Source organism: Pipistrellus hanaki, assembly GCF_964339955.1.
Source record: "Pipistrellus hanaki genome assembly, chromosome: 7".
NCBI lineage: Eukaryota > Metazoa > Chordata > Mammalia > Chiroptera > Vespertilionidae > Pipistrellus > Pipistrellus hanaki.
The window spans coordinates 7,927,589-7,981,863 of record NC_140509.1 but is presented as its reverse complement, the minus strand read 5'-3'; the positions used below and the strand labels follow the sequence as shown (position 1 = coordinate 7,981,863).

General features: G+C 45.7%; 1 protein-coding gene across 3 annotated transcripts; it reads right to left on the bottom strand.

Annotated features, from left to right (window-relative positions):
* Nucleotides 1-12,426: 12,426 nt before the first annotated feature.
* On the bottom strand, nucleotides 12,427-53,642 carry RNF8 (ring finger protein 8). 3 transcript variants are annotated; one of them, XM_084889532.1, is made up of 9 exons: nucleotides 53,427-53,642; nucleotides 46,897-47,025; nucleotides 31,151-31,891; nucleotides 28,952-29,014; nucleotides 25,897-25,986; nucleotides 23,799-23,906; nucleotides 21,635-21,839; nucleotides 16,095-16,246; nucleotides 12,427-12,878 (listed from the first exon to the last, which is right to left on the bottom strand). In XM_084889532.1, the coding sequence occupies exons 1-8, from the start codon at nucleotides 53,535-53,537 to the stop codon at nucleotides 16,119-16,121; spliced, it is 1,575 nt and encodes a 524-aa protein (XP_084745658.1). In that variant the 5' UTR covers nucleotides 53,538-53,642; the 3' UTR covers nucleotides 12,427-12,878; nucleotides 16,095-16,118. The 3 variants fall into 3 exon arrangements, with proteins under 3 accessions (XP_084745658.1, XP_084745657.1, XP_084745659.1); XM_084889531.1 differs by having other exon boundaries at nucleotides 12,427-12,883; nucleotides 53,427-53,641; XM_084889533.1 differs by lacking the exon at nucleotides 25,897-25,986 and having other exon boundaries at nucleotides 12,427-12,883.
* Nucleotides 53,643-54,275: the final 633 nt, after the last annotated feature.

Here is a 54,275-nt window from a genome sequence, read left to right as displayed (position 1 = left end):
ACAGTGTAGGCATGATACCTCTTTATTCCTAAATACTAAAGTGTTTTATAAAAACAAAGGATAGTCTCTTACTTAACCAGAGGGTAATTATCAAAATCAAGAAGTTAACCTTGAGCCCTAACTGGTTTGGCTCAGTGAATAGAGCTCTGGCCTGCGGACAGAAAGGTCAAAGGTTCCATTCTAGTCAATGGCATGTACCTTGGTTGTGGACACATCCCTAGTAGGAGGTGGGCAGGAGGCAGCTGATTGATGTTTTTCTCTCATCAATGTTTCTAACTCTCTATCCTTCTCCTTTCTTCTCTGTAAAAAACCAATAATATATATATATATATATATATATATATATATATATATATATATATATATATATATATATATAAAAGTATCCTATGTAAAGAAAGGCTAATATGCAAATTGTCCCCATTTGTGGAAGTTCGACCCACCAGGAGTTAGATATACATTGACCACCAGGGGGCGGTGGCAGGCAGCCAGTCAGGGGAAGAAAGGCCCCAGTTGGCGGCTGGTAAACGCTAGGGACCCTACCTGTGCACGAATTTCGTGCACTGGGCACCTAGTGTATACTATATAACAAGACAAGTCTTATATTTTATCTGGCTTTATCACATTTACTGACTTTTAGTCCTCAGATAGACATATGGATTATAGCAGCAGTAGCTGAAGAATTGTAACCTTTCAAGTATCTGGCTATTGTTGCACGTGATACTGAATGGCTTTCTATATTTTTTAAAGAGCATATGGAAGGGAGAGGGAGAGACAGAGCGAGAAACATCACAGTGAGAGAGACACATTGACTGGTTGCCTCCCACAGGCACCCTGACTGGGGCTAGAGACTGAGGTTGCAATCTAGGTATATGCCCTTGACTGGAATCAAACCCATGACCCTTCAGTCCACAGGCCAATGCTCTAACTACTGAACCAAACCAGCGAGGGCTCTTTTGCCCATTTTTGACTTGGGTTGATTGGTTTTTTTGTTGTTGGATTGTAGGGGTTCTTTATATATTCTGGGTGTTAATCCTTTGTCAGATATATGACTTAAAAATGGTTTTTCCCATTCCATAGATTGCCTTTTCACTCTGTTGATAGTGTGCTTTGATGCATTAAACATTTTAATTTTAATAAAGTTGAATAAGTATGTATATATTTATCTTTTTTTGCTTGTGTTTCTGGTGTTATATCCAAAAAAATCATTGCTAAATTCAATGTCAAGAAGATTCTCCCCTACATTTTCTTCTAAGAGTTTTATAGTTTTAGCTTTTACATTTAGGTATTGAATCCATTTTGAGTCAATTTCTGCAGCTGGTGTAAGGTAAGGATCCAACTTTATTCTTTTGAATATGGATATCCAGTTTTCCCAACACCATTTCTTGAAAAGACTGTTCTTTCCCCATTGAATAGTATTTTGCATTTTTGTCAAAATTCATTTGGCCATTGGTTTGCAACTTGGCCTCTCCCAGGCCCCTCCAGGCCCAGCACATGTAGCAGGTTGCTACTTGTAGCCCATGCTGGGTGGCCCTGAGCAGGGCACAGGCAGTGGCTGATCTTGGTCTGCACCTTCCTAGAGGCCACGGAGCCAGCACGCCTGGTGAACAGTTTCAGATCACGCCAAAGCACCATCCAACCACATTCAAGAGCAAGACATTTAAGGACCGAACTCATCAAGCACCAGAGCCCCACTGAAGTGAGTCCTGTTCCTGGGGTTGGCCCCTGCACAATAGCTCTTCTGCTGTGGTCACAGCCATTTTGTGCGGCTGGTTCCTGCAGCCAATCAGCCTGTGAATAAATCCTTCCTATTGACAGGCCAACAACACAGAGGCTCAACTACAACAGAAGAGTACACACAGCCCACACTGGGAGGAGGGGGCAGTTTGCGATTGAAAATATAGTTCAAGGGTCAACTGTACTGCCTTGTTTTATATATTTATATATTTATTATTAATTATTTTACTTAAATTTAATGGGGATATTCTTGAACTTAGAATATCTTTCGGTTCTTCTTATTTTTTACTATTTCTTTCTCTTTATTGAGAATCTCTATTGTTGATCCACTGTAAACCTAATTTCTTTCAGTCCTTTGAACATAATTAAAATAGACCTTTTAAAGTCTTTCTCTGCTAAATTCAATATCTGTGGTCACTCAGAGTCTATTTATATTGACTGATTTTTTTTCCCCTCTTGAGTATTTGTGTATCTTGTAATTTTGTTGTTGAGAAATTAAACACTTTGGATGATCTCTTGCTTCAACTCTGGATTCTAATTGCCTCTCTCCAAAGTTACTTACTGTTACTGCAGTTTTTTGTTTATTTATTATTTCTCTGCTTAATAACTCATCTGGGCTAAGTCCATGAAATCTGCCTCTCCTGTACTATGCAACTGCTGATGTTTCTGTTCTGTTTTGTTATTTTTATTTCTTGTCCCTTGTCTGTGTAGCTTAGTGGTCACTCACTAGTCAGAGGTTGTGATCAGCCACCCGAAGCCGAAAGTCTTCTGTCCTCTACAGGTAGATCTATGTCTGGGTAGGAGAGTATGTTCGAAATTTAGGCCATTTTCAAGTTCTATCTAGCTCCCACTTTCTGTTGGGCCCCTTTGGATCTCCTCTGCACGTACACGTAACGCAGAGTTGTGGGGGGTGTGCCACTGACCTGAGCCCTCTCTGGTCTCCTCTGGGCATGTGTGCAGCCTCCACCCGGAACGTGCATGCCCCAACCCAGACTACACCCTCACGCCAGGAGAGCCATTGGTCCTCCTCATTTGTCTGCCTCTGAGGTTGTCACTGTCCACTGCTCCAAGCTGGGTGAGCTCCCATCGATCCCGGCACAGGAGTTGCTGATTCTGACTGCCCCCAAATCTAGAACCTCTGTGACAAACAAGCAGAGGAGTGCGATGGAGCAGTCACGGGCCACGCGCCACAGATTCCCATCATTCTCACCTGGAGCTCAGCAGTTTTTCAAGCAAAAACGCTTCTCAAATTGTTGTATGAATTTGTTTGGTTCCTGGGGAACTGAAATTGTTATTTTTTTAAAATATATTTTATTGATTTTTCACAGAGAGAAAGAGAGAGGGATAGAGAGTTAGAAACATCAATGAAAGAGAATCATAAATCAGCTGACTCTTGCACACCCCCCTACTGGGGATGTGCCTGCAACCAAGGCACATGCCCTTGACCGGAATCGAACCCAGGACCTTGCAGTCTGCAGGCCGACGCTCTATCCACTGAGCCAAACCGGTTTCTGTTGAAATTGTTATTTTTTTTTGCCAATTTTTTGTTTGTCAACTATTACTTTTGTCACTAGTTTCTTTTTTGGGGGAAGGCTATGCTGTTCTCTTTACTGGTCATACCTCGGAGTCCTGCCTTCAGGTTTCTTATTTTAAATCTCATTATTTTACAAGGAAAAATAACATACAAATACTACCTGCACAACATATTGCTTGTTCATACTTTTATTTCAAAACATGGACAATGTACAAAAAGGGAGTTCAAGGGGAAAAGTCAGAGACAGAACCTGTAACTCACAGAACTCTGCTACTCACAGAACTTGTAACTCTATAATGTCCTTATTATGAATCATAAGTTATCCTATATAATAAAAGGCTAATATGCAAGTCAGCAGCTGTGCGTTGCTGCAGGTTGCCCAGGACCAAACCAGAGAGGGTTGGACCTGCATTACCACCATTTGTCCACCATCCAGAACTGAAATATCATTGCTGACATGTACACATAAGGAACTGTTTGACATTGAAATTGGATCTCAAAAGAACTGTTAGCCCAGAAAGAAACTCATTACAGACTGATTCATTTGTTTCCCAGCATAACCATCATTGCTTGTCTCATTTTCAGTTCTTATAAATGTATTTCTTGTATCACATGATCTCACTCATCTAGGGGAAATAATGAACAACATAAACTGATTAACAAAAACAGACCCAAAGACAGAAAAACATCAATAAGACTGTCAAACCTCAGAGGGAAGGTAGGGGAAGGTGTGGGGAAGTGGAGAGATCAACCAAAGGACTTGTATAGATGCATATAAGCCTAGCCAGTGGTCATGAACAACAGAGGGGTGGGGGCATACATGGGGAGGGGTTTGGGATGGGAATGGGGGGATGAGGAAAAATATGTGATACCTTAATAAAGAAATTTGAAAATAAGGCTAATATGCAAATTATCCCCCCACTGGGAGTTTGACCAGGGGGTAGGGCTAGCCAACCACCTGAGGCCCCTCCCCCTGGCTGACCCCACCCCCAGTCAGTGCCCACCCCCCCCAACCAGGGGTAGAGTCGGCTGGCCACTCACCCAAGGCTCCTCCCCCTGGCCAGCTCGGTCCAGATCAGGGTGGGCTGGCCAGATTCCACCAGTGCACGAATTCGTGCACCAGGCCTCTAGTCTTAAATAATATCCTGTAATAGTTAACACAACCATTAGACATGTTTGAAGCTGCCTAGTCCACCCTTCTGGACTGCACACTTGTTCATGTTACAAAAGATCAAGCTGCCTAATAGAGAGAAGAATTCTCTTTTGAACTGTTGGTTTGCAAAACCTGAACCAACAATGGAAACAACTCACCCTCTTTTGTTTGATCAATACAATTTTTTTTTAATAGAAATTCCTGGAAAGCCACAAAGATAACTGAGGTATCAAGGCGAGAAACATATCAATTACTACTTGCAGAGTTGCCCAGTGGTTAGCCAGCTGCATCACACAAATGTAAGTAGATGGCAGACTGTGGTTATGTATTTTTATTAGTAGTAGATCTAGTAATACTGTAATTTTGAAGTAATTATGAGTAGGAATAATATTTTGAAATATCTACAGCAACTTTAATGTGATATGAAAATAGTGATGGTTTCTATTGGTTGCCCACACTATTAGCTATTGCTGCATAACAAATTGCCCCAAAATTTAGTAGCTTAAAACAATGCTTATTATCTCACAGTTTCTGAGTGTCAGGAATCTGGAAGCAGAATCTGGAATCTGACTCAGGGTCTCTCATGAGGTTGAAATCAAGCTGATGGTCAGAACTACAGCCATCTAAAGGCTTCACTGGGCGGAAGATCCACTTCCAATCTCGCTCATGTGGCTTTGGCAGAAGCCTCACTTACTTAACGAACCCTGTTTCATTCTGGATGGCAATCTGCCAAGTGGAAACCTATCATCCCAGCCTCCCTTGCTAGGTGTTACCACATACTATGTGCTGGCTCCTGAGGTGTAAGTAGAAGTTGTTGGAGCTTCTGGGAAGTTTTAGAATTTCCCAGGTAGTTGCTGTCTTATTAGGCACTTATTACCACTACGATGGTAAAGGAGAAAGAAAAAGCCTGAGTCTTTAATAACAACAGAGCCTCCATTCAGCTTCTTGAAAGGGGGAGGGGCTTTTTTCAGGGCCCTGGATTAGCCTAATTCTGATGTGCATACATACGTTATTTCATTTCATCCTAACAAAAACCCAGGGAGGAAAGATTTTATTATCTTTTTTTTTTTTTTTTTTTTTTTTTTTTTTTCTGGAAAGGAAATTAGAAGATAGATTAGTTGACTTGCCCAAGCTCATGTGGAGGGTAACATAGAGCAGGAATTCAAACTCAGGTATGTCTGACACCCCCCCCCCCCTCCCATGCTCATGACCTCTAGACTACAGAGTTATTTTGCAGAGTGGGCAATCTAAGTTCTCTGCACTATCAATAATGTTAATAACAGCAAACATTTGGCAAGCTCCTTCCATGTGCCAGGCACTATGCTACAGTTTCATTTAACCTTCTCAACTTCTGTGAGGTAGGTATTATCCCCATTTTACAGATGAGAAAACTGAGGTTTAGAATTTTTAAAAATATATTTTTATTGATTTCAGAGAGGAAAGGAAAGGGAGAGAAAGTTAGAAACATCAATAATGAGAATCATTGACTGGCTGCCTCTTGCACGCCCCCACTGTGGATGGACCCCACAACCCAGGCATATGCCCTGACCAGGAATTGAACAGTGACCTCCTGGTTCACAGGTTGACACTTAACCACTGAGCCACGCTGGCGGGGCAAGGTTTAGAAATTTTAAAATATATATTTTATTGATTTTTTACAGAGGAAGAGAGAGGGATAGAGAATGAGAAACATCGATGAGAATCATCAATCAGCCGCCTCTTGCACACCTCCCACTGGGTATGTGCCCGCAACCATGGCACATGCCCTTGACCGGAATCGAACCCGGAATCCCTCAGTCCACAGGCCGACGCTCCATCCACTGGGCCAAACCGGCTTCAGCAAGGTTTAGAAATTTTAAATCATTTGGCTTAAGCAGAGACAGAGGTGGCTGGGACATAATCTAACATATATTTCAGAAAATCACGTTATCAGGTGTGGAAGATGGAGCAGAGAGGGAAAGAGCAGTGAGCAAGGGTTATTGAGAGAGCTACCGACAGATTTTGGGAAGAGGGAAGGCCTGAACACCTGTGCACTCTGTCCAAGACCTGGATTTCACGACGTGCGGTGTGTGTGTTCTGAGGGAGCTCCTGTGAGCCAGGTCGCCTGCAAGAGGGTGAGGTTCAGAAAGTACTTCTCTCTCCTCCCTAATATTTCAGGGAGATCCCTCCATTCCCTCTTGTCTCTCACCTCCTTTAGCTTCTGGAACATTCACTGTCCCAGGCTTACCCTGAGTTTGCGAAAGGAAGAGAATGAGCTGAAGAGGTGACAAACCTATTTGCTTTAGAATGTCCTGAAAACCTGACCAGTCCCATCCGTCACCAGGTTCAGTGTGGTGTCAGTAGTCACTGAGGAAGCACGTGACTGTCTCCCCGGCTGGCGTGTCACCTGAGGCTCCCCGTGGTCTGGGGCTCTGGTGCCGGCATACCAGGACTCACGGTGTTCCTGTGTGGTGAGGAGGGGAGTTTGGGGCCTGTCCTCCATGCTGAGGGCCCAAACGGCCTCAGGGAAGCCTTGAAGGCCCTGGTGCGGGCTGAGTAGAGGCCCAGGAGAGCTGATCTCCAGAGAGCTGATCTCCGGGAGGTAAGAGGGGCGGCAGACTGAGAAGGCTCTGGCACCCCAGGCCCGGAGGGGTGAGATGCCGGCTTTACATCTTGGTGTGGCCTGGAGCCTGTGAATGTGAGGACACACTGATGAACCGCTCCCACAGTCTAATAAACCTTTGTGGGAAGCTTCTGACTTTTTTACCTCTACTATTATAGAAAGGAGGTTCACAGTACCTTTTTTGTTTTGTTAGGTGCCATATCCTAAACACCTAGAACAGTGCCTAGGAAAGAATGGACATCCAAAAACCATTGCTGAAGTGAGTTTGTTTGAAACGCCCAGAATTCAGAATTCAGCGGCTATATGACAAAAAATTCACACCAGATGAAAGTACTGGCAGAACTGCAGGGAAGTGCTCAGCAGGGATAGTGGGTCTGGAATTGGATCTGAATTGGGAATCTGGGTTCTACTGCTTGGAGAGTAATGAACTCCGATAACCCACCGTGGGTATTGTTTGGGGATTCTAGCATCCGAGTATTTGCTGAGTGCCTACTACAGGCCCAGCCCTCAGGGTCCATGTGTGCTTCTAAACTGCAGAACTGCCCAGCTGGTGACGCTCAATGGTTGGGCGCTGACCTATGAACCAGATCACGGTTTGATTCCCAGTCAGGGCACATGCCTGGTTTGTGGACTTGATCCCCAGTGTGGAGAAGGGGAGGTGTGCAGGAGGCCCAATGATTCTCTCTCATCCTTGATGTTTCTATTTCTCTCTCTCCCTTCCTCTCTGAAATCAATAAAACTAGTAAATAAATAGAAAATACACTGCAGAATCAGCAGCACAAAGCAGCTCATTATTTTCCATCCACACCAGATCCCACCTTCTCCCCAGGAGCCTCTCCGTCTATTGCTTCAGTCCCCATTTATGGAAAAATCAGGAGGGGTTGACCACATGGGAAGTTTCCTTTCTTTGCAAGAAGCTAATTGGTGTTCAGAAGAGCAAGCCCTTGGGCTACTGCAACCAATAGCAGCAAGCTGCTCAAGACAGGGTAACGAGCCTGCATTTCTGGGCAAGGCACAGTCATTCCCGGATTCCCCTCATCTCCTTCGGTTAGGACCACAATGCAAGTTCCTTCTCTTAAAGCCAGAGTTCCTAGGTTATCCTTAGAGAGGCGGTGGGAAGGTGCTCTCCTGTCAGGCTGTCAAAAGCAAACAGGCAGTTGGAGAGAGCTGCCATCCCAGGCACTTGCAGCTATGGTGACTGCCTGAATCATTGTTCAGAGGAGGAAAAGGTAGTGAAGAGAAGGGCTGGAGATAATGAGCAGATTTGAGTCTTTCTATTAAAAAAAAAAAAAAAAAAAAAAACCCACCCCCAAACCAGCAGCTTCCAATCAGAAGAACAGAGGATGGGTATCCAGCTACCCAACCCACAAAGGGCAAAGCCCCTGCCCTAGCAGACAGACTGCTGGGATGAAGCTCGCCTCGAGGCAGAGCGGGCCCTTTCTAGGTTAAGGTAATCAGATGGATGTGGGACACCTGCCACTCACTGCAAAGTGCCTCACAGAGCGTGCCGGCTGCATTCGTCTGCTTAATAAAGCCAGAATCTGAAACAAACCCTCTTTACCCCGTGTCTCAGAGCCCTGTGGTAGAGAACAGGCCTCTAATTAGAGCCCTCTGCACAGTGGTGGGGCTTAGCTAGCCTGTGGTTTGGTGCTGCAAGGCAGGAGTTACCGTGTATTTTTCTAGGCAAGCAAAATGTAGATGATGCTTAATATCAGAAATCTCTCCAGGGAAAGAACATACTGTAGCTCAGAGAAATAATGAAAAAGTGGGAGTTAATTTTTGGTTTGAAGTCTTTTAAAAATAGAACACTCGGGTTTGGCTTTGAGCAGTGCAGTAACTGGAAAAATTATCTGGGCCTTCCCAACAGCACATCAGAGTATTTCAGGGGTAAAGAAACAGATGCAGGGAGGCTGAGCAACTCGCCCGACGTCACACAGTTACAAATGGCAGGGCTGGAACTCAAGATTGGGCCCCAAACCCAGGCATGTGCCCTGACTGGGAATCGAACTGCAAGCCTTTGGCGCACAGGACAATGCCCAACCAACCGAGCCACACCGGCCAGGGCAGGAGCCCCCTCCTCACCATGGGGCTCGCTGGAGAGGAATGAGGTGTTCTGAAGGTGTCCAGGCGCCGGGGAGAGGATGGTCCGTCCTGCAGAAGGCTTCCAGGCCGGGTCCTGGTGTTTCTTCTGAGATCTTGCCTCTGGTGACGTGTGTAAGGGTGCCGACCGCAGCCTTGTCCTGTGAGGAGAGGACACACTGGTCCTCGGGATGGGCTTCCTGTGGCTCGTGTCAGTCACCACAGGACCTTGGAGGGTGGTCGCCATCACCACGGAGGGCAAGGAGACAAGGGTGAGGACCTCAAAGTGGGGTATGTAAATACGTAAAGACCAAACAACGCTATGCAAGAGCCAGCCAGCCTTATTAATACAGAGCTCGTGTGCTCACAGCCGTTTTCCAGCACCCAAAAAAATTTCAGGGCAATGAAACCTATTTTGAAGTTAATTTTCTCAAGCACATCTCTTGTCACAAAGCAAATGGCTGTTCATACAAAGTGGCGGCTGCACTCTTTTTCTTGGGTGGTGGGGAGCAGATCAATTTTACCCGGACAAGATGGGTTTTGCGGAATTGTGGAAGCCTAACCGATTTCTTTCTTTCTTTTTTTTTTTTTTTTTAATATATTTTATTGATTTTCCACTGAGAGAAAGAGAGAGGGATAGAGTTAGAAATGTCGATGAGAGAGAAACATCGACCAGCTGCTTCCTACACAGCCCCCACCGGGGATGTGCCCGCAACCAAGGTACATGCCCTTGACCGGAATCGAACCTGGGACCGTTCAGTCCGCAGACCAACGCTCTATCCACTGAGCCAAACCGGTTTCGGCCCGATTTCATTCTTAGTTCAGTGCAGATTGTTGGGCCTTCAGGTGGAAGTAGTTACATTACAGACTCTCATGGAACCAGACTTACAACACTATTACTAACAAACATTTAGAAAAAGTTGTATCTGTAAACCTTTTTCCAAAGAAACAGATCAGAGGCGCATTGGTTTTAAGAGAGAGCTCCCAGCATGTGGGTTTCCAGATTTTCCTTCTTTACTTTATGGGTTCTGCACATACTTTTTGTCGTTACTTTTGTTGTTTTACTTAAGAGGATGTATTCCGAGATTTACTTAATAGAACTTCCTTGGGAGCTACATGAAAAGGAGAGTCAAGGGTTTGAAGCAACCCAGATCACAGACGACTGGAAAAACAATTATGGCGCAAACACGCAAGGGGATGACTGGCAGCTGTAACAAAGACAGGAAGTTCCTCAGGAACGGACATGAATCATCGCCAAAAGCAAGGTAAGGATCATGTGCAGTCCATGCTCAGTTGTGCAGAAGAAAGGGAGAGACCACACATGCGTCTGCCTGGGGAGAGGCGAGTTCTGGAAGGACACACGGGGAAGTGGTCACAGGGGCAGACGGACAGGCTTCACTCTGGTTCTCTTGTACTTCCCATTTCAAACCACGTGACCATATCACCCACTCAAAAGTGCGTAACTGGGGAGCATTTGCGATCTTGCTCTCTAGCATTTGTCAGTTTAGCTTAAATATACTTATAATTTTTTTTAAGTGTATCTCTACCCTTTAAAAGTGATTATGAAATGTGAACTTAAAAAATGAATTAAGTAGCCTGGCTGATGTGGTTCAGTTGGTTGGAGCATTGACCCACACACTGAAAGGTGGCAGGTTCGATTCCTGGTCAGGGCACATACCCAGGTTTCGGGTTCAATCCCCAACAGAAGGCAACTGATTAATGTTTCTCTCTCATATTGATGTTTATCTTTCTCTCTCTCTCTCCCTGCCTCTTCTCTCTAAAATCAATTAAAAAAAAGAGTAAGTCAACATTTATACTCGTATATGTCTATGTAATCACATAAACAAAATGCAGTAGGTCCTCTGGTTCCGTTAGAGATCCGTTCCTAAGCTATGTAATGAGATTTTCGCCATAAGTAGAACCCCCCTACATAAGCACCTACGTCACTCACATGAAGCACACACAGCAGTAAAGAAGTGAAACAGTAAAAAAAATTAAGAGAGATAACAATTTCTGACCTTTACTTGTGGTAAATAAATAATAAAAAAACATAAAGCACATATGTACATACATTGAAATGACGGAATTTTTTTAAAAAATATTTTTTATTGATTTTTCACAGAGAGGAAGAGGGATAGAAACATCAATGAGAGAGAATCATCAATCAACTGCCTCTTGCACACCCCCCACTGGGGATGTGCCCGCAATCAAGGTACATGCCCTTGACCGGAATCGAACCTGGGATCTTTCAGTCTGCAGGCCGACGCTCTATCCACTGAGCCAAACCAGTCCTGGCGGAATTTTTTTTTTTATAAATAAATGGGAGATGGCAAAGTAACCATGAAACGTTGTACTTATAGTGTGATGTAACCCAAGGACTGTCTGTACATTTATAGGATAAATAGATTATCGCAACAAGATGGTAATAATCTTTCTTTCTTTCTTTTTTTTTTTTTTTTTCCTGTTTCTCCTGAATTTTTACTATGTGGTTATGACGGATATTTTTATAGTATCGTTTTCTATGTTTATTTACTTCTTCCTTGACTATACCAGTAATCAATCAGGACACTTGGTGAGACAGGCGGTATTGACGACGAAGGACTCTGGCATCCCAATTCACAGTACACACAACAAAGGAGAAAACCTACCAGCCTAGGAAGTTGTCCAGTCAATAGCTTCCAATCCTTTATGAAAACTACAAAGAACGATTCTCCAGGTAGGCATAAAAAGATAAAGGAGAAATCCCTTTCCACCCAGAAGCAAATCACTGCCTGGCACAATGCAGTTCACAACACCACCGATAGCTCCTTGCTTCCAACGACTACCCTGCACCTTCCAGTACGGTCCCTCACTCTCATCGCTGGTAACCAAGGGCAGGTGCCACAGGTTTCTCCAAGCTTCTATCTCCCAAATGTCAAACTAGTTTCCCTTCTGCTTAGGGGGTAGCAAGAGAGAGGACTTCTACTTTTTCTTTTTAAACACACACACAGAAAAGCATTACCCGTTTCCTGACACTGGGTAAAACAGACTTGGAAACTACTTGCAAAGCCCAGCTGATGAAGGGAGGCCACCCCCTCCCGAAGCCAGGGAAGCAGTGCCCAGCTCCGGAATGAAGACGAAGCGCAACATCGGGGGCTTCGCGGAGCCCAGTGTGACGGCCGTGACCTGGGCCTGGCGTCTGGGCTGACGTTCGCCGAGTCCATCACCTGGGACAGGCGCTTCCTTGGCTGCCATTGGTGAGCTGCCAGTGTTTACCTGCGAGACTGTCTGGGAGCTGGGAGGGAAAGAAGACAAATACACCGAAGCCCGGCCGAGCAGGTGTCCAGTTTCACATTTTATTTCCAGGAAACGACATCTTGTTCTCACAAGGAGTGTGCCCTCCTCTCAGACAGGGGCTGCCTTGGCGCCAGGGGCAGCCACCGGGGTACATTCAAGCTGTCCGGAACGAGGGTCAGCGGAGGCACCAAAACAGTAACAAAACAACAACAGATTTAGAAGAGCAAACGGAACTACATAACCATTCGACGCGCACTGAGGCAGAGTCTGCCCGGCGCCGGGAGCCGTGGGCGGTGGGCACAGGGCGCTCCAGTGACGGCGCGGCGGGCTGGCCAGCGTGGGAGGCTCGTGACGGACAACTTCCTACTGGACTCTGTCCCACGTGGCTCTCCCACGCTCTGGCCCGGCGCAGCCTGGAGTCCACAGAGGAGCCTCGAGACCACCCCGTGCTCCACAGTCTTTCACAGGCTCCTGCAGCACGGTCTTCACAGCAATCTCTCTGCTTTGGAGAGAAAGAGAAGAGAAATAAAAGATGAGCCGCATGTGCCTCCTCTGGCCTCCTTACTGCCACCCTCCATCCCTTCCCCACAGGCCAGCCCTGCAGAGAGAAAACAGGTCAGATCATGTCACTCTGCTCAAAGCCCGCTCCTCACTTCCCCCAGAGTACGAGCAAAATCAAGGGCCTTCCGGTGGCCCATCAGGCCCACAGGACCTGCCTCCTAACCCCGCCTCCTGCCCTCACCTCCTCTCCCGGTCACTCACTCTATTGTAGCCGCCTGCCTCCTTATTATTTGTCCAACACTCCAAGCAGCCCCAAGCACTGCCCTTCTGGTCCCCTCCCTGTGGGACACGCCCCCAGTGCAGCGGCCACTTCCCGTAGAGCTTTACTGCAATGCTACCTCCTGGTGCCGCCCTCATGGACTGCGCCAGCCAAAACTGCCCACGCTCTGCCCACCGCTCCCCAGCCTTGCTGTTTTTCTCCATGGCACTAGCTTAGTAGATGTTCACTCCTCTTTCTGTTCCTTACACCTGCAGCAGTGCCTGGCACAAAGCTGGCCCTCAGTAAGTTTCTGTTGAAGGAAAGAGGGACCTGAATCCATGGTGCCTGGAGGGAGAGGCGGGAGTTCTTCCGACCCCAGGAGGGTGGGGGAGGGGCTGCTTGCTGACCTCCAGAAGCGGGAATCCTGGCCCATCCTGAGGGCACAAGGCAGCCACCAAGGAAACGCCCTTCCCTGAGCCTGAGGTGCGAGACACTTTGGCAGGAGGATTGCAAGGGTTGTAAAAGTTACTCCTCTCCCACTTCAGGGCAGCCTCGGCGAGCTGGGAGAGCCGTGCAGGTCCCTTCCTCTCAGCTAAGCGCCTCCCCTGGCAGCTCAGAGAAGTGCAGGGGCCACAGGAAGGAAATGCTCTGGACTCCCTCACGCACATTTCCTTGCCCGCCCTCCCACATTGTCCCCTGCTCTCTAGGGAACAGGACTACCTCCTGCTTTTAGAGACTAACCCCTCCCTCTGTGCTCTGCACTTCCTCCCTGCCCGCCTCCCTAGGCACTGTCCCCGTCCCTACCCCGGCTCCCCAGCACTTCCTCTCCCGCTCCTTCCAACCAGCGAGTGAACTGCTAAAATCTCTCATGTCTCCAAAAACTCCTGCACCCTGACGTCCTTCCCAGCCACGGCCTTCTCTGAGTAGCTCCTCACACTTGTAGCCCATTTTTTGAAGAATTGGTTAATCTTGCTCTTGTCTACTTTAGCTCATACTCTTTCTACAAGTCAATGCAAACTGGCTGCGGACCGGCCAGTCCCCACGATGCCTGCTCTGTCCAAAGGACACTTTTCTGTCCTCATCTCCTCAGCCGCAGCCACACTGCCCACCCCGCAGCCCTGACCACTCATAAATGTGCACTCACTGGAGATCGGCCAAACACTCCCAGGCCCGAGACCACCCACAGACAGACACAGCCCCTGTCCTGTTTACAAATCGAGGGCAAGAACACACTAATAGATACAATTTCAGCATTGTAAGTATTTGAAATAAACACAGAGGGAGATGTCTAGAAGGCAATAAGGGCTAAGGGTGGGGTCAGGAAGGCTCCATGCATGCCACTCCGATGTCTTCTGTTGCTTGTCCCACACGCCCCCCTCCCCACCTCTGGCCACTGCTCACCGTCTGCCCTGCCTGCTCCACTTTCACCACCGCACCTTCCATGCTGGCGCTGCTCCGGGCTCTGACCACCCAGGCAGGATCCCCAAATCTAGACTCTCCTGGGCTCCAGGTCCACATAAGTGCCCTCAGGCACTCTCAACTCACTTTGGTCTAAACAACTAGTCTACAACTAAACTCACCTCCCTGACAACTTGCGCCTGATTTCAGCAAATGCACCATCGTCGCCCCATGCCCCACAGAAACCGGAGTGATCCACATCTCTGAGCTCCTTCGTCCTCACAGCAAACCAGCTCCACACACCTGCAGATTCCACCCTCTGTCCCACTGCGCAAGTCCAGCCACTTGCTGCATCCCCACTGCTACCTCTCTGGCCCCGCCAGCATCCTTGGCCAGAGCCGCTGCCTCTGTTCTGGTCCCCATCACCATGAATCATCTTCGCGGCGGCCCACTGACCTATCCAGAAAAGTGTAGCGTGGACAGCCACAGCTCCACCCCAAATCTTCTATAGCTTTCCCACGGCCCCAGTCTAAATCCTGTGGACAGGCCAGGGGACCCTTCACAGTCCACCGGCCTCATGCTCAACCCGCCTTCCGCACTCTGCAGACCCGCCACTCAGCACTGCTTGCCCTCAGCACTCCTTGCTTTCTTGTTCTTAGCCCCTTTCCCGGTGATAGCACCCACCCCCCTTTCCCTTCCCTTCCCTTCTCTGTCCCTGGGCCTCTGCCTAGCACCGTTCATCTCTCTTCTCTCATCTCTCTTCTCGTGGCGTTACTGCAACGGCCAGGCCCTGCACCTGGACCGAAAGCTCTGCTCACTTCCACTCCAGCGCCTGCCAGTAGGCACTAAGGAAGAGGCAGGTCCAGAGGAAGGAAGCGAAGAGCAGTTCCTGTAGGGTTGGTTCTGGTTCAGGTTTCATGGGTCAAAAGTAAAAAAAAAAAAAAAAAAAAAAAAAAAAGGTCCAAACTCTCCAGGGCAGAAAAGCAGGAGGCTGTTCAAGCAGGAGCCCTGCCAGAAACAGGAGCACGCCTGGTCTTACCAGACGTCTCAGGAACCTCAGCCACAGGCACCTGGACAGGGTACAGTGCAGCTGATGCACGGATGCCTCCGTGGAGACGGACCCAATCCTACGGGGCTCCATGGGGGAAGGACAGGAGGAAACGGTTTCCAGGACGGCCATGGACATCGGGAATACCCACTTATCTGCGCTTGCTCTAAAACACTCGGCACAGCGCGCCATAAGTGCCGGGACCACGGAACCCTCCTGGAGCAGCAGCTCTGGGTAGTGAGGCTGCGCCACATGCACACAAGGGGTCTCCCTCAATAAGAGGCTCCTGCAAGTCTTTCTGAAGAGCCAATTTAAAGGTGCACGGTGCACGTTAGCGGGAAGAGGGGGGTCCATTTTTTAGGGAGCCAAAGTAACTGTTTTATCGTTACAGAAAACAAAACCAAAAAAGCCAGGAAGAACTTCCGCTGTGGAAAACAGCAACAAGCGAGGGGAAGTCCCTCCTGCTGGACCCTCCCCCGCTTCCCCCGAGCAGAGCTGCTCACTTACCTCTCCTGAAGCTCCAGCGTGTGCTCAGGTTCCTCCCCTGGGCCCTTCTCTGCGGCTGGTGGGAAAGCCTTGGCCAACAAGCACGGGTCTCGCCCTCAGTACAACGTGGCGGTGGTAGTGCTGGTGGGCGGTGCTCACCAGAGCTTCTGACTCTGCAGGCAGGTAAGCAAAGGTCAGCTGGTCTCTTCTCTAGCCGGAGGCATGGTTCCCTCAAACCCAGCCATGTACGCATTTGGGGTTCACCGAAAGATCATCATTGTAGGATGGGCCATCCCCTAAGCTGTGAAAGCTTGTGGGGGGCCTGCGGTGAGGTGGCAGCTTCCGGTGAAGGAGAGAGACACTCCACCACAGAACACTAGTCAGAACAGGCTTCACCTCCAGATGGAAGGAGACCATCCAGAAACCTCAAGGACTACAGAGTCAACGAGAAATGCGAGGCTACTAATAATGATGGCTACTCCATTATTCCAAGTCACGTCTTAGAAGCTGACTTCTAAGATCACAGTACCTTCGCCACTGGGTGAACAGTTTCCATGCTGCCCTTGTCCCTTCCACCTGTGCAATTTTTTAAAAAATAATATTTTTATTGATTTCAGAGAGGAAGGAAGGGAGAGAGAGAGAGAGAGACAGAAACATCAAGGATGAGAATCATTATCAGCTGCCTCCTGCACAACCCACACTGAGGATCAAGCCTGCAACCCGGGCTTGTGCTCCGACTGGGAATAGAACCGTGATCTCCTGGTTCACAGGACTATGCTCAACCACTGAACCAAGCCAGCAGGGCCCCAACTGTGCAATCTGAGATGCCAATAAGGGTGACGAGGCAGACACCACTTAAGGGACAAGGAAAGGAAGAACATTAGGAGACAAAAGAGGAGAAGGGAAGGAAAAAAGGAGGGCAGCAAAAGAAACCATCAACAAAATGAAAAAGGAACCCATTGTAGTCACCAATGATACATTTGATAAGAGGTTAATCTACAAAATATATAAAGAACATATACAACTCAACACCAGAAAGACAAATAATCTAATTAAAAAATGGGCAAATGGAATGAATAGACACTTTTCCAGAAGAGGATGTACAAATGGCCAAGAGACATGAAAAGAAAAATGCTCAAAGTCACTGATCATCAGAGAAATGCAAATTAAAACAACAATGAGGTATCACCTCACACCTGTCAGAATGGCTACCATCAATGTACCAACAAACAACAAGTGCTGGCGAGGATGTGGAGAAAAGGGAATGCAGACTGCTGCAGCCACTGTGGAAAACACTATTGGCATTTCCTTAAAAAAATTAAAAATGGAATTGCTTTTTGACCTAGTGATCCACTTTGGGAATATATCCTAAGAATCCAAAACACCAATCAGAAAGAGTATATGCTTCATAGCAGCATTATTTACAATGGCCACGATCTAGAAACAGTCCCAGTACCCATCAGCAGATGAGCACATCAAAAAGCTATAGTACTTTTACGCAATGGAATACTTACTACACAGCCGTAAAAAAAGGATGGTCTGTTATCCTTTGAGACAGCATAGAGGGACCTGGAGAGTATTATGCTAAGTGAAATAAGCCAGTCAGAGAAAGGCAAATACCATAAGATCTCACTTATATGTGGAACCTTATGAACAAAATAAACTGACACACAAGCATGGATACATGGAACAGTCTGACAGCTGTCAGAGGGGAGTGGGGAGCTGGATGAAAGAAGATGAAAGGATTAGCCAAACACATATATGTATAACCCATAGACCCAGACAACAGTGTGGTTATGGCCCGAGGGAAGGGGATACGGGGGCTGGGTGGGGGTGGGGGCAAATGGGGACATTCATAATAGTGTCAACAATAAAAAGAAGAAAAAAAGCCCTGGCTGGATGGCTCCGTGTGATAGAGCATTGTCCCAAATACCAAAAGGTTTCTGGTTTGATTCTGGTCAGGGCACATACCTAGCTGTGGGTTCAATCTCCATCAAGGCACATACAGAAGCAACCGACCAATGTCCCCCCACCCCTCCCTCTCTCTTTCTCTGTCTCTCTCCCCTTTCTCTCTCTCCACCCCCCTCACTGTTCCTTTCTCTCTAAAAATCAATAAAAATGTATCCTCAGGAGAGGAATAAAAAAATCTCAATTTAGAAAAATATATATAAAAGGAGGGGCAAAAACTGGAGGGTGGTTCTGGACTAAATCAAATATTTTAGAGTCCAGTGTTATACGTATTCAGATGCATGCAGGTGGACACCCCACCGCATATTACCCTTGCTGAGAGCTATGTCCCTTAGACAAACACAATCCTATGTCAGACCGGCATGCTGACTTCATGCATAGGCCCTCCTGACTCTCTAGCAGCAGGACTGGGAGGATTAAAGTACTTGCCAACAAGTATTCTCTCTGGATGAAGTCAACTCTGCCATTCCCACACACGCCTTTACTGGGCTCTCTTTCAGCAAGGGACAATGGCAATATCAGGGACGGCCTGCCAGGTGGCAGGCAGGCACTCTCTTCAGAGACTGCCAGTTTCCTGCATCCCATGCCTGGACCACCCTCCAGCTAGCTACCGGAAGCAGCCCAGGTCTGACCTGGTCGAGACGTGACCTGGGCAGATCTTCCTGGAGACCCTCAACCTCTGGACTCCGCAAAGCTGTGGCTCATGAACCTCTCTCCGCCTCAACTCACCTGAAGGCCATGGCACTCTCACTAGCCTCTGCTCAATAGGACAGTATCAATGGAGCTGGGGAATGTGGTGTGAAAAAGCCCCTGGACTGGAAATCAGTCCTAAAGGACCAACAGGATTTTATTTCTAGAAAATCTGCTTTCTTCTTTTCTGAGCCCAACCCAGAGAAACTGCTGGGGAAACATAAAAGCGGGAATGTTAACACTCTTGTCAACCAACAAACACTGAAGGAGAACAGAGTAACAGGGGAGGGAGCCTCTGCAGGGGGTAGACGTCTTCCCGGCAGGCAAACCTCCTTCAGCTTCCTTCCAGCCGGGCCAGTTACAATTACTGGGCCAGTTACAATTACTGGCGCTAGCACTTACTGATGCTCTAGACCTGCCCCAGCTCCAGAGCACCCTTTCTTCAACACTTTCCTTCTCTCCTCTGTCATCTGGCCACCCGGAGTTTACAAGGGACCAATGGCTCATCAGCCAGGAGGCTCTGTGCCTCCCATGGGGCATGGAACACGAAGCTAAGCTAACGACCAGATGCTTTCTATAGGATGAGCCCCACGTGGCCAGAGAGGCGGGTCTCCCTCTTGGAACTCGTGCTGAGAGCAACCCCTGCAGGAGAAAAGAGTCCTCTGACAATGACAGGCTTGCAAACCAGAGCCCCCAGAGCCTAAGTTTGGTCCTTTTTAAAATTCCCATGCACTGGGGATTAAACCAGCTTTCTGTTGGCAAGGAAGGCTGGTATCTGAAATGAGACTTCCGCTAAATCCCACACCGCAGGCTGGCGGAGCTGCGGATGCTCGGGCACGAGAACCTTTGCCGTCTCCAGAGGAAACCTCACAGCTGCACTCGCGGTGATAACTGCAGGAGCCCAGGCGGCTGCCAGAACGGCCTGGGCAGGTGCCGCCAGGGGAGGCTGATCGGCTTATGGTGCAGCTCTGCGGTTACCAGAAGGCAGAGATACCCTCTTTAGCCTTTGGAGAGAAAAGGGAGTTGGCTATTCTATCCCTTTCAAAGCTGCATGAAGCCATCTATTGAGCTCGAACTTTCGAGAAGAAACCTACTCAATGGGCTGGACGAAGAAAGTACCTGGGAGTCTCCCCCCTGCCGACAGTCCCAGAACACTTCAGCTCAAAGGCTGAGCCTGGTCAGCTCCGGGTGCCCGGGTCCCCGCTCCCTCGGAAAGGAAAGAGGAAAGCGAACAGAAGGCACTCGCAATGCCCCAGTAGACCCGCTGCTCGGCCATGGAGACATTCCACCTGGTGTGGACATGAGGGGGCACTGCTAGGAACAAGACACTGCTTCTCACACCTCTGTGCTTTGCTTGGAAAGCTGCCCCTTGGGGAGCCCTGAACTCATTCAACAGGCACGTCTTCCGTGAAGCTTCTCCCACACTCCGCCTGCCCAGGCCGACGGGAGTGCCTCTTCTTGGCAGTTTCCTAGCGCCCTGCTTGTGGAACCTGTCATGCTACCTGCGTCCCTCTCTTCCTCCCCCACAGACGGGGCCTCAGTGACAATTGTTTCCTGGCCCGTCGTACAGTGTTCCTGTACATGCTAACGGAGGAGGGAGGGGGAGAGAAGGAACGATGGGATTCTGCCAGAACCAATGGCTCCTGGGAGGTAAGAAAAACAATTTCTGGGGGCTTAAAATGGGCACAGGTCAGAATATCTTCCTTGAGTGTAACAGGCTCAAGAACACTTTTGTTTACCATGGCAACAACCCCCCACCACCACCACCACCACAGGCTTTCTGCCTCTGCTGTAGAGGACCACCTGAGGGCGTCTCATGCCACAGCTGCTCCCAAATCAGCATCAGACTGCTGGCCCTACTCAAAGTGGCTGCTATCCGCTGGAGGGCGAGGAGAAAGGAAGCAGTGAACGGAAGATCCTATTGCTTCAGCCCCTCTGAACTTAGGGAAAGGTACATCCAAAGGCACACGTCAACATGGATTCCCTTGGCCAGGTGGTGGGAAGCACCTGGAATGGCAGCAGGCTCCTGGCTCTTCTCTGGTAGGCCTTATGTGCAGCCAACTGGTATCACAGCACGCTGGCTCTGCAGCTTTCTCAGGAGGCAGTGCTACACCAGGTTGTTAAAGGGACTTAGTGATGATCAAATCCACCCTGCTTCTATGCACTCGTCACTGCACGTCATCCAACCTTTTTATCCATTAAGCTCCTGGTGCTTTGCCCCAGGACATGTCCTTTTGCCAAAGGCTATTCACGTCTTCAGCAGAGCAGCTCTGCAACCCTCAGCAGAGCAGGCAGCAGGGGTGATGTCACTCGTTAAATAAGCAGGAGTTCACGATGGAAGTCTGATTCTTTAGGGAAATTCACCCACCCCTTCCCCAATCTCTTTACCAAATTCCCTCCAACTCGGAGACTTGCTGGTAAACATATTAGCACCCACAATGATAACATGGCAGGCTTAAACTTATCTGCCTCTGGTTTAACATTATGCCCAATTTGTGTAATGAAGCTGTGACTATCACAGAGAGAACCTGTATATGTGCTTCCTTCAGGCATTCAAGTGGTGAATCTCTGACTTGTATACGTCTGATTTATAATTGACTGTATATATCCAACCCAAGGGTTTTTAAACCTGGGCAGAACTAAACTGTCTTGAACAACAGCACCATCTAGTGATCAATACAGCAAACTGACTGACCATCCGTTTCTAATCACATCTTTTACCCCCATAACCAAGGCACATACACTACGCCCCCTTTCCCGGTGCTCAAGTAAGGGAGTGATTGCTACTTCAACTCCTTCTCACACATTATCCTTAACTCCTTTACTTGTCCCCTTCTGCCACTCTTCCCCAACCAGTTGTAAGTCCTTCATGGAGGGCATTCACCTTATACAAAACCACTCACCTTTTCGTCTCTTAATTAAGTCAGTTCGTCGTTCTTTTACTTCCGAACTCAGATTATCTACCATTTTACTAATGCAATTGTCCAGAACCAGGGAGGGGGTTTTGGACTTGATGTCCTTCCGACAAATGGGACATTCTACCTTCCTCTTCATCCATTCATTGATACAATAGGAGCAGAAACTGTGGGCACAGTTCAATGTGACAGCCTGTAATGGGAATGTGAACACACACATCAGAACTGTCAGGTTAACTTTCCCAGGGTGGGGGTGATCTCAAAGCTAAGCAAGACCAAGTGGGTTTTCAACCATAATCTTCTCTAGAGAGCTTACAAAAGGTACCAGAACCATTTTGGGGGCTGGAAAAAAATTTAAAATGTTTTTATTGATTTTATAGAGAAAGGAAGGGAGAGAGAAAAACATCAACATTGATATGCTGCCTCCTATTGGGAATTAAATCAGTGACCTCTTGGTGCATGGGTCGACCTCAACCACTGAGCAACCCTGGCTGGGCAAGGGACGGGAAATTTTAAGCTACAAGTTAGATGGTTTATTTTCTTCCTCAAAAGTTAAATTCATAGCCGAAACCGGTTTGGCTCAATGGATAGAGTGTCGGTAGGCTTGGGGACTGAAAGGTCCCGGGTTCGATTCCGGTCAAAGGCATGTACCTTGGTTGCGGGCACATCCCCAGTGGGGGATGTGCAAGAGGCAGCTGATCGATGTTTCTCTTGCATCGATGTTTCTAACTCTCTATCCCTCTCTCTTCCTCTCTGTAAAAAAATCAATAAAATATATTAAAAAATCTAAACAAACAAGTAAAAGGCAACTAAAAAGGCTGAAGAAAAAGGGGGAAATGGAAAAACTGTAATGGGCTTCCTGCCAGGGCCTGACCGTGAGTGAATGAGCCTGTGGAAAGGGGGGAAGCTGAGGAGCTTGGTCATTTGAGGGGTTTCGCTGAGCAGACCAGTGGTCCCATTTCCGCCGTGCTTTTCATTTCCAATAATATAAACCATTATCTTCATGGCTCCGATTTATGTATGCCTCCTAAGACACAACTTTTCGGAGGCTCAAAAGTCTTCATCCTGCTTTTAGGATGTGACAAATGACACAGAAATAATGTGTGTTTCAAATGCTAAGTTGGCCGAAAGGCCAACCAGTAAACCATCTGTTTACTATAGGAGGTAAATTCTTTTTAAAAAAAGCACTAAAAACGGTCTGGTTAAAAGGAAACCTCTTTCCAACACGACTTTAAGTAGAAAAGGTCAGGCGATGTGCAGTACACAAAACCCAGGCCACATTGTCAGTCTGCTTTGTCTGGGCAGAAGCCCAGGTGGGCTAACCCACCCCCTGTCCCAAGCCCCCTTTCCTGTCTTCCCCTGGTAGAGTCTGTAAACCCGAATCAAATGCCTACAAATTATGGGGAAATTTATGACCTGAAATCAAAGTGGATCCAGAGCAAAAGAAACAGGTGTGCTCAGAAGAGTTTTTAGGAGGCTAGTGGACTCAACCTCATAAATACCACCATAAAAAAGGAAGCAGTGCCATATGTGACTTCCTTTGTAAAGGAAGTGAAAAGCACTGTCACTTAAAAACCTGATTTAAACTTGTGTATATGATAAACTGGTCATAAATGGTACAATATGCAAAAATAAGAATCTGTGCAAAAATATGATGGGTGACTATTGATAACGTAGGAGAGAACTGTTTCACTTTCACAAGGCCTCGGAGTCCCTGAAACTGAATTCCCAGTGTCCACACATCAATGATATGACCGCCCGGTTAAAAGGCTGTGCCGCACGCCCATTCTTGGTGAGGAGTAGCTTTATTGAGCAGCTTTTTTCTGATTCTTCAAAAACTAAAGCCATGTGGCTCTGTTTTCTCCCCAACAACAGAAAGAAAGGCTGTATTGCAGCTAAAAATATTGATTACCGGTATATCAAGTAAATACCCGAGAACAAAGGTAATAGGAAAGGAAATAGGAAAGTTAAAGAAGACTACAAAAACAAATGAGAAGTGGCCACCTGTAGACATCACTTTGAAGTCAGCTACAAGAAGTTCCCACAAGCAAAAGCCCTTCCGAATGCTTCCCTGTGGCAGCGGCCGCCTGTGCAGCGGAGCTCCCAGGGTCGGGAGAGTGACAGGCACGAGGGAGCCACTGTGCATAATTACCTCAATAAAGTATTCTGAACAGATGATACACTGGAGCTCGTTCTCCAGCACGTCGTTCATGTGGCTAAGAACTTCCTCCTTCTGTGCTTGCACCTTCTCCTTCTCTTCCTGCAAAGACACAACCCAACCTATCCGTCATTCGGGAGGACCAACGAGAATACAAAACAAACAGGGAGCAGGGCTAATCACCCGGAATGGGATCCAGGATTCTAAATTAAAAATCCATCCTGGCAGAGCAACACAGAGAACAAAGCATTTCCCAGGGAGTACTATTTCTCAGAACTGGTTTCTAAGAGGGGGCACTGTCTTCCTTTCTTTCCTCTCTCTGATTTTTCAGTATTTGTATTATAGTTTCTGTCTCCTTTCCTAACTTAACCCAATGAGAAAAACTGAAGGCAGTATACTAACCCCACCAACACCCAAGGCCAGAATGAGACATTCAGCATCCCATAGTGAATTGGAGTTCAGAGGGGATATAATATAAAATAACTCCCCAAACTGAGAACTCACTGGACAAAACAGAAGACATAAAGAACAGTCCATAGAGGCAGAAGTTTGAATTAGTGTATAAGGTGCCTTGTGCTCTTTATAGCTGCCTCTTCTGTAAAATAGGGATAATCTCTATGTTTCCTGGAGGCTGGAAGGGTGTCAGGCCCCAAGCTCTCTGCTTGCCACTTCCCACTCCTGCAAGGCCTGCAGTGCAATGTCCTCTGCTTTCCGCAAAAGGTCAAACCGCTGTGGACAATCTTTTTAGGGAGCATCCTGGGTGTGTGCCCTTGAAGCATCATTTAAGTTAGCACCTCAACCTCAAAAATAAAGTATTAGGAGTCCCCGAGGGACAGAGGAAATGACTTTCAGGGAATATAATTGGTTCATTTATCATCTTTTGGTTTTTAATATACAAATTAATTTTTACTGATTTCAGAGAGAGGAAGGGAGAGGTAGATAGAAATATCCAGAGAGAAACATTATCAATTGACTGCCTCCTGCACACCCCCTACTGGGAATGGAGCCCCTAACCTGGTCATGTGCCCTAATAGGAAATCGAACCGTGACCTTCTAGTTCACAGGTTGACACTCAACCACTGAGTTACCCTGGCCAGGCTTATTTTTAATCTTTTGTTTTCTCTTCTAATCAAAGCGAAGACTGTCAGACTGCTTACGACAGGGAAGAAGGTCTGGGCCCATTTCTAACGAGTCAAGTTCCCTGAACAATAATGAATTGCCGTGTTTAAAAAGATAGTTGGGGAAGAAGGTACCCTGTGATTTTAACAGAGGATAAGGCAATCAGTCCCAGTGAAGAGAGTCTCCTCCTTTCTGTGCTCTGCTCCGGGCTGTCTGTGAGGAGGGGCAGGCTGCGAGATGCAGGCCGGCTCAGGCAGTGATTTGGGGTCAGAGGTTGCAAATTGATGGCCTATGGACTGGATACAGCCTACAGATTGGTTTAGTTTGGCCATTAAAAAACAAAACAAAAAACTGAACTTGTTGCGAATATTTGAAAATTAGGATATTTTACGTGAACATTTGGATTTCCCTCTTCTGTGGCAAACTCAGATCTGACAACACCGGGCTCGCATGTTTCTGGATTGCAACAACTGGCTGCAGCAGAGTTGCTCTCTGGGGCGGCGGTGGGGGCAAAGGCTCCTTTCCCGTGCACCTCGTCCTCACAGGACACTGCTCACTTCCATTCCCCGTCTACCTCGGTGGGCACTGAGTTAATAACCCCTAACTTAAGAGTCCTGCTGATTTGATGTGGGAAATAATTACATAAATGCATGAGGATGTGATTACAGCACCCCTTAGCCTGTGTCAGTGAGACGCACCGAGGGAGCAGCTACCCTAGACAATGGATTAGACCGCAGCAAGTGTGTCTGATCTGTGGCATTTCGCTTCCGAATGAGGGAGGGAAGGAAGCAGATGTTGTCTTACAGGCAGAACCTTCTATAGGCCTGAGTAATTTTACAGATTATTTCCCCTGAGGCTGGGAAAAGCCACATACTCTCTTCTCTCACCATTCACCATAGCAACCCTTGCACTGTTGAAAATGCTGAGTTGCACATACTAACCAAATTCTAAACCTTCATCTTCTTTCTAGTACCTTGGTCTGCTCCAATTCTTTGTTCTTGGCTTGAATGATGGCTTCAAAGTCCTTCTTGCTGCGGTTTAGCTCCTCCATTAGAGCCTGATGCTGCAGAAACAGCAGACACACACTCAAGACGAGCTCCACCGCACCCCTCCTTTTAGCCACACACAGCTACCCCTTCCCCCCCGTCAGCGGCGTTAGTTCAAGGGATCAATGGGCTGGCAATTTAAAATTAATGCCTTTGTTCCTTCAGGACACTTATCTGCTGCCTTTTTTTTGGGGGGGAGGGGGGGAGTAAACAGGCAGGGAGGCCATGAAACCTACTACCGTAATCCCTCTGGAAATAGCCCAGCCCCCCTGGCTGTCCAGATCAACTGAGGAACTGCCTTCCAGGGAATCCGATTCTGCAGATGTTGGTGGGGGCCCAGAATGTGCGTTTTTATAAAAGCTGTCCAAGCGATTCTAAAAACCAATGTGCAAGAACTAATAAGGAACTCTGAGGCTACCCAGCACTGGGAGTGGGCTTTTAAGAAGTAATCAGGGAGAAATGGGATTCAGGGATTTCATTTTCATTGAAATTAAAAAGGCCTTTAACCTATTTATTCTACATATCACACGCTACTCCCGTGCAAGACAGTCCTGCCTAAACCCTGCCTGCATTTTCTGGAACCTGGCGTGCCCAAGAGTTAACAGCTTCTCATGGGGACTAACTGCCTAGATGAGTGCCAAGTGGTTCCACTTCTATGAAACCTAATTTCTGAACTCCCTGTGCATAAGTGTAGCTTATACTTTAAACCACATCCTTTTTGTATTTCTAAAAAGATATTATTCAAGAAAGAAACTTTAAAATGTGTGGTTGCCTGAGAAAAGCAGTTATAACAGAAGGCCTGGGTATTCGTTCATTTTGACCACTAATTAGATGTGTTGTAACTCTCTCACCTATAAAATAGGAAAACAGGTACCTCATCCATATCGGTGTTAATAATAAAATCTATACTAATAAAAGGGTAATATGCCAATTAGACCAGAAGATGTTCCGAACATCCCTCTGAACAAAGCCGGTGGCTTGGCCAGCCTGCAAACCACCCCCAAATGGCTCTCGGCCCCTAGCCCAGGCTGGCCATATCCCCCAAGGGGACCCTCATCCCAACGGGGTCATGGCCATCCTGCAAATGGCCCTCAGTCCCTCGCCCAGGCTGGTCATGCCCCCCCCAGTGGGGACCCCCACCCCGATGAGGGCATGGCTGGCTTGCAAACTGCCCCAGCCCCTCAGTCAAGCTGGCACTGCCCCCAGTGGGTTCTCCCACCCCAATGGGGGTGTGGCTGGCCTACACAAACCACCCCAGGCCCCTCACCCAGGCCGGCCCCACCTCCTAAGGGGACCCCTAACCTGCTCTGGGATACCATTCAGGGCAGACCAGCCAGCTCCCACCCATGCACCAGGCCTCTATACTAATAAAAGAGTAATATGCTAATTAGACCGGGAGACCTTCTGGGAGACCTTTTGGACGTCCTTCTGGACAAAGCCATGGTGGCAGGGGCGGAGGCAGAGGCGGTTAGGGGCAATGAGGCCAGAAGGGGAGGACAGTTGGGGGTGATCAGGTCAGCAGGCAGAGTGTGTAGGGGAGATCAGGCAGACAGGCAGGTGAGCTAGGAACCAGCAGTCCCAGATTACGAGAGGGATGTCTAACTGCTGCTTTAGGCCTGATGCCAGCAGTGGGGCATCCCCTGAAGGGTCCCAGATTGGAGAGGGTACAGGCTGGGCTGAGGAACACCCCCCCAACCCCCATGCATGAATTTCATGCACCAGGCCACTAGTAACAGCTAAGAAAGCATTCAGAAAAGTTGTAAACCTTTATGTAAACCCAGTTGATATAATGATCTGGTAAATGAAAAAGCAGTTCCAGAAGAACCAACACGTTTCAGCTGAGAGAGAGCTATGTCCCCCAGGCATGCTGGCACAGAACTATGACCTAGAAGTACCCCATTTGAGGCTAATGAGCGGAGACTGGCCCGGCACCTCATGCTGAGTGACAGTGTTTTCCTGTCTGTTTCAGGAGAGGGTGAGGAGCTGTGGATGGGGAGTACGCAGTGATCCCTCAGGGATTTCCAAGCAACAGAACCTTTCTCTTTTCCAGTCAAGTTCAAAACAGTATTTGAATATTAACTTAATAACCCTCTACATGGGAAGCATGCCTACCCTCTTACTCTAGAAAGTAAACAAACTTAGAAAATAAAATTCCAAGCAAATGGAATTTTCACCTAGTTCTTCCCAAAGCTGTCTGTGCACCTCTCAAGAAATCAAGGCAGGCACCTCCCAAGCTTTAAATCACATGTGACGGTTAACACAGCAAGAAGGTTGGAGGCAGGCGTGCAATAAAAGAGCCATAAGGATCAATTATCCTAAACAAACTCTAATGCGATCACTCACTTTTCTCAAGGAGACAACCATCCACTAGCCCGACTAAACTTGCATCAAATTACTACTTCTAACACATAAAGGATAGAAGACAAAACAGGTTTTAAAGATGCAAAAAAATTTATAAAAATAATCAGATGAGAAAAGTAGTCAAATTAAATAAAAAATTACAAGCTACCTTTTAGGAGAATTTTATTCCTGTGAGCCCTGCCTTTTCAGTAAATCAGGATGTTTTGCTGACTGTTAAACTGCACATTCTCGAATGGGTTCTGGACAGCTTCAGCTCAGGATCGGTGACAGAATGGAAGCCTTGCAGGCCTTGGTGGTGGCCAAGGCCTGGCTCACGATTCCCCTCTGCTGCCCTCGCCTTCCTGGAGGTGCAGCACTTCCCCAGAGCCTCCTAATTGCTACCGGCTCCATTCCATCTTCACCAGAGCAGCTTCTGCTCGGATGAAGATGTGAGTTTCCATGCTGAGGTCTGGCATGTCTGTGAGGCTCCAGTCTCCGACCTGATGGTGTGAGCAGCTGTCACCTGCTCTCTTTAGACTGGAGGTGCCGCGGAGGTGTGCGCTAAGCAGCAGAGGTAGCCAGTGGCCATGAGAAGCCTGGCTGCCCCCACTCCACAGCCCACTATGGCAAGAGCTAACTTACCTCCTGCAGAGCCTGGGCCAGCTGTTGCTTCAGGTTCTCTTCTCCTTGCTCTTTCTCCAAACCCTGCAAAACCAAAAACAAAATGGAAGGTTTCCCGGCAGAGAGGGAAAAAGCAACAAAATCCAGCAGCAAGCAGAGCAGACCAGCCAGCATGAGCATCTGGAAGCAACAGGGGGCAGGAAGCAGGTGGAAAATTTCCCATTTTACTCAAGCTGTCGGCAGCAAGGGATCTAAGAAGAGTTAACTGCTTAAATACTGCTCGCCTCAGGGCTGCCACTTGTAAGCCACCACTCAGGCTGTTCTGGAGAAACTACTCTGGATTAATTTCCCGCAAATGTGGTGACTCCTCACAGGATGTTAACTGAAAGGTTCTGAGTTGCCAACCATCTTAAGCACCATGCCCAGGCCGGCACTCATAGGTTCCTCCCCTTTATTCTGGTCACCTCCCTCTCTCACACCGAGTCTCTACCACTTCCAGCCTTGAACAGCTCCTCCTCCTTTGCCGAACTTAAGCTGTATTTCCCCCGTCACCCCCCAACAGGGTGCCCTCCACATCATTACCCTATGACCAGCACCTTCCACCCAACCCCTGGGCCCTTCCCTCCTGAAAGAATTATCTATCCATCTAATATGCCAACTTAAAATTATTCTCTAATTGAAACATACTGACTTAAATGGTTATGCTTATTTTATAGGTCTGACACATTTACTAAGCATCTTTATAACCACTTGAACCCAAGCAGAGAACCAAGCAACATGGGTGCTTAAAAAAAAGAAAAGAAAGCATCTGTATGAAGCAGGAAGGGTTAAATGAGCTTCTGAACAAGTAGTCGGGGTAGAATAAATCCCTAGGGCCTGTGGCAGAGGGAAATCCAACCAATAAATAAAGGACTAGATACTATGAGCCATTATATGTGAGCTTCTCCTATCTTGAGAAATTTTCTTAACCAGTGCTTTGGCCTTTCTTTACCATTTTGGCAGAAAAAAGACTTCACAGCTATTCCTTCAAACATGCCAGAGCAGCTACAAATACTAACAGTCACTCTCATTCCTGAACACGTTAGCCCTTACAGAATTCTGCTGCAGAAATGGCGGCATATAGCACATATGCAGAGATAAACCTCCATCTGTCAATTTCAAGAACTTAGTCCAGGCTGCAAAAAGGCACTTATAGCAGTGTGTCCCCTTGGAAAGACCTAGTTAATCTACGGCATGGGCTAATCTACCAGTTCCAGGCGACAAGCGATTAGAATGAATCTGATAAATTGTTCAGAAATGAGAGAACACTACTAGTTGTTCCTTGCCCTGAACAAAGTAAACAAGAGAGAGAAGCTTATTCACCGCAATCCTCACTGGTCTATCTTAGATCTAGTCAACAGTGGGGAAGTCTTGACATTCAATATTACCTGAGCAAGTGGGTAGGAGTAAACCTGTGGAACTGATGTTTTGAGCAAGGATCAGCTCCAGCCTAGAAGCTTTTTGCAACAGCTTGTCATCTAAGAAAATGACGGGGATGACACATTTGACCTTATCTTGACACCGCTAAGAGTCTTTATTTAGCCTTCTCACTAAAGGCCCTGTGGAAGGTGGCTTATCATTCAACCCAACAACTGCATCATGGTGGACCTGTTCGGTCCACGCTGGCTGCTCAGGACGGACAGAAAGCATTTTGTGCCTCCCACTTCCTAGGCTCGGTACAGAGCTAACAAGCTAACAGGTACATCTAGGGCAGAGTAACCAGCTGGCCTATGCCTGCCTTGGTGCTGATTTGGCTTTGATTACAGAGCAAAAAACAACAACAACAAAAACACACACAAAAAAAAAGCACACACACAAAACTCATGAGGACAGCTATTGGTTTAAGTGGAGAGTAAGTGCTGTGGTTTGTGGCATCTTGAACCTTCACCCAACTCCCTGAATTTACCTCAGTTCTGAAATGCCTCATCTTTACATCCTGAGATCAGTTACAACCTGCGGCTGGCTCTGCCAGTCACCTTACCCCATCTTGGCACCCGGCTCTGGTTCTTGGCCTGACCATACTGAAGCCTTAACCTCTGACTCACCCCCTTCTCTTACCTCGAAGTTTTCTGTTCCCATTCCATCTGCTGTCCCTGGCGCTCAGCGTTAGGTCCCTGACCCAGAGGCTCACAAGGCCTGCCCCCCGGAGCGCACCCTTGCCCTTCCCTCCCGTGCGGGTACCTGCAGATACTGCTGCTCTTCCTCGAAAGTCCTCTCTAGCTGCTCCACTCTGGCCTGCTGCTGGGCCTGCTCTGCACAAAGCTGAGACTGTAAATCCTGCAATTCCTGCTCCATTTGCACAATATTCTTTGAGTCCCCTTTTTGGGTCTGCTTTTTCTCATTCAGAACAGCTACTTGCTTTTCCTGCATCTGTGTTTTGAGCTTCAGAATCCTAGACATGGTGACCTTGAACAGCTGCAAGCGGCTCTGAGATACTGATGGGTTTGGGGCTTTCTGCTTGTTAGGATGTAGCACCAGGACTCTGGTGGGGCCAGAGAGAACGTGATCCCCTGTGGTGTTCTCACGTGGCTTGAGAGAAGTCACCTGAGGTTCCAAATGTTCAGAGGGTCCACTGGCCATTTCACCTTTCCCATGTGACTTCAGTGGTTGGCCAGGTTCACAAGACACTTTGTTCATTTTGAATTTCAATTGTGAGGGGCCTTGAGCTTCAGGACCCTCTAATTCATCCAAACTACATTTCCTTTTAGTTCTCAAGCCCTTATTTTTCCCCAAAATCTGATCATTCGTCGGGGCAAGATATGGATACAGCTTCTCCCAGTCTTCTTCAGTAACTTCATATTCATACTCGGCGCTCTCCTTGTTTTCCAGAGGCACCCCAAGCTGAACGCGGTCTCCCGTGTGGAGGGAATACACCTCTAAAGGCGCTAGGCGTTCTCTGTTCAGCCAAACGCCATTCAGACTCTGGGAAAAGGGAAAGAAAGACAAAATAAGCTTCATGATTTTCCTCCTCTTAATGGAATGTCTCCCCTGCTGCTACAAAACCTTCAGGCTTTTCAGAAGGAAAACCCTTGAGAACAAATAGAGAAGAAAGGCTCATAAACCACCATCCTTAGAAACAGCATTCTTCAAACAACACGTTGGCTTTTTACCTGTATTTCACATTCATGCCTCCACAGAGAACTGCCTGTGTAACAGGCGGGAATCCCTTATTACTAGTGGATGAATTACTCAAATAAATGCAGTAGCATTGAAAGAAAATGAAATTTAATAGCTCCTATTGACTCAAGACTGAAAAAAACGGCGATGCGTAAAGAAAGTGGCATCTAATGATAAAGCTCAAAAGGATAGTCTTGACCAGGAAAGCCAAGCAAGCACCCTCTCTGCATGTGCCCCCGGAACACACTGGTGAGTGAGCTGAGTGCTTTCCAATACACATAAATAAACAAAGAGTGCCAACACTGTCCTGAGTCAAACCGCAGGTGAGATCTGACCCGCTTAACAGCGGAGAGGTCCATGAGCTTGGAGGGAAAGCTGGAGCTCTGGACTCAGAGAGATTTGGGCTGTAACCTACTGGGCTTATTAGGTGCATGGCCTTCAGCAATTTACTTAAACGGTTTTGTCTGTAACATAGGGCTGGCATAGTACCTACCTCATGATTCCTGTGAGGAATAAATGAGAAAATACATGTAAAACATTTAGCACAGTGACTCATATATAAATGCTTTCTGGTTATAACTAAATCATAGTTCAGAGTTAAGAGCATGGACCCTGGAATCAGACTGCCTACGTTTGTGAGTTGGCTCCATCACTTAACAACTGTGGGACTTGGGCACGTTTCTTAACCTCTCTATGCCTCAGTTACCACATCTATAAAACAGAAAATAACAGTCTCTCCCTCATGGTGTTTGTGTGGATTTAAATGAGATAACATATGTAATATACTTAGAAAAGTGTCTGGCACATGGTATGCATTATATAAGTGCTCTCTACTATTACTACCGTGTTTCCCCGAAAATAAGGCATCCTCCAAAAATAAGACCTAGCGCATGGAAAGATAAGACATCCCCTGAAAATAAGACCTAGCGCAACTTTGGGAGAAAAAATTAATATAAGACACTGTCTTATTTTCGGGGAAACAGGGTATGATCTGGCTTGATTTATCAACAATCATTTCAATTCTATGCTCAGCATCTTGCAGCAAGATAAATATATGGAGAGCAAAATCGACATGAAAATGTTTAGCACCTGATAGCAGAAAGCAAAACACAAGGGCAAATAAAAGCACAGCCTATAAATGCAATGGATATTATGTGAAGCTGGGTTAGCTAAGAGATGCCAAATGGGAATGCAGAATTTAGAGTTTAAAGAAAGAAGTGGGCATTTTAATCCATATCATGGATTAACTTTGGGGGACAAACCAGAGATGAAGCTCATAGCTGAATTGGTACTAAGATTTATGTTTATGTTGGTAACTACAGTTATCTACTTTTAGCTACAACAATTACCTGTTTAACCCAAATATGAGAGATGGGGGCTTGACCACAAGGTACAGAAGATGAAGGGCAATAGAGATCGGATCTCAGCTCTATTCTAGCATTAGACCCTTGTTTCTAGCTTTATATTATTTGGCTCAAGCAGAAAGAGGGAGAGAAAGCAGAGTATGGCTATCCTGTATAATAAAAAGCTAATATACAAATTGACCAAATGGCAGAACAATCAGCTGCTGTGATGCATACTGACCGCCAGGGGCAGATGCTCAACGCAGGAGGTGCCCCCTGGTGGTCAGTGCACTTCCACAGGGGGACCAACACTCAGCCAGAAGCTGGCTCATGGCTGGCGAGTGCAGCAGTGATGGCGGGAGCTCCCACCTCCATGGCAATGCTAAGAATGTCTGAATGATGGCTTAGGCCCACGCCCCAGGGGAAGCGGGCCTAAGCCATCAATCAGACATCCCCCGAAGGCTCCCGGACTGAGAGAGGGCATAGGCCAGACTGAGGGACCCCGCAAGTGTATGAATTTCATGCACTGGGCTTCTAGTATATACATATATACAGAAAGACCAGCTTTAACTCACTGCCTTAGGTCTAACCTGGCTTATCTGGCTTACCTTCTCCCAACCTTTCTATTCATATTCAGCCTCAGAAACTATGAGGACTGATAAGTTCTGCTGACAACATGTGAGAAAATAACACAGGATGGGGATGGAGGTCAGAAGAATTTATTTTAAAAGTTTTATATGGGGGAGGGGGAGGAGCGGGAGCAGCTGGGGAAAAGTCAATAGGGGAAAAAGGAGACATACGTAATACTTCCAGCAATAAACAACTTAAAAAGGTTTTATATCAGAATAGATTATACTTAGGAAAAAGGTTTCAGGAAAAGTAATATGACACAGAAGGCTATCTAATGCCAAAGTATAGACATTTTATTTTTTTTTAATTTTTTTTAGAAGTTTTCTTGCTCCTATACTTTTTAAAAAAATATATTTTATTGATTTTTTTACAGAGAGGAAGGGAGAGAGATAGAGAGCTAGAAACGTCGATGAGAGAGAAACATAGTCCAGTTGCCTCTTGCACCCCCCCTACTGGGGATGTGCCCGCAACCAAGGTACATGCCCTTGACGGGAATTGAACCCGGGACCTTTCAGTCCGCAGACCGAAGCTCTACCACTGAGCCAAACCGGTTTTGGCCAAAGTATTGACATTTTAGAAAAACCTCAAAGGCAAAGATAAGGTTAAATAAAGAAAGGTCACAGAAGAGGCCCAAAACCAGAGAACAGGGAATCCCTAAAAAGCTGGGGAAAACTTTCAACACATATTGCAGCCCTCCTCTAGATCCTCTGCATTAAGGTGCCTCCTTCAGAGCCCTTTAGGCCTGGAAAATAAGCACTCACATTTCCCCATCACATTTTATCTTCAGGTCCTTCTGTTTACCCATTCATCACTTCCTGGTGACACCTAGTGGTATAATTGGGACCACAGCCCTGAGTCAGGTCTATTCACAAGGTGACCATAGAAAAGGATGAAAATGCCATGGCTATATAAGAACAATAAAGTACTGCCCAGAATATCATCTCAAATATAATGGTTTAAATAAATCAAACTCTGTTCAAGCCTTTCTTAATGTTGTTTTCATAATCAGCAGTTTGAACAATGTCAGCAGCAGCAAAGTGATAAAAACAATAACAGCCTGCCTAATGTCTCTTTGCCATCAGTGGGAAAAGTGGGATAGCACACACCCCTATACAATAATTACTTCACCTGATGCTCAACCTCTGTCCAGTGTTTTTAGTCAGCTGTTGAAGACAGTGAAACCTAAAGTCAAAAGGCAATGTTCTCTTGGGAGTTTTCCAGATTTATGTAGCTCAGCAACTCTCAACCCTGACTACTCAGTGAAATCACCTGGAAAAGTTTGAAACAAATAGCAATACCTGAGTCTCACCCTCAGACTGAGTTAACATTCTGAAGCTGGAACTAGGCATCAGGTTTATATACAAACTAGAGGCCCAGTACATGAATTCGTGCATGGGTGGGGTCCAGCCGGCCTGCCCCGATTGGGGGCGGGCCAGCTGGGGGAGGGGGATCAATGGTGATTGGTGGTCTGATCCTATCCCCTGGTTGAACTCCTAGTTGAGGGAACAATTTGCATATTAGCCTTTTATTATATAGGATGCATATAGTCTATAATTGGATCAAGTCAAAGTACCCCTTTCCAGCCAATCCCTCCCCAACTCCTAGGCAACTACTCATCTATTCTCTGCCCTAACTATGTAGATTTACCTTTTCCAGTAGTATAAATGGAATAAAAAAGGAATATACCCTTTTTGAGCCTGGCTTCTTTCACTTAGCACAATGACTTTGAGACTTGCCTATGTTGTTGCATTAACAATAGTTTGGTATTTTTTATTGCTGAATAGTATTCTGGACATGGGTATATAAGTTTATCCATTCCCTAGTTGTTTTCCCCAAGGTTTTAATAATTAAATAAAGCTACTAAAACATTCACACACAAGTTTCTTAGAGGACACTAGGTTTTCATTAATTTACTAGGGTAAATACCAAGAAACAGAATCACTGGGTAAGTGTATGTTTAGCTGCAGGAAACTGCCAGACTATTTTTCAAAGTGACAGTACCATTTTGTATTCACACATGCAATGCTTACGATTCCATGCTCACCAGCACTTGGTATTGTTTTATTTCAGCAATTCTAATTGGTGAGTATCAGTCAATATTTTTAATGCTTCATTGAAACATAACATACAACCATAAAAGTGCACAAATAAGAAATGTACAATTAGCCGAGACCGGTTTGGCTCAATGGATAGAGGGTCGGCTTGGGGACTGAAGGGTCCCGGGTTCGATTCCGGTCAAGGGCATGTACCTTGGTTGCGGGCATATCCCCAGTAGGGGGTGTGCAAGAGGCAGCTGATCGATGACTCTCTCTCATCGATGTTTCTAACTCTCTCTCTCCCTTCCTCTCTGTACAAAATTAAAAAAAAAAAAAAAAGAAAAAAAAGAAAAAAAAAAAAAAAAGAAATGTACAATTAGCCGAACCCGGTTTGGCTCAGTGGTAGAGCGTCGGTCTGCGGACTGAAAGGTTCCAGGTTCGATTCCGGTCAAGGGCATGTACCTTGGTTGCGGGCACATCCCCGGTGGGGGTTGTGCAAGAGGCAGCTGGTCGATGTTTCTCTCTCATTGATGTTTCTAGCTCTCTATCTCTCTCCCTTCCTCTCTGTAAAAAAATCAATAAAATATATTTTTAAAAAAATGTACAATTAGATGACTAACCACAATGTGAACACCTCAGTGTAACTACCAAAAATTAAAACAAACAAAAATACCCTAATCCACATTTATCAGCATCCCAGAATCCTCCTTTTGCCTTCTCTAGTCATAAAGTCTCCTCCTACCCCCATCAGGTGACTACTGGACTGGAGTAACATCACACATTAATTTTTCTGGTTTCGACATTAAATGAATGCCATTACATATATATTCTTTGGTGTCTATCTTCCTTTTTATTGTCCAAAGTTGCACATATGTCTTCTTTTTCCCCAATTGACCCTCCCCCCTGAGCCCCCACCAGCCCAGTGCCTGTGGTGTCTGTCTTCTTTCACTCCATTCTATGCCTGTGAGATTTATCTGTGTTGTTGGATATAGTAGCAGTTCACTCACATTCATTACAGTATAGTGTTTCATTGTAAGAATATTTCATAGTTTATTTCTCCATTATGCTGCCAATGGACATCTGAGCTATTTCCCTGTGACCAAATATACTGTCACGGGGTATATATAAGTGCAACTTTAATAAATAATGCCAAATAACTTTCCAAAATAGTTGTACCAACTTACACTTCTACTCAGATAACTTATGCTCCACATCCTTGCTAATACCTGGCATATTCACTATTAATTTTACCCACTCTGGTGGGTGTGTAGTGCTATTCCATTCTGGTTTTAATTTACATTTCCCTGATCACGAATGAGGCTGAACAACTTTTGATGGATGTTGAACATTTGGATACAATATTTTGTGAAGTGTCTGGCTCCTGTCCATTTATAAAACTGGGTTATCTTCCTTTTTCTTAATGATTTGGAGTCCTGTAAATATTCAATTATAAGTCCTTCGTCAGTTATGTGTAGCAAATATCTTCCACTCTGAGCTTGTCTTTACTCTCCTAATGGTGTCTTTTGATGAATAGAAGTTTGGAATTTTAATATATCAGTATTTTTGTAAGTACCCAGGTAAGGACACAACTGAAAACAGATTGAGAACCACTGCTCTAGCTGCTGGAAGACCAAGCAGCAAGGCTTGTTCACACAGTATAACTCACCGGAGACTTTAAATGCCAGAACCTACAGAAGGACCAAAGCAGGAATCACCAAGTAGCAGGTAAACAGCAATGTGATAGGAGGGGAAGAATGGAAAATGCTCACACGATATGCCTGAGCCTCTAGGACTAGAGATAAGCAAACCCACCAAAGCATTTCAGATTGTGACTTTGAAACTACAAATTTTCTGAAATAGCTGAATACCAATACATAGGATGAACTATCTGAAGAGCTACTAAATTAACTAAAATTTATATAACTACAACCATCCACGTTTCACGTGCAAAATAAGCGTCCTCCAAGGTTGTTTTTGTTTTTCTCCCTAACTTAATTTTAAACTAGAATTGATACTGTTGTAATTTCTGTACCTGTACTTAAGCTTTCCCTGTCTGGCCATTCCAGCATATAAGAGAGACCATTTTTTGAAGATAGAATGTGGTCCTGAGTTTTGAATTACTAGTAATATCTACCTCTTAAAGAGACTTGGCAAAAGATTTGAGATATAACAATAATATCCTGCACCTAAAATTCAAATCCTTCACCAGGAGAAGGCGGCTGATAAGGCTTCGTGCCAAAAAGAAACGGAGCATCTGTTGAGAGAGAGAGAGAGAAAAAAAAAGGGGGAATTGGGGGTGGGGAGGAGAGGGACTTACTGGTAATAATTGCTCCATCAAAAACAACCAGTCATTGCTTTTTTTCAAAACTCAGTTACCTCACCGACTGCATCAAAGCTCAGAGGCTGAAACCAGAAAACACTTGGAAGAATCAGGCGTCCACCTTCCCTCTATCTTCTCTGAGACCTGAGAGAGGAGACTTAGGAAAACAGCCCTAGAAGGAAGGGTACAGAGCAAACTGGAGAGCAACCGGAGGAGCACTGTCCTATCTATTGCTGTCACAGGCTGCCTCTCTGCCCTGAGGTTCATGTTCAAAGAACACTCAAATCAGTCAGCTGGTGGCTTCCCAACCCCTTGAAATCTGCTATTCCAATAATGGAACCACGTCTGTGTTGTACATCATCAAGGAAAGCAGCAGCAGACAACCATCTCTACAATACTGTAAATCCGTTGTTCAAATACCCAACTCTGATGAGGAAAACATCTTTCCCTAAGGATTAAGTTTTGGTATAAGCTACTGCAGGGACTTTAAAACTTTGCAGCTATGTCACAGATATGCATAATTATTATTTTAAATCATGCAGCCAGGACAGCAAACTGCTGTGTCCTTCACTAGTGTTTGACAATGGGGCATAGTGAGAGACTTATTTGAGTTTGAGCCCTGGCTTAATTCACTCAACCAGTTATGCAGAAGGCCTTGAACAAATCAATTTCTCTCTGGGCCTCAGATCCCCATCATCTCTAAGGTCCCCTTTTCCGTGCCAATTTCTTTTCTCACAGTGTCTTGACAAGAGTGCTGAACCAATTTACTTAGCATTTATGCAGCCTCTCCTTCAACACAGTGCCAACTCAACTTAACCCAGTGCAGGAAGATACTTTCTCCAACAGCTTAAATCTAACAGTTTTATGCATGAAAAAGGAGGCTGCTGGGCAGGTCTGCAGGACACCTGTGATACTGTGAATTATAAGCAGCAGCATATGTTTGGACTTCACCCCCATTTCTAGCACAAAGCTCCTGAAACCCTTGGAATTTCCTAAGCAGTGATAAGAGATCAAGGTGTCTTTTGTTATGTTAATGAGGTGACTTTTGGACTGTTCCTTGGTCACCTAAGAATAAGGGCTGATTGCCAGGGAGACTGGAATTTTAATTCCCACTCCTGGATCTCTTGGGAGGGGAGGGCTGGAGGTTGAAGTCATCAACTAGTGGCCAATGATTTAATCAATCTCACCTCTGTAATGACGCTTCCATTAACACCCCTCACCACCACCATCACCCAAAAAAAGGACAGGTTCTGAGGGTTGGTGAACACATGGAGGTGCTGGGAGAATGGTGTACCCAGACAGGCATGAAAGTTCCACGCCCCTTCCCACACACCTTGCCCTACACAACTCTTCCAAATGGATTTTCATCTATATCCCTTAGCATAACCTTTTTTTCTTTTTTGAATTTATTAAGGTATCACATATCCTCATTCCCCCATTCCCATCCCACATCCTTCCCCATGCATGCCCCCACCCCCCTGTTGACCTTGACCACTGGTTAGGCTCATATACATGCACACAAGTCCTTTGGTTGATTTCTCCCCTTTATCCCACCCTCCCCTACTCTCCCTCTGAGGTCCGACAGTCTGATCCATGCCTCCTTGTCTCTGGTTCTGTTCTTGTTCATCAGACTATATGGTTCACCATTTCCCCTAGATGAGTGAGATCATGTCCTACTAGAAATACACTTATAAGAATCGAAAATGAGACAAGCAGTAATGGTTATGCTGAGAGGCAAATGAATCAGTCTGTAGTGAGTTTCTTTCTGGGCCAACTGTTCTTTTGAGATCCAATTTCAATGTCAAACAGTTCCTTATGTGTACATGTCAGCAATGATATTTCAGTTCTGGATGGTGGACAAATGGTGGTAATGAAGGTCCGACCCTCTCTACTTTGGTCCTGGGCAACCTGCAGTGACTGCCAGTATGGCAAGGCGATGTCAGCGTCTTCCATCTCTGGACTGCTTCTCTTCTGTCTTCATGGCTGGAGTAATCAACCTTTTTTAAAAAAATCTTTTTATTTTTCAATTACAGTTGACAAACAATATTTATATTAGTTTCAGATGATCATTTCAATGAATCTTGTACCCATCTGACACCATACAGTTATTAGAACATTATTGACTATATTCCCTTATGATGAACTTTATATCCCTGTGACTGTTCTGTAAAAATCTATATGTACTTCTTAATCCCATCTCTTTCATCCATCCCCCCAACCCTGCTATCTGACAATCATCAAAATGTTCTCTGTATCTATGAGTCTATTCTGTTCTGCTTGTTCATTATTTTTTAGATTCAATTGTTGATAGGTATATATATATTTATTACCACTTTTACTGTTCATATTTTTTTATCTTTTTTTCTTTTTCTTCTTAAAGACCCTTTAACATTTCTAGTTTGGTGGTGGTGAACTCCTTTAGCCTTTTCTTATCTGGGAAGCTCTTTATATGTCCAAATGCTAGTTTTGCTGGGTAATCTTGGTTTTCTCACTTTAATATTTCTTGCCATATCCTTCTGGCCTGCAAAGTTTCTGTTAAGAAATCAGCTGTCAGTCTATGGAAGCTCTCATGTAGGTAACTGTTTTTCTTTTGCTGCTTTTAAAATTCTGTTTTTAACCTCTGATATTTTAATTATGATGTGTCTTGGTGTGGGCCTCTTTGGGTTTATCCAGTTTGTGATTCTGCACTTCCTAGTCTTGTATGTCTATTTCCTTCAATAGGTTGGGATATTTCCTGCCATTATTTTTTCAAACAGCTTTTCAACTTGTTCTCTCTCTTCTTCTGACACTCCCATGATGAGAATGTTGATATGTTTGAAGAAGCTCCTTACACTATCCTCATTTATTTTGGATTCTTTTTTCTTTTTGCTGCCCTGATTGGATGTTTTCTGAATCACAAATCACTGCACCCTGGCTGGTTTGGCTCAGTGGATAGAGCACTGGTCTGTGGACTGAAGGGTCCTAGGTTTGATTCTGGTCAAGGACACATGCCTGGGTTGTGGACTCAATCCCCAGTAGGAGGCATGCAGGAGGCAGCTGATCAATGATTCTCTTTCATCATTGATGTTTCTACTTCTCTCTCCCTCTCCCTTCCTCTCTGAAAACAATAAAAATACATTAAAAATAAAACTAAAATAAATCACTGTTTTGATTCTTGGTTTCATTTACTCTATTGTTAATTCCCTGTAAATTATTCTTCATTTCAGTTAGTGCATCCTTCACTTATGACTGGATCTTTTTATGGTTTCCATGTCCTTTTTTTATGGTTGTTGAAGCTCTCTTTAAGTTCCTCTACTCTTCCCCTAATGCCGGGAACCAGGAACAGGGAACTAAAACTACTTGCTCCTGGGATAGGTGCAGAGAATGTAACTAAGACCTTGTCTATACAAAAAGAAATTGACAGCCAGTTTGAATTTGAATTGTCATTGGCTTAGAACAAAGAATATCCTTGCATGGTATTATTCTACAATGTCATTATAATTTTTGATATTTTACAACAGCATATTGTACAATTATTCCAAACAAAATTAAAAATCTAATTTTTGAATGTTTGGCAGCAATTTAAAAGGACATGAAAGGATTTAATCCCTTCCACTGTGTGGAAAGCCTCACTGGGAAGGCGCTTGAGCATTCTATATTGGTCTTTCTTGCCTTATTTGCAAAGAGGGACCCTCTCGTCACAATAATTGCCCACAGCTGTTGCTTGAGTTTTCAATTCATGCTGAGGTTAAAGCCTCATGGTGGCTGATACCATGGATCAGTCTCTCGCACAATGGCGTGAGCTGGGACCTCCCTGGAGAAGAAACCTGGGTTCCCCAAGATATGTGATCAATGCCGGGACCCCGCCAGCAGGCAAGGGGATCCCAAGGCAGGTGCTGGGCATGGAGGCCATAAGGGGCATAGGCTACCAAGGAGACAGAACTGAACCTCACATCACCCTGCTTGGCCCCGGAGGATGGCTGGTTAGCCAATGACGGGTAAGATTCCTCAAGGGAGGGACAACCTAAGACAGGCACAGCCGCAGAGGGCCATCAGGAGAGGACTTGGGGGCCAACAGAGGTGGGGCACAGATCCTCACCCCTCCAACGCTGTAGGAGCTTGAACACTCGCCCTTTTGAGGGATGTCTCCTGCCCCATGCCTGCTTCACGCTTCTCAGATTGGGACCCAGGCAACAAACAGATTTGGTCCAGCTCAGATTGAGACCCAGCTACAAACAAGAGACTTGGCACAGCTCATATTGAGACCCAAGCAACAGAGAAGTGGCTGATGGCGACTGTCCTACATCAAAATCCAGCCTAAATCTACGAGTGCTCAGGGCTTTCTCAAGGATGCATGTAATCTTTTCCATTAATTTTTACAGAGTAATTACTAAAATTGTTGTTAAAGTATTAAATTTGACAGTAAAATAGTCAAGTTTTCAGATTAATTTAAATTGGCTAAATAAAATGAGTTAATATTCAAGAAAATTTAATTGTACAACAGGCTGTTCCTAAAGTATTAACCAAATTTCTATTGGTAGTCCATTTCATGGTAAAATTGTTTAACATACAATAAACCCTAAAGCAGTCATAGTTTTTATACAAAAAATTAAAATTTAAAAGTTATCAAAACAGCATTATAAAAAATTTTTCCAAAAGCCTCCTAATAATTAAATAGAAAAAAGGGGGAAAAAAAAAAAAAAGAATAAATAGAAAAAAGGGGGATAGTGGAAAATACCATGTGAGAAAAAATGTCCTGTAAGTAAATTACATCTAGAAAAATTTTTCTTCTTTTGAAAACCAATTTTCATTTGTAATGATAACAGTAAGACAGCCATGAAAAACACACATAGTATCAAAATAAGTCAAAGAAAAATTGTTTGGGCAAAAAATTAAAAGTATCCCAAGTAAAATTTATAGAAAAAATTCCATTATTAATTTTGGTCGAGAGATGTTTGTATATTTTCAGAAAACTCCAAGACCATGTGGATTCCTGCAACAGAGGAATTAGCAGGAATGCTCCAGCCATGAAGACAGGAGGAGAAACAGTCCAGACATGGAGGACGTTGATGACACCTCTCCATGCCAGCAGCCAGCAGCTGTGTGTCGCTGCAGGTTGTCCGGGACCAAACCAGAGACGTCAGACCTGTATCGCCACCATTTATCCACCATCCAGATATCATTGGTGACATGTACACATGAAGAACTTTTGGACATTGAAACCTGGACTAAAAACTTTTAGACATTGAAACTTAGACTTAGAACTCTTGAACTTGGAAATTGGGACTCAAACATTTTTGTACTTATATGTTTATTCCTGGTACGTAAATCCAAGATTTTTTAAAGGAAGGAATTGGGGGGAGATGCCGGGAACCAGGAACAGGGAACTAAAACCTAGCATTGTCACTGGAGATAAAATGTAAAAAGAGCTAGCAGAGCCATTAACTCATTGTCTAGTTGAGATAGTGGTGCCTGAGGCAACTTTAATTTGTTAATCATATGTAAATGTAAGTTGATTTTCTGCTGTTGGAACTTCCTCCTTAAGAGATGTCTTTGTCTCAGAATCTCAATAAAAGGAATGGTAAAAGGCCAGAGAGGGGTTAGTCTTCCCTCTAGAGCAGTGTTTTTCAACCTTTTTTGGGCAAAGGCACACTTGTTTCATGAAAAAAATCACGAGGCACACCACCATTAGAAAATGTTAAAAAATTTAACTCTGTGCCTATATTGACTATATATAAAGTAATTCTCTTGAATAGGAATCAAATAAACACAAAGAAAGTATTTTATAATTACTTTATTATGAAATATTAAGTAAACAAAATAGTGAAAAATTATAAAATTCTTGTCTTGTCTGCACCTACGGCACACTAGTGTGCCGCGGAACAGCGGTTGAAAAACGCTGCACTAGAGGTAGACTTCCCGCCTGGCCCCCATTTTCCCAAATTAACTCTTTTCCAGTCTCTCTCTTCATTTTAGTGTGCGGCCTTCTCCAGAAACCGGACCCTGAGTGGGCTCTGAACCACGCGGGTCGTGTTAAGGGATCCCACACCCTAAGTTCATTGAGCCTCCCCTATAACCACTGTTTTGAACTCTGCATCTAACAGATTGCTTGTCTCCATTTTGCTTAGTACTTTTTCTGGAGTTCTGTTCTGTTTTTTCACTTGGAACATATTTCTTTGTTTCCTCATTTTGGCAGTCACCCTGTGTTTGTTTCTATGTATTAGGTAGAGGTGCTATGTCTCTTAGGCTTGGGCGAGTGGCCTAATATAGTAAGTGTCCTATAGGAACTAGTGGCACAGCTTCCGTATTCACACAAGCTGGGCACTGCAGGTGCACCCGTGTGGGCTGTGTACATCCTCCTGTTATAGTAAAGCCTTCATTACTGTTGGCACATCAATGAGAGGGATTTTTCCCCAGACTGATTGACTGTAAGGACTGGCTGTGACCACCACTGAAGATCAGCTGTACAGAGGCCTACTCTTCAGAGCAGGACTTATTTCAGCAGGATTCTGGTGCTCCATGAGTCCACCCCTTGAGTGTGCTGTTGTAAAGGTACTTTGAGGTGATCTGAAGTTGTCCACTGGGTACACTGGCTCTGGGGCTTCCTGGGAGATACACATCAAGGTCAGGGGCCACCCCGCATGAGCTACAAAGAGATCTACAGATTGCTGCTACTTGTGCTAGACTTGGAAGTGCCCAGGAGAGGCCACGCTGTGAACATAAGCATGAGCCAAGAAAGGAAAGAGTTTAGGTAGTGGGGCAGGGTCTCGGGGAACCACAGGATGGGAAGGGAGATGGAAAGCAGTGATAGCGAGTTGATGGAGACTCAGATATGGCTCGGTTGGGATAAGTTCAGAGGAGGAACAAAGAGGAACAAAGGCCTCCTCCAGCACTTCTGTCTGGGGAAAGCTGCCCTTCCAGCTCTTGCCCTGATGACAATTCAGTTCCTCCCTTATGTTCCTGGTGCCTTTCAGGCTGCTGCCCCAGCGCTGGAGCTCAGAGCGGGTGAGTCTGAGTAAATCCATGCATAGTCCCTTTAAGAGGAGCTACCTGGGACTCCAGCAACCTCCGTGTCACTTACTTACAATGCCTGCTGGTTTTTACAGCCAGAAGTTGTGGGGATTTTTCTTCATGGTACTGGAATCCTGGACTGGGGGCATGTTATGGGGCTGAGACCTTTTGCTCCTCAGGGGAGACTTCTGTGGCTGAAATATCCCTCTGAATTTTTATCTGCCACACACAGGTATGGGACCAGCCAGCCCCACAGTTGGATGTGGCTTCTTCTATCTTAGGACTTCCATCCAGCTAGATTTCAGGCAGTTCTGAACGATGGTTGTTTTGTAGTTTAGTTGTAATTTTGATGTGGTTGTGGAAGGATATAGGTACTGTGCCTATTTATGTACCACATTAACAAGAAACCCTACTATCTGTATATATAAAAAGCTAAATGCAAAGTGTTCCCTCGGGAGTTAGACCAGGTGCTCACTCACTCACTGTGCATTGACCACCAGGGGGTGGTGTGGAACATGGTGGTGACCAGCAGTGGTGGCAGGATGCTGAAGGATCGAGGGAAAGAGGAGGCAAGGAGGCAGGGAACCGTACAGTGGTGGCACGCAGGTGGCAAGGGAAGGAGGCGGCGGATAGGCAGGGAGCAGGGAACCTGATTGGCCCTGATTGCTGGCCAGGCCTAGGGATCCTACCCATGCACAAATTTCATGCACCAAGGCTCTAGTCCTTTTATAATAAACTGGTAAATGTTTCTGTGAGTCACTCTAGCTAATTAATTCAATCCATAGGGAAGGAGGTCTTGGGAACCTCTGACTTATAGCCAACTGGTCAGAAGTACAAGTAACAACCTGGACTTGCAACTGGTATATGAAGTCCAAGAAAGGGGTCTTTGGAACCTCTAATCTAGAGCTAGTTGATCAGAAGAACAGGTGTTAACCTGGCTCTCAATTGGCATTCAAAGTGGAGGATGGGCTTGTAGAGCTAAGCCCTTTACCTGTGGGATTTGATGCCATGGTCAGGGAGGTAGGTAGATAGTGTGAGAATTGTAGGACACCTAGCTGGTGTCCCAGCATTGCTTGATGGTGTGGGGATAATCCTCTCCACATGTAGGAATTCATTTCAGAACCATTTAATTTCATCTAATTTTTGTTAATCATCAAACAAAAATCTTCACTTGATTCCCTTCAAGTGACAAAGGGCCAATTTCCCCAATAACTTAGTCTAGTTTCTGGAGCAAACCTATTGCCACAATTCAGGTGTTCCTTTCAGAGTAACTAACTTCAAGACCTTAGAAATTACTTTGACATAATCTAATCTCTGGCAGCATACAGAAGTGGTTGTCTGTGGGGAAGATAACCAAGTGGTTAGGGGAGATGATATATTTCTAAATCTTTAAATTTTATACCATATATTATCTGTAAAAAAAAAAAAAAAGCAATTTAAAAATGAACAAAAGCCAGTGAAAGTTATTAGGCATCTATGGATTCCTGTTACCTTGTTGTCCATAATTGTCCACTGGCCCTCCGTGTTCTGCTTCAAAACACAGTGGTTTCGGGAAATCATCAGAGGGCAGAGTTTTGATACCAGTTGATATGTGACACCGAATCCTCTCCCTAAAGTCACCTAGGAAGACAACAACAATATGAGACACCATCAACCATTGTGCTGAAAAGGGAGGTCCTTTTGACAATCTTGTCAACCAGGGTGTACACATGTCCTGACATGAACTCCTCCTTCAGCTGCCATGGGAGCCACCGGGAAGAAAAAGGCAAGAAGCTGTGACAAGAAGAGACAGCTGAATGCAACATCAGGGCTCGTAGGACTCTGAAAAGTCATGAGATGGAGAAATTCTTTCTATACACCCTCATCACCTAGTCTTAAACACTGCCAAGAACTACAGCCTCTATATAAGACAATCTGTCCAATTTTTTAATGGCTCAGACTTGGCATCGTTCTCATTATAAATTCCATCCACTGGCCCTGGCTCTGCCATGGGCACTATCAGAAAATTTCCAATTCCCCTCCCACATGACAGCTATAGTGCATATCAAATCTCTTCTTTTGTTGGCCCTATGTTCCCAGTTACTTCAACCTAACTCTCATGGTATAGATTTGAGTCTCTTTGCTATCTTAATGATATGTTTTTATTCCCAGATGCCATTATAAGAAAAATAAACTTAATTTCTATTACACAGTCGAATCCAAGTATCAGTTTCCAAGTTCTAAATATCATCACTGGAGCATATAAATTGCATTAGTGTTCATAGCAGATCTATCATACAATGTACCCTCAGGCTTAGGAATGATTATATTTATTGGTCTGACCATCCCCCAAGAATTGCATGTGAAGTCACATCTCTTGACTAGTTGGTAAATCTGGATTCACGTGAAGGACCTTACATTGATTCCTATTAAACTTCATCTTGTTAGTTCAACCTATCACATAAGCTTATCAAGACCTTTATGAATTTTTAATCTGCCATTCGATAAACTCAATATTCCTCTCACCAAATGAATATGATGCCTGTGTGCTTTCATTCAAGACACAGATAGAAGATTGAATGAGGACGTAGCCAAAGACAAAGCTCTCAGGAACGCCTAGTAAACATTCTACCACACATTCTGGACATACCCTTCAACCAGTTGTAATTCAACCAAGGTCTTTGCATCAAGTACATACTTTCCATCTTATCCCCAAGACAGCATGCGAGCCCCTGGAAAAGCTTGCAAAGAGGCCCCAATTGACATCTACCATACTTTCCTGATGGACTAGTCTAGTTCACAATAACCCTTTGAGGAAGAAAATGCAATTTTTCTGAGACCAAGATCTTGGAATTTCCTGCTTATCCTTTTTGGAGCACAAGCCACCTCTTTAATGGTCCATACCACAACCTTACCTGGGAACATTACACTAAATGATCTGTGGTTTTCTAAAAGCTGCCCTCTTTCCTCCTTTTGAAAATCTTTCAGGATCATGTCTGTCCTCCTCAGTCCCTCAAAGACCAAATGACTTTCCTTTTTCCATCTTTTTTCCCCCACAGAATTTCACCTCAGTGACTGATACTATCACCCAATCATCGCTTAGCCCAAAGCTCAGGAGCTATCTTTGATTCTTCTGTCCCTCATTCCCACATTCAAATCATCAGCAAATTCTACTAGTTGTAATTTAGTATGTCCTATATCTCTTCACTTCTATCTCTATGGCCACTATCTTAGTCAAAACAACCTGGCTTCTTCCAGTTATGCTGTTTTTACTTTTACACTAGTCATCTTTGTCAGGGATCAGCCTATCGGTTGAACTGGGCTGAGGTAGGGAGGTGGGAATTGAGAAAAGAAAGACAGGAGCGGGATGGGAAGAGTCTGCAGGTAGTCATCAACCAACTGCAGCTACTTTTTTTTTTTTTTTAATATATTTTATTGATTTTTTTACAGAGAGGAAGGGAGAGAGATAGAGAGCTAGAAACGTCGATGAGAGAGAAACATGGACCAGCTGCCTCTTGCACACCCCCCACTGGGGATGCGCCCGCAACCAAGGTACATGCCCTTGACCGGAATCGAACCCAGGACCTTTCAGTCTGCAGACCGACGCTCTATCACTGAGCCAAACTGGCTTCGGCAACTGCAGCTACTTTTATTAACTGTGTAATGCCTTTTATACACAAATACTGAATGGGAGGTCAACAAAGAAGAATGTACTCTGTTTCTCTTAATCTCTAAGATAAAGCAGGAAGCCAAATATTTACAGACTTCTGATTAAGCTATGAAAAGTCGCTCTTATTCTCATTCTGCTGACAATAGGAAAGTGCCATCAAAACAAGTCACATGAAAACAAGTCAGGGGACACTACGTGGGAAGGGACTGATTCTTGTTGGTCCCTTCGAGTTCAAGGATCTGTCAGCTTATGCCCGGTCTCCAACACCTCTTAAACTTTATTCTTCAAACAGCAGCTGGTGTAACGTAAAAACTTTCTAACAGATCATTTCCTCTTTCCTTAAAAGTCTCCAAACTTCCTTCCATAGCCCATGTGGCTCTGAATGTCCTAATCCCCTCCACCTCTTTGGTCTTATCTCATACCATGATCAGAAACATCCACCTCCACCTGCTACCTTTCCACTTGTCCGGCTCTGCTTAGAACACTCTTCTCTCAGACATTTATATGGTCTCCTTCTTATCTTTCAATTTTCAGCTCCCCAGAGGCAAACCCTAATATGGTACTATCTAAAGCTGCTGCCTGTTCCCTACCCCCCCTCCATCCTACCCCATTGCATTCCTTTATGTTATTAGCATGCATTTATCACAATCCAAAACTAGCTTGTTCATTTTATTCATTTCTATCTCCCTCTTACTACAATATAAATTTCATGAGCTGGGACCTTATCTGTCTTGGGTACCACCACATTTCTGTACCTGACATGGTGCTCAGTAAATGTCTGAGAATGAATGTAATAAAGAGATCTTGCTTATGCGTCCTCCCAGATTCTAAAATGGGTGCTTTTTAGGTCAGAAGTTGAGAAACTGGGCTAAGCCACTGGAAACTATGGAACAAAAGCAGTCAGGAACTCTTTAAAATCTGACTTGTTGCCCTTAAATACAATATTTTGTGGTGACCACTTCTACCAAAACCTTAAGTCCAAAGTTTTGCAGTTCTCTGATGGTTTGTCAAAAATTCCATTAATTGGCCTGGCTGTGGTGGCTCATTGGCTGAGCATCGACCTGTGAACCAGGAGGTCATGGTTTGATTCCTGGTCGGGGGACATTCTTGGGTTGTGGGCTCAATTTCCAGTGTGGGACAAACAGGAGACAGCTGATCAATGACTCTCTCATCATTGATGTTTCCATCTCTCTCCCTCTCATTCCTCTCTGAAATCAATAAAAAATATATATTTTAAAATCCATTAATTATAGAAGTTCCTCTGAATTAATATATATATATATATATATATATATATATATATATATCCTTTAAAAATTGAATATTTAAGGATTTATCATCAATCATATTCAATAAGAATTCCCATTTAGGAAGCTTTATTTCTAAAAGGGAGTAGTCCATATCCATTTTAATACTTGAGGGGAGAACCACATTGCCATTGTAAGTAGCCTGGAAAAAGTTATACAGAGAAGGGAAATGAGTGCCCCTTTTATGAAATTGCCTCCTACAGACTCTGGATCTAGAAAAGGAAGGAAACAGTTTTTGTTTCTTTTTAATCTTCACCTGAAGATATTTTTCCACGGATTTTTAGAAAGTGGCAGAGAGAGGGAAAGACAGAGAGAAACATGGACTGGTTGCCTTCTGTGGGCACCCTGACCAGGGCCCGGGAAGGGGAGGAGCCTGCAACTGAGGTATAAGGTACTGCCCCTGACCAGAACCAAACCTGGGACTCGTTGGTCTGCAGGCAACACTCTATCCACTGAGCTAAACCAGCTAGGGTAGAAACACTCTTTTTGGTCCTTCTCTTCACTGGCCCTCAAATTAGTAAACTATGGCTCAGCAGCCCGAAGTGAGCTTATCTGGATATCTCAGCATCATTTGTTAACACAAAACTAAACTTCCAGTGGGAATTGGGCGCCAACAAACTACCAACTCCTATGTTGGGGCTGTTTCTACCGTATTTGCTGTACAACAGTTTTGCAAAGCTTTGAGCTTACTGAGATCACTGGTCTACAGGATTATCCTGTCCTTACCCACCTTCACCAACCCTATCACTTTCCTCCTGGGAATGGCTCCTGTTTCCCAGATGACCAGCATGTATTCTAGAACCATCCTTTAACTTTTCCAATCCTCTCAGTGCAAAAAGTTTTGTGAAAATCAAACACAAGAGAAGAAAGAACAAGGGAAAAAATGAAGATACTATGATTTTCCCCAAAGTCCTATATGATCAGGAAACTAGATAATTTGCAATAAATCTCTCAAATTTGTTTTTTGTTGTTGTTGTTGTTTTTTGTGTCTCCCCTCCCCCCCCCAATGCTCTGGTTTAAGAAATGTAAAGACATAGATCCAGGCAGACACTTTACTACAGTATTCCCTACAGTGAAATGAGAGGAACCTTGTTTTATCATTTAGTCTGTGAAATCTGAGACTGTGAAGTGAACTAGGAAGGCAGGAAATTGACCTTACACTGCTGTTGTAATGAAATGATATCAGCATACCTCTTAAAGCCATGTGCACATTAGTGTGTGCTATGGTTTGGGACTGTTACAATAAGTAAGACTTCACCTCCTGGCTTTCACTCAGGCCTCTCTTCACACATGCTGCAGGCTATGCTCCAACTATTTCCTAAGACACCCAACCTTGAATACATCCAGGCCTGGCAGGCCTCTCCACCACACAGGACTGAGAGACAAACTGATCCTCCTACCTGCTTTCGCCATTCACTTTGGCATCTGCGGCCTCTCCCAGGAGAAATTATCCAACAATTTTGGACCCCACACAAAATTATCCAGCAGGTTAAAATATGTATAGGAATGCTTTTTAGGTCTTTTGCCTTGGCTGAAGGTGTTTTAATTCTTTCTGTTCTCCCCTCCCCTCATCCAGACTCCTAGTATTACCAAGCTATTCAGAAGTAATAAATTAACCCACAGCTATTTAATCTGAAAAATGAGTTAACACTTGACTTCTAAGTACGTACCTTACAGAATTGCATGAGGGGGCATAGTGCACTTTAGGGCTCAGATGAAGTAATTATTCGAAAGCCCAAACCTTTGCAAATATAGTTATTATTCTATATTAGTTATTATTCTATATTTGTAATGATGAAAGACTTCTTTGTCTTTCATACAAATCATTTTCACAAATCTCCATTTGTGAAACTTCCCAAAGGCCTATGATTTTGGAAAGGGCAGCGCAGGGAAAGGTAAATGTGCATTCTCTAAAAGAATGTGGACTCTTGGGGATTGACACCCGGAGAGAAGAGGGATTTGGGGGCAGGAGGGTCTCCAAAGCACAGCATACAAGTAACCCTTTCAGACCCCTACCCTAGCAGCATTTAAGGCTGGACCCGAACCCCTCCTCTGCACGGAGGAGCCACCGCTCTAAGACAGCACTACACAATCCACATGTTGGCACTCGATCGTTCATGCCTGCCTCGGTGTTCCCAGCCGGCTGCACTGTGTGTAAAACCCTCGGTCCTCATTCGGCCAGACTGAGAGCAGGGGTCCTCGTTATCTGGCTCTGATAACACACTAAGCAATGCAAGTTCTCAGTGAGTACCTGGGAGGCTGAACTGGGACTACACAGTGGATAGGAACATCTAATTCAACATGCAAACGGAATGACGAAAGACTTCTTTGTCTCTCATACCAATCACTTCCAAGACCCAAAGGTTCCAGTCCCTGCCCCGGCTCCCTCCTCCCTCCTCCCTCTTCCTCCTTAGAACCCCACATTCCAAACGGCCTCCGGGAGAAACTGCCTCCCCTCCCCGGGGTTTTGGTTTGCATTTGTGGCCGCCCTGGGGAAAGGCACCGGCAGCTTCTGCCGTCTCCCGATCCCTGTCACTGCCCAGCCCGGGGTCCCGCTAGGGGTCCCGCTCCGCGGCACCGAGTCTCCCGCGGGAAGCGAGGCCCGTCTCCTCAGGAGTTAAAAGCGCGACCCTCCCCGTCAGGAGGTAGAAGAGAAGGCTTTTCTACATTCAAGTTTGAGCAATGTGACTCAAAACTCGCAAATGTTTTCAAAACAAACTAGAGAAAGTTTACGCCCTCCGCCAAGTTGGGCTCATGGTCCCGTCGCCTGCGCAGGGCTCCGCGCGACCCAAACTGGGGCTGCCGGTCCCCCCTAAGTCCGCTCCTTCCCCCAGACCCAGCGGGTCCTCCCGTCCTCTGCACCCGCCTCCCGGCTCCTCCCGGCTCCTCCGCCCGGGCTCCCGGCTCCTCCGCCCGGGCTCCCGGCTCGCCTCAGGCCCCTTCCCCCCTCAGGTCCGCATCTTCCCTCCGCCGCACGCACCGCGCCCGCCTCCCCTCAGCCCTGAGCCCTCCCGCCGACCCATCGCTGCCCATTCATCCCCCGGCGCCTCCCGCGGCCCGCGCACCTCGCTGCCGTCCTCCAGCAGCAGCCACTCGGCGTCCATGCCCACGCGCCGCAGGCACCAGCTGCGGCCCCCGGGGCGCTCCCGCCGAGCCCGGGAGCCGGGGTCGCCCATGGCCCTCGGCCCGGCCCGCCGTCCGCACACCGCCAGCCCCGGCGGGTTCCGGCCGCCGCGCCGCTCCTCTGACAACACGGCCGCCCCGCAGGCAGAAGCAATCGCTCTGCGCTCGCGATGGGCGCGATCTCCCGCCAGGCCCGCCCCGCCGCCGCCGGCGGAGCCACTGCGCCTGCGCGCGGGGAAGGCGGCTCCCGCCGGTGGGTCCGGAGTGCAGCGGGGGAGCTGGGTCATCTAACTCTGGTGGCGCACCCTCCTCGCTCTTCCTAGAACTCCCCCCTCCCCCCCCCCCCTTCTAGCCGCACTGAACTGGAACCTCTTCTCACCTTTCCTTAATCTTAAGAAATAAAATTATATATATATATATAATTTCAGAGAGGGAGGGAGAGAGAAACATCAACCATGAGAGTGCACTGGTGGTCAGTGCACATCATAGCAACTGGTCATTCTGGTCATTCCACCATAACGGTCGCTTAGGCTTTTATTATATAGATGGTATTAGAAACCAAGATCTGGGCACTAGGTATACTTGCTGGCAATGGAACGTTGTTGTATATAGGCTCTCTCAGCTGACAGTGCAAGGAAAGCATGTGTCAATGAATAGTAACCCCTCTATATCCACATACCTGTGAATATTTATGTATGTATGTATTTATATGTATGTAATAGCACATACATATATACATAGTACATACATATATACTGTATACATCTATCTGTTTCAATGTGTAAGCTAAA

Coding starts and splice junctions, on each gene's coding strand:
- RNF8 (XM_084889532.1), bottom strand. CDS start 53,537: ATGGGCGACCCCGGCTCCCGGGCTCGGCGGGAGCGCCCCGGGGGCCGC. Junction 23,907..25,896: donor AAGAATTGGAGCAGACCAAG/GTACTAGAAAGA, acceptor GTGTCTTTGCAG/GAAGAGAAGGAGAAGGTGCA. Junction 21,840..23,798: donor GTTCAGAATACTTTATTGAG/GTAATTATGCAC, acceptor TTCCCATTACAG/GCTGTCACATTGAACTGTGC.